Source organism: Microcebus murinus, chromosome 16, assembly GCF_040939455.1.
Source record: "Microcebus murinus isolate Inina chromosome 16, M.murinus_Inina_mat1.0, whole genome shotgun sequence".
Classification (NCBI taxonomy): domain Eukaryota; kingdom Metazoa; phylum Chordata; class Mammalia; order Primates; family Cheirogaleidae; genus Microcebus; species Microcebus murinus.
In genome coordinates this window covers 47,844,734-47,914,588 of record NC_134119.1, presented here as the reverse complement: position 1 = coordinate 47,914,588, position 69,855 = coordinate 47,844,734, and the positions used below count along the sequence as shown (strand labels likewise).

The 69,855-nt window shown below is 58.7% G+C and overlaps 1 protein-coding gene across 2 annotated transcripts; it reads right to left on the bottom strand.

The window, feature by feature from the left end:
* Nucleotides 1-18,004: 18,004 nt before the first annotated feature.
* Nucleotides 18,005-48,495, bottom strand: HTRA3 (HtrA serine peptidase 3). Of its 2 annotated transcripts, XM_020281898.2 has the most exons (9): nt 47,914-48,495; nt 38,384-38,483; nt 32,637-32,859; nt 30,454-30,648; nt 29,684-29,716; nt 28,225-28,339; nt 21,867-21,915; nt 21,028-21,123; nt 18,005-19,065 (listed from the first exon to the last, which is right to left on the bottom strand). In XM_020281898.2, the coding sequence occupies exons 1-9, from the start codon at nt 48,296-48,298 to the stop codon at nt 18,900-18,902; spliced, it is 1,362 nt and encodes a 453-aa protein (XP_020137487.1). In that variant the 5' UTR covers nt 48,299-48,495; the 3' UTR covers nt 18,005-18,899. The 2 variants fall into 2 exon arrangements, with proteins under 2 accessions (XP_020137487.1, XP_075848990.1); XM_075992875.1 differs by lacking the exons at nt 18,005-19,065; nt 21,028-21,123; nt 21,867-21,915 and adding an exon at nt 27,015-27,160.
* Nucleotides 48,496-69,855: the final 21,360 nt, after the last annotated feature.

Below are 69,855 nucleotides of genomic sequence, written 5' to 3'. Positions count from 1 at the left end.
CTTGCCCCTAGTCAGGGGGACAGATTTGAGTCTGTTTCTCCTGACAGACGTCTTTTGCATTGAAATTCTTTCTTCCTTGGCAATGCTATTTGCCTCATTCCTTGGCTGTTTGGGCAGTGGGTGACGAGACCTAGGCTGGGCCCTCTTCTGGCTTTGGTAGCAGAGAGGCGTGGTTCAGCGAGCACTCGGAGGGCACAGTTGGTCCTCATGCGTGCCGTTCCTGCCCTACCGCAGCTGCTGACCTGCAAGCTCGCAGCTGGTGGGCCCCGGCGCTCACGCAGCCAGCCCCTCTGGCTCCATCAGGACTTGTCGCAGCCCCACCCCAGCCCTCCCTGCCGGGCAGTGTCTCATCGTGCTTTGGGGACCATCACAGCCAAGTCTAGTTTGCTCACCAGGGTCAAGTCAGGGAGACCGCACCTTCCAGAAAGGAGGTGGCAGAAAGCCCAGCCCGCGAACGCTGGGCCATAGACGCTCTGGCAACCTGGACCAGGTAGGCCAGGGCCTTCCAGACCCAGTGAGGATTGCTCTGGAAGCTGCTTTCTTGCAGGCAGTTGAGTATGACCGGGAGAGCAGCCATGAGACAGCCAGACGGGGCAAGAACTCGGAGAGCCTGGCATGCCAGGGTGAGGAGCCAGCTCTTGTCCTGAGGCCCTGGGGCTGCTGGAGCGTGTGGGCTTATCAGAGTGGGGGCGAGTGAGCTGGAGGTGTCCAGAATGATCTCTGGGTGACTAGGGCAGGGCTGAGGTGTGACGTTGCTTAGGAGGTCACTGGGTACCTGACCAGGTGCTCAGGAGGGGGCACCCCCCACGTCATTGAGGGCCATCTGGGATGCCTGGATCGCCCTCTGCCAGATCACGCCTCTCGGGCCTCCCTTCTTATGACTTTCCCTTCCTAGGGGGGCTGGGGGTCTGACTGCTGGGCTCTCCTGTATTGGCACCTACGTGGGAGTTTTGGGGTTTCCAGAAACCCTCCTGTCCCCTTCACAGGCTCCTGCACAGCGTGCTGGGCGGGCAGCGTTCCCCGGCAGCAGCGTTGCCAGCCCTGGGGTGCCCTGCGAGGCGGGTATGGGTCCTAGTCTGCTCGGCGGCTGTAACTAAGTGCCACAGCCCGGCGGCCTGTAAACTGCAGGCATTTGTGTCTGGCAGTTCTGGGGGCTGGAAGTCGGTGCAGGCGTGCTGGCTCATGGTGAGGGCTGTCTTCCCGGCTGGGAAACGGCCACCTTCGCCCGTGTCCTCACATGTGCAGAGAGGACGAGAGAGCTCTCTGGGGTCCTTTCATCAGGGCACTGCTCCCACCGTGAGGGCCCCACCCCCACGGCCTAGCCACCCCCAAAGCCCCTCCTCCTGGTATCCCGCCGCGGGTGAGGGTTTCCACATGCGAATTCCGAATTCCGAGGGCGTCACAGCGTGCAGTCCATGGAAGTGCGACACGGAGTCTCTGAGGGACCAGCCCTGGGGGACACGGGCCGGGTCAGGGCCGACTTCCCCACCAGGTATGGAAGACACAGTCCCAAGGGCCCGTGCTTGGGGGGACTTACGCAAATGTTTAATTTGAATTTCTTTTAAAGTCAGAAGAAAAGGTGAACATAATAATAATGAACATATGATCTCATATCCATACTCATGGATCAAATTCATCGATGTATAAGCAACTGTTAAACACACTTTTAGTTTTTCAATGGGGGAAGGGGGCCGTGGCGGCCACCAGGCACGTGGGAGGGGTCCTGTGGGCCGAGCGAGCTGTGGGGGTCTAAGGCTACCCCCAAGCACCTGTGTCCTTCCCACGGCAACTTGCCTGCCCCGTGTGTCCTCGGATGTAGGGCTCCAGATCGTGACCTTCGGGGACAGAAAACCCTGACCAGTTACTGGGCTTCTTTGGACTCCCTGGATCACAAGATGCAGAAACACAACTCAAACCAGCCTTAAGCCAGAAGGGCAATTGATTGACTCCGAGACTGATAAGCCTAAGGGTATCAGTCCTCATTCAGGCACGGCTGGATCCAGGGCTCGGACAGTGCTGTCACGCTCTGCCCACGCCTGCCCCTCTCAGCTCCCTCCATTGTCAGCAGCCCCCCAGTGCCAGCTCAGCGGCCTCAGTGGTAAGGACCACCCCTCTCCGGCCCTGGGAGCGCCTGGTTGGCCCTGAGAGTTTGGGTCCCCAGTGCCCTCACTTTGGGTCCCCAGTGCCCTCACTTTGGGTCCCCAGTGACCAGCCCCTTGGCTCTGACAAGCTCAGGTGGGAGGTGGCTTTGCGCGTTCTGACCTCCCACTGAAGTGGACATGGTGTTCTCGCTCTTTCCTCTGGACGCTGGAGGCTCGGAGCCGGGGTGTGTGGGACGCGGTGCCCGGGGGCCGCAGGAGAGTCTCCTGGGGCTGAAGGGGCTGCCATGCAGCTGCCACACGGTGCAGCGAGGCGTGCGAGTTCACTGGGCGAGCACGTGTGAGTCCGGGCGCGTGTGCACGTGCAAGTCGCAGACACGGACCGGTGGCCTCCTGCCTGCCCCCAGCTCCCCATCCACCCCTCCCCCAGGGCTCTGAGCTGAGCCCAGGCCACGGGACACCTCCCTGGACACCTGTGCCCATGTCACATGCCTCAGCGCTCCTTTAAAACATGAGGGGCCGAAGACTTTGTGATCCGGCCCCTCCTAGTAGCCATGGGGAAACTGAGGCTTCACCCACCTCCCCTGAAGGCCTTCGAGGTCTCCTTGTCCGTGGTCTGGGGCAGCTCAGCACCAGGTCCCCTGCCCGCCCTTGCACACCTGGCCCACCCGGCGCCTGGGCCCCCTCTCCCAGGAGCGCAGCGCAGGGACTCTGCAGGGGCCCGAGCGAGCCCGAGAGGCTCAGGCCTTGGGCACCGCTGTCTGTGCCCAGAGCCCTCCACAGACACACCCGCCACCACCAGGCCTCCCTCCTGCGGCCACCCCGCCAGGCCCATGCACTGCCCAGCTCCCCCTTCTGTGCCCTCGCCATGGGGCACCAGGCCTGCCCCCAGCACAGACGCTACCTCACCCCACCCGGGGCTGCCAGCCTGCGGGCCCTGGGCCACGGCCGTCCGGCCAGTCTCGGAGGGGGACAGACATTCCTAAGTCAGCGCCAGGCAGGCTGTGGGCCACAGGGTGGGGGCGGGGCGGGGCGGGGGAGGGGCACAGGCCCTTCCTGCAGGACAGGCCCTGCGCAGTGACCACAGACACCTGAGACGCACAGGGACCCTGTGAGCCGGGCTCCGGCACCATCCGACGGGTGAGGAGACAGGCCCGAGAGCCGGAATGACTAGTTCGGAGTCTCGCGGCTGCGGGTGAGGGGCCGGGACGGCGCCCCACGCCGCGCGAGCCCCGGCCATGCTGCCTTTCCAACTGCAGGAGGCCCGACGAGCCCTGAAGTTCACCAGTGGGCCCCAGGCGGGAGCCCTTGGCATGGCGACAGCCTCAGGAGGGGCCCCAGGGCCGCCCGCTGCTGAGGTCCAGCCGTCCAAGGTGGAGGCTGCGCCCTGGGCCGGGACGGGGTGAGGAGGGCAGGCAGGGCGGGTGTCAGTGGCACCGCCTCAGTGTGGGCCCTGGGAGCAGGTGCCGCCTTGAGTGTGGCCCTCCCCGGCCCTGCATGCGTCACCTGAGCTTCCAGTGAGGCGGGTGGGGCGTGGTTGGGGGTGGGGGAGGCATGAGGCTGGGAAAGGAAGGCCGCTTAGAGCACGAGCAGGCGGACAAGACGTCCCCCGGGCCCCTCCCAGCTTCAACATTCTAGAATCCAGAACCTAGAGTCCAGTTTCGCATTTGAGGAGTCGGATCTATGGTGCGAAGAGAGATTCTCCCTGGAGGGCTGCACTCTTAAAACAGTGTAAGATTTTTATGTGTTAAAAATAATCTATTTCTTTCCAATTTTAAAAGTAACACATTCTCATCAGACACAGTGGGGCGCAGTGGTGAGAGTCCGGCCGCTGGAGCCTCTGCCTGAACCCCTCGTCTGACAGCAGCTGTCAGACCTGGGGAAGGCCTGTGCCTCAGTTTCCTCACTCCTTCCAAAGTGTGGACAGCAGCAGTAGCTCTTTGACAGGGGCATGGCCAGGAAGTGGCAGCAGATGCAGCGTGTGAGCGTATCTAAGTGTTCCCTCGCCTGGTTACAGAGAACTTGGATGACACGAGATAGTGAGAAGGAGCCAGTTCTGACGTGACCACAGAGGCACCACTGTGAACGCCGCCGCAAGCCGCTGCTCCCCTGCGCACGCTCTAACATTCTGCATCGTGACTTCCCAGGATCCTGTGGTCCTGGTTCCAGCATGCCTAGAAATCCGTGTCCCCCCGGCGCCTCCGAGGCTGACCGCCTCCCGCCTCCCTGTCGGTCCCAGGACCAGTGGCCGTTGGTTCCTGCTGCTCCTGGCACCAGCCGCAAGCATCACTGTCTTGCAGCTCACAGTGGGCAGCTCCGGCGGGTGGCAGGAGCCTCTTCGCCCACCTCTGGGTGCCCAGCGTGGGAGAGACACCAACAGCCTACTCCCGTCCTCCTTCCAGGGATTGTCAGCCCTGGCAGAAAACCTTTCCCCGTTTCCCAGGAGACCCCATCCTCATGTGGAGACCCTGGTGACAAGCCCTGGTCCCCAGGGGGGGTGCCGCCCTGACTGGGCGGGCTTTGAGGCAGGAGTGGCATCATTCATTCATTCACCATTCGCTCACTCATTCACCTGCGACCTTGGAGCCCCTGTTCTGGTGCAGGCACCACTCCATGCGAAGAGAGCCCTGGCTCCGTGCGCTGGAAGTTAGGAGGCTGGAGCAGGTTAGGAGGCTGGAGCGGGTTAGGAGGCTGGAGCGGGTTAGGAGGCTGGAGCGGGTTAGGAGGCTGCACCTGGGCACCCTGGACATCTGGGCAGAGCCTGCTCTCTGTGGGGCTTCACTGCCCACTGCAGTATGGGAGCAGCCGCCCCCGGCCATGACATCAGTGACGTCCAGACTGTGCTGAACGCCCCTGGGAACAGCATCGCCCGACTGAGAGCCGCAGGACCAGCGATTGCCTCGAGTGTCCCTGGGGGCTGGCACCGTTCTCCGGCTCTGCACTGGGTAGGCGCTCGCCGGGCGGAGCCCCTCTCTGTGTGTGGCAGCAGGAAGTTCATTTAAAAATCACAGGAATGGCTGGGCGCGGTGGCTCACGCCTGTAATCCTAGCACTCTGGGAGGCCGAGGCAGGTGGATTGCTCGAGGTCAGGAGTTCAAAACCAGCCTGAGCAAGAGCGAGACCCCATCTCTACTAAAAATAGAAAGCAATTAATTGGCCAACTAAAAATATATAGAAAAAATTAGTCAGGCATGGTGGCACATGTCGGTAGTCCTAGCTACTCGGGAGGCTGAGGCAGGAGGATCTCTTGAGCCCAGGAGTTTGAGGTTGCTGTGAGCTAGGCTGACGCCACCACATTCCAGCCCAGACAACATCGTGAGACTCTGTCTCAAAAAAAAAAACAGAAAAAAATCACAGGAAAATAAGGTGACGGGGCTTCACCAACAGTGAGTTCTGAGGGTGTCAACAGTGGGACAGAATCTCACAAAACCCCTAAAGAAGTCAATCTGAGGCTGCTTTGAAAAAAAATACAGATCTTCCCCAAGGCAGAGGTCGGCTCCGCACACTCGGCCTGGCTGAGCGTTGGTGCACGGGCTGCCTGTCCTGACCCCACACTTTTAGGAGATTCCTAGGTGCTGAGCGCCCCAGAGGCCGGCACGCAACAGGCCCCAGCGGTGGCCCTGAGTGGGCACAGCTTGCACAGCGACATGGACGGCTGATCGAGTGGGCCGTTGTCTGAGCTTTTTGCTGAACCGCTTTGAAGTTTTGATAAGCAAAAGACAAGCATATTTTCATTATTGTTACCGTATTAATGACAAGCCTGGAAACAACCTAGAGGTCCAATAACAGGACGTTAGGTGTGTCGTTGTGTCTCCACATATTGGAAAATTAGGCAGCAATTAACATGTGTGCATAGAGAAAGTTTTCACATGGCATGACGTTAGGGGAAAGCAGGACTGAGACCTACTTCCGGTATGTTTTCAACGCACCGAGATTCAGACATAGAGAAAGGACTGGAATCAAAGAGGAACTAAGAAGATGGAGCGAGATCCCACATCTGCGGATAGGAAGACTCAGTGTTGCCCAGATGTGAGTCTCTACAGATCATCGTCATCCCAGACAGAACCCGGCAGGTTATTCTGGGTTAGCACAAAAGATGGGAAGATGTCACTGGTGATGGTGCGATGAGTAATTTTTATTTTTTTTTCTTTGTGATTTTCTGAATTTTATGCAATAAACTTGTTACTTTTAACATTAGAAAAGAGCAATAAACCTTTAAAAATAAAAGAAAAAATGCGAAAGAAAGAAGCACAGGCCAGAGACAGGCTGAGGCGGATGAGTTTAGCAGCAGAGCCTTCTGGAGCTGCCTGGATGGGGCCCAGGAGTGTCACTGGGGCTGGCTGTGACAGGTCTCCTCTGGTGGGGAGATCATCTTGCAGAGAAGTTTGATTCAGGCTGGCCTGGGGGCTGGCCCTCTGTGATTTACATCTGCAAGAGGGAACAGCTGGGAAGCATCCCATTTTCCTTGGCCTGGACGGCCCTAGAGGGGATTATTTCTCCAGCTGGGGTCCTTTATTTTAAAAGGCCTTTATAACAAATGCTGGAGCAGATATTTTCAAGAAATTCAACTGCAGTTCCTCAGTCAAGTTCTCCTGTCTGCAGAGCCCATGGTAGAAAGGCCACAAAGAGGTCCAAGAGCACTCAGGGGCTCACCCCTCACACTCTGCTCAGCCTTCAAGGCCCAGCTCCAGTGGTCCTCCAGGAAGCCTCCTCTGATTTCCTGGGCCCACAGAGCTCGCTCCCTCACCTGCAGCACTTTCCCTGCTCTGTCCTGGGTCTGTAAAGGGGGTCGGACTGGAGACAGGACACATCCTTTCTTGCTACCTCCTGAATATGTGATGGGCTTGGTTTGGGTTCCCCAAAATCTGGCCGGGGACAAGATTTGGGGAACAGGTAGTTGTTGATCCCAGGAAGCCCTGGTAGGGGCATGGGGAAGAAAGTTAGGGAAAAGAGGACGCACCAACGAGCAGGTCACAGCGTGGGCAGCTGGGGCTCACCCTAGAGGGGCTCTTTGGGAGATTGTGCAGAGCACACACCCCGAGCCACAGGGAAGCTGGTTTTATCCACAGATTGTCATCCCTGCCTGGCAGAGGGCCACTCTGGGCACTGCCTCCCCTGCATGTGCAGCCAGCACTGGGCTGGTGCACACCCAGGCTGGTCCTGTGGTCTGAGGTCACTGCAGGCAGATGGAGAGAGGTGGCCCTTGGCTGGGGTGAGGGGAGCCATCTGTAGGTGCACTTGCTAAGGGGGTCGGGACGGAGCACCCCCAGCGCCTGCTCCCAGGTCCTCTGAGGCTGCATCCTTGGGTCCTGCTCAGGAGCAGCATGTGCTTGTGCTGAGGGCCCAGGGAGGAGGTGGACACTGAGGCCACCTGCCCTTCCTCTGAGCAGCTCTCTCCTTGGGCCTGGAGCAGGTACTCTGGGAAGTTTGATGAAGAAAACAGAGTTGGGGGAGGGGCCTTGTCAGCCCTAACCCAGTCTTGGAGAGGCCACAACGTATTCCTTCATTCAACAAATATTTATTGGCAGCCGTGTCTGCCAAGCCCCAAACCTGAGCCTGTGCCAGAGGCTGGTAGTGGCTCAGAGACCCTTAGTCACTGAAAACCAGGTGCAGGTGAAGGCCTGGATGGGTGGTGGGTTTGCAGAGAGCATGCGTGGTGCTCACAGCTTGAGCTTTAGAATCGGATAGACCCGGGCTCGCGGTGCAGCTCTACCACCCCCCCTTCTGCTGTGCTTCCTGGGCACGTCCCTTAACCTCTCTGAGCCTGTCTCCTCATCTGCAAAAGTGGAGCCCAAATATGGTTCCAGGGTCACTTGAGGATTCCATCAGGGACATCAGTGCTCAGCACAATGCCTTTCACATGGTGAGAGGTCAACCCAAGCATCACTATGACAACGGGCAGTTAGCATTTGTGTGAGACCAAAGAGTGCTTGATGCCCACACCTTGTAAAAAAGCTGAAACCTCTCCAAAGGAGGGATGGAGGGGTGATTAAGGGGTGCTGGGCACACCGGCGTGGCCATCATCGCTTTGCTAAACATGACCAAGACAGGCAGGAGTGAGGATGTTTTGGAGAGTTGATGTTTCCATCCCCAGGTGGGTGGAGAAGCGTGTGCAGTCCCCCAGCCAGGTGAGGGCGTGGAGAGAACCCCTCACTTGCCAGACAGAGTCTGAGCAGGGAGGCCCTGGTGGAGCATGGCGGGCTGAGGTGCCTGGCATTCCGGAGCGGGAGCCCTAGTGGGGCCTGCCCAAGTGTCTTTTTGCTAGGCCAGGTGGCCACAGCGCATGTGGGTGGGGTGACTCACCAGAGGCAAGAGCCAAGGAAGTGACAGTTTTCCTAAGGCCACTGAAGGTCCCTCCCACAAACAGAATCTGAGCTTGGCCAGGCCAGGGGCTTGCTGGTGGTGGCTGGACGGGACCCCCATGAGTGCGTGTTGCCGGGCACACACGCTTATGGGAGGCTCTAGAATGGATTTCCAGGAGCGGGAATGCTGGGTGGACAGGGATGAGCGTGTATCCCCAAAAAGATGGACAGAGCTGAGCTGCCCACAGGGCCAGCCGGAGGGCACGCCCACCAGCAGGCTATGCGAGGCCCATTCGCCCACGCCCAGGCCTATGGTGGAGCCAAACATTCTTTAAAAGAAAGTAATTTGGGGGCCTTGACTCCCCAGTAAGGAACATTGAGACAGACAGAGTAGCCTGGTGTGGGGAACACTTTATTTTCCAAAGTCAGAAAGTAGAAGCCCAATCCCTCATCTTACAGATGGGGAAACTGAGGCTTGGGAAAGGAATGTGGTAGTTATCCTCTCATACCTGGAGGCTGCCACCACTGCTCTGACTCCTCAGGGTGTATGGGAAGAGGCACGTTTGGATTCCTGTGCTGATAGAGACATATCCTAACCAGAGTGGGTGGAGGGGGATACTAGCTCATGTTAACAGCTGACTCTCTGAAAACAAAACAAAACAGAAAACCCAGACCCGGATTTGTAGAGCCTGCCAATTTCCATGGTGTAAATGCTCCCACTATACCCAATTTCAGGCTTCCAGTGGACATGGAGTTGGGAAGAGATGCACACAGTGTGTCTGGTGGGGCACCACCCGGTGGGCCCTCACTGGCTGAGTCAGCTGAGGCCCCAGCTGTTCCTGCTTCAAGGAGAATCAGAGAAGAAGTGGAGGTAGGATGGCCACCTTAACCTGAAGGCTTGCCCCTCTGGGGGAAGAGCAAATGTCCTCCCAAAAGAGGGGCTTCAACTGGGTTGGGCATCCTCCTCTGTGTGTGTGGCACCCTATTGGCAGGCTTACTCTCACTTGGGGCTGTCCCACTGCACTGGGTAGCCGACGTCCTGGGGCCTTTATGGACGTCGGAAAAGCCCTATTGGGACCACTTCCTCAGCGGAGCTTCCTAGACACCTTCATCGGGCTGCCTGTTACGTATCCTTCCAAAACCTCAGGGGTAGCTCTTATTACCCCTCTTTTGCAAGTGAGGAAATTGAGGCTCGCAGGGAGATCACTTCCCCAAAGCCACACAGTCATTTCCATTGAACTAATAGACAGATAACATAACCCTTGAGACTTGTTGGGCAGTCCCACAGTGGGTGTCGTGCTGAGCACGTTATTCTCCCTCCTGGAACCACCACTTAGGGTTAGGATTAGGGTTAGGGTTAGGGTTAGGGGTTAGGTTGTGCCACAAGTACAAGCTCTCTGACTTCTTAAAGCAACAGTTTCTTCTGGAAAGCCTGGAAAGAGATGCCATGCACCAGGGGCATAGCATGAGGCTGGTACATATTCCACGCAGCACTATGAGACAAGCATTAGGGAAGCCATTGATTGTTCTGGGATTCTTTGGGAAAAGACACCTTGATATTGGTGATGATGGTAATGATGGTGGTGATGGTGGTGGTGATGATTTGGAGGAGGATGATGATGATAGTGGTGGTGGTGATGATGGTGGTAATCATTTGGAGAAGGAGGATGATGATTGTGATGATCTTGGCAATGATGGTGATGATGGTGATGGTGATGATGGTGGTGATAATTTGGAGGATGACGATGATGGTGGTGGTGGTGGTGGTGGTGGTGGTGATGATGGTGATGATGATGATGGTGGTGATGATGGTGATGATGGTGGTGATGATTTGGATGATGATGATGATGATGATGGTGGTGGTGATGATGGTGATGGTGGTGATGATTTGGAGGATGATGATGATGGTGGTGGTGATGATGGTGATGATGGTGGTGATGATTTGGAGGATGATGATGATGATGATGGTGGCAGTGATGATGGTGATGATGATGGTGATGATTTGGAGGATGGCGATGATGATGATGGTGGCGGTGAGGATGGTGATGGTGGTGATGATGGTGATGATGTTGGTGATGGTTGGGAGGATGATGATAGTTATGGTGGTAGTGGTGATGGTGATGATAATGATGAGGATGACGGTGATGGTGGTGGTGGTGGTAGTGGTGATGGTGATGATAATGGTGAGGATGATGGTGATGGTGATGATAATGATGAGGATGACGGTGATGGTGGTGGTGGTGAGGATGATGGTGGTGGTGGTGGCAATGATAATTTTGATGATGGTGGCAATTGTGGTGATAATGGCAATGGCGGTAGAAGTGGTGGTGATGATGACGGTGATGGTGATGATGGTGATGATGGTGGAGGTGATGGTGCTGATGACTACTAATATTTGGGGACACTTACTAAGTGCCAGGCAGAGCTTTAGTTTTACTTTACCTGAATTATTCCATTTAATCCTAATGAAATCCCCAAGGCATGCACCATTGTTGTTCCCAGCATGACTCCCACGTGCAGGTTTCGCCAGGCGAAAGAGCTGCTCGTGTGCACCCAGGGCAGCGTGGAAGGGGATGCCTGGGTATTCTGGGCCTTGCTACTGCCCCCATGAGAAGAGATTGCTGTTTAGCTTTTTGGGCATAGAAACCAAGGCCCAGGGAGGGAAAGAAACTTGCCTGAGGTCACAGAGCTGGGGATGGCAGAGACAAGGTGGGAACATAGGCAGGTTTGTATTCACAGCTTTCAGTCAGCAGTTAGGCAAGTGCTAGGATTGCAAAGACAAATCAGACAGACCCAGCCCCTGTCCTCATGGAGTTCCTGGTCTGTTGGTGGAGATGGGGACATAAACCGATGCCAGAGGGGGAAAAGAAGACCACCCCAAGCTGAAGGCCCAGGGGATGCTCCCTGGAGGAGGTGGCATTTAGTCTGGGGAAGAGAGGGCCACATGCAGATCCTGCGTGCTTGGAGGGCAGCAGGCAGGGCCATATGGGCACTGCCCTCTACGTCACAGCCACAGCCCTGTCCTGTGCTCCAAACCTTCTGTTGGCCAGGAAGGACACCAGCCTCAGCAGCCACCTCACTCAGACCTATTTTTAGACCCAATTCAGCACTAAAAGCAAACACATTGTCAAGATAGTGGCCAACTTAGACCCTCTCTGGGAGCAGGCCCTCTCTGCAATGCCAAAATACAAGTGGCTCTATTTGTGGATGACACGGACCCTGGCAGAGGCTGTGATTCCAGTGGGTGGATGCCAGGTCACCACCCGCCCTCGGACGAACTGGAGGCGTCAGTGCTTCCTACCAAACACAGTACAAAACGCTCTGCATGCTGCAGCCCGCCTTGCAGAAGGCAGCGTCCTACCGGGGCAGACGCGCAGCCAGGCGTGCGCAGGCAGACGTCCGCGACAGTGGAGATCCTGCTTGCTGGAGTGAGATGCCAGGGACGTCTTGTTACCATAATCCTCACTCACTTAGAAGCCACTGCACACAGGGACCGTGTACTCCTGAGCAGTCTGGGTTCCTTCCCTCCCTGCCTCGCTTCCCCACTCCCCACCCAGGGTCCCCCACCAGGGGTCACCTCGCGCATAAACCCCTTTCACTGGAATCCTGTCTCAGGGCCTGCTCCGGGGTCTGCCCTGTGAATGCTCACATGCAGGTGTGCCCCAAACCCTCCCCTCCTGCCCTTTCCTCTCCCAAGATCCCACACACCTGCCCCTCCCCAGCAGTCACCTTAGGTCTGGCATCTGACAAAGCTGTCGTTAGTGTTGAGAATAAACCGAAAGGGGGCCCAGGTGGGGCATAACGCAGGTAAGGCAATGGAGGGTGGGGTGGGGGAGGGGACCCAGAGACCGCAAAGAGGCTGAGCGGCAGCAGGTGGGCCTGGCCTTGGGCGGGCGGAAGGGAACTGCCAGGTGTTTGCGGGAGGAGGTGGGCAGGTGCCTAAGTGGGATGAGGGTCCAGGCCCACCAGGGATGCCACGATCCTGGACACTGACTTTGGAAGGGACAAAACATAGCCGGCCCAAAAAGCTGAACTGGGGAAAAAAATCTACCCGAAGTGTCTCAAGCATTCAAGTCCCTTGCAGTCCCGGGGCCCTGGTGGGCCTGGGGCAGGGCGAGGAGGGCTGCGTCAGGAGGCCACGGGAGCAAGTATGGCAAGGGACGTTGCTTAGCTCGGCCGTCGCCAGCCGCAGCGCGGGCCTGGGCTGGAGGGAAGGACCCAAAAGTGCTGACACGCAAAGGGAAGTGTTTGTGAAGATGCATTATTTCTCAGTGACCTGCTAATGACATTTTGGGTCATGGATATTCTATTAATCTAAGAGGCAGCCTCACTGCTTATCTCAGCGAATGTGAAAACATGCAAAGGGCCTCGTGGGCGGCCCCGAGGAGTCAGCCCAGGTTGCCTGTCCTCGTCAGGAGCGCAGAGCCCAGCCTTGCGTGTGGCGAGGAAGCCCTGGTGGGCACATTCTCCGTGTGTATGTGTCAGGAACCTGCCATGCCTAAGCTCTGCACCCAGAGACTCACGGTGTCCCCTGTGCCCTTGCTTGAGGGCCAGGAGCCCGGGACAGCCATCTGCCAAAGGACAACCAAGGAGCAGCGATGGGTCCTCTCGAGAGTTTCTTTTCTGAACCAGGAACGGGGGGTGGCAGCTCTGCAGTGTCCAGTGTGGGCCGGGCACTCAGAGACGTGTCCCCATCTGTCACACTGGGGGCCATCTCTAGACAGCGCCATTCACTTTCAAGGCCAGAGCAGGCTGTGCGTCTCTCACTGGTATCCCCTGGGCAATGGTATGTCTGTCAGCTCTCAGAAAGCCCAGCCCACATGAGCTGTGCCATGCCTGCCCCTGCGTGTGCACACACTCACGTGAGCTGGGCGTGGGAGTGTGCACGCTCACGCGGCTGTGCACATACTTCCTACCTTTGCCCGCCTGGGCTCGGCGGGGCAGGGCTGCTGGTCTGGGAGGATTTGCAGAGGTGGGTCTGGGGCGTTTTGCAGACCGCCAACCTCTGACCTCTTCCCTGGACTTGGGAAGGTAGAAGGGTGCTCTCTGGGGACGGGGTGGGGGGAAAGGGAGGCTTGTGACCACCGTGGGCTGACAACAGGACATCAGAGGAGAGGACATGGGCAGCTCCAGAGGAGGGCACCTCTCAGTTGGTGGGAGGTGAAACGGGGCTCCTCTCTCCAAGGAGCCACGGATGGTGGCCCCAGGACCCAGGAGAAAAGGGGACTCTTCTTCTGAGGTGAAGGGAGTGGGCAGGGAGGAGAAGGGGACCCATCTCCCCTTGGAGGCTCTCTTGCCTGGGATGTCCCTGCCGCCTGGTGCGGTCCTGGGAGGATGTCTCAGTGACAGCCACAGCGGTGCAGGGACGGTACATAGCCTGCTGCATCAGAGGGGACAGCTACAGGGTGGAGATTGCTCTTACATTTTCAGAGAGGACCCTGGGGCTCAGAGAAATTGGTGGCAATAAGGAAAGTGGGGTCATCTTCCTACCGCCCCCATCCTGTCACCTCTCTGTGTCTGCACACTCCTGGGCATCCAGCCGTTCCTGGACATTGAATTTTGAGGTTTGGTTTGGAGTGAAGTGGCAGGCGCCGGCCAGGAATAGTAGAGTCAAGAGGCTCATGAGTCCCATTCTAACCGGAATGCACCCACTGAGCACCTGCTCTGTTCCTGGCACTGGGGTTGGTTCGGGGACACAGCTGTGATTTAAGCAGTTTGTTGGCTCCTGGAGCCAACAAATGTCCCGGGGAGGATGTAGCCAGTTTCTAAAGGAGCACGGAAACGAAGGGATAGCCGTAGACCACGCCTGCCCTCGAGGGTCCCCAGGCCCCCCGCACGGCAGGTCAGGCTGCCGTGTGGGGTGAGCTTTAGCGGGTGTATCCGTTTCCTGCAGCTGCTGTGACAAACACACACAAGCTTCCTGGACTAAAACAACACACATTTCTTCCCTTGCAGTCCTAGAGGCCAGGAGTCTCAAACCCTTCTGTCCGGGTTAAAGTCAAGATGTCAGCCAGGGGCTCCTCCTGAGAGTCCGGGGGAGCCCACTTCTTTGCCTTTTCCAGCTCCTGGAAGTCACTGGCGTTCTGGGCCCCTCCGTCAGGTCACCCCCACCTCCTGCATCTGCCGTCACAGCTACTCTCCCTCTAAAACATCTGCATCCCCCTTCCGAGGACACTGGTCACCTCAGGCCCGCCGGATAACCCAGCATGATCTCCCCACTTCAGGGTCCTTCACTTGATCGCGCCTGCAAAGCCCCGTTTGCCATGCAAGACACTCCGGGGCCGGGGCTTATGGCCTGGGCGCCTCTGGGACCACTTTCAGCCACCCGAGGGGTGGTCAGTAGGAATGAAGCCGGCCCGGGGCAGGTGAGGGCTGGGCGGGAGCGTCTGTCCCGGGGCCTGGGCTGGAGAAGGGGTGGAGGGAGGTGGAAGCACAGCACGGCCCGCAAGGCCGCAGACCATGGCCAAGGGCGGGAGAGCCTCGGGGCTGTGAGGGGACAGAGGTGGTGGGGCCGGCCTCATGCCAGTGCTGACAACGCGAGCTCCCCTCTGCTGCTCTGGCCTCCGACCCATTCCAGAATTTCCTTCTTTGGTCTTCATTCTGGGTCTCCTCATCCTGGAGGGGCAGGGAGGGACTCAGAAGGAAGAGGTCGTGACCCAGGTCAGCTGCCGGAGGCAGGGCTGCAGATCCTGGACGACCCCACACCAGGGGCGGATGTTTGTCCTGCTGCAGCTGCACCGCAGCTGCCTGAGGGGTGGGAACCTGGCCCTGGTCACCTGGAGGCCAGCCACCAGCCCACGAGTGACTGGAGCAAGTCCTGCCCCCTGGGCCTCAGTCTCTATCTCCGGCCAGTGGGACTCCAGGTGCTTGCTGAGGCTGCGAGGCCGGGCAGGTGCTCCTCCTGGCAGGCCCCGCCCCTTGGCACCCTGCTTACGGCCTTGTAGGACACACGGGGAGGGGTGGGCGGCGGCCCAGTGCGGGCTGCACGGGAGCCTGAGGGTTGCGCAACGGCCCCGCGGCAGCTGGCGGGCTCTGGAAATGTTGTTTTTCACCAAGTGCAGCCAGAGAAGCAGCCGGGGAGGTCAGCTCCGCCCGGAGAGTGGCCAGGCCAGGGGTGGGGGGGTGGCACAGAGGAGGACAGAGCCCACTCCCACCATGGCAGGGCCAGCAGGGCGGGTGAGAGGACGGCCCCCTGGCATCCAGGGTGGCTGTCTGAGAGCCACTGTCCCTCTCTGGACAGTGGCAACCACTGGTCTGGTCTGAGCACAAGCTCAGAGCCAAAGGCCCCAAGAGGGCAGCTAGAAAGCTTCAGAGCTGAGACCACCGCCCTGGCCCACTGACTCCGAGCTCAGAGATCCCCACAGCCCACGTCCCATTTCACAGATGGGCAGGCCGAGGCTAGATGGGGAGGAGCTGGCGGCAGGGAGCAGAAGGATGGGAGGGAAGCAACATTTGGGGGGCTCTTTGGGGACCAGACCTGAGTCAGGAACCTTCTACTTGGTGTCTGATTCAGCGTTTACACATTCACCTCCCTGCAGATGAACCAAACTGTTAAGAAAATAGCTCCATTTCCCAGATGTGGAAACTGAGTCTGGAGAGGCCATCTGAACCCGCACGGGATCTCGGGACCTGGGGAGGCCTCCTGTGCTGGGTGTAAGCTGAACTTGGTCCAGACAGAGCCAGGAGTGCTCACCCCATTTGCGAGTGAGCGGAGTAGAGCTCAGGGTGTCCATGAGCTCGCCTTCCTTCTGCTGCACTGGGGGCAGAGGCAGGTGGCAGGAAGGTAGTCTGAGCCCGGGTGTAGGGCCGGCCCCAGGGGGTGGGGACAGGCATCAGGGAGGGGAGCCGGGCTTCTGCCCATCACACCGTAGGCACCAACACAGGGGCAGTGGGACCAGGCAGAACCCCCAGACGTGGGTCCAGAAATCCTTACAGTGACCCATGACCTCTCAGATTTGGGAGGCTTCTCTGGCAGCCTCCAGCCTTGGCTCTGTGCCCCCCTGTTCCCCTAAGCACCGCCTCTCGGGTAACTGACAAGCCCACTGCCCTCGCTGCCCTCCTCTCCAGCCCAGCTCCTCACACCGACGGGCTCCGTCTCTCAGCCCAAAGGTGGGGAGAAAGGGCCACGCCTGGGGCCGCTGTGCGTGTGGGGAGCAGAGGACTTGCCTGGTGGGGGTCAGGGCAGAGGCCCGGGTGCAGGCAGACGGCCATTAGGACCAGTTGAGATCGGGAGGTGGGCAGGAGCCACAGTGGGGGCGGGGCACAGGGCCTGGGGGGCTTTGGCACACTCCCGGTGGGGCGGCAGGGTGGGGGCCGGGAGGGAGGCTGAACTGGGCTCTGGGCCCTGGCTGTTACAGATGTGGGCAGCAGGTGGCCTGCAATAGGAGGGCCGCGCTGTCAGAGGCCAGGACTGGATGGGCTGGGGTGGCATGGGGGCCAGGAAGCATCTGTGGGGCCGCTGCTGTGCCTGTCCCCTTCCTCCCAGCAGGGGCTGGTGCGGCCTGGGTGCAAGGAGGGCTGGGCGGTGCACGGTCATCTGAGTCTGCAGCTTTCAAAACTAAGGCCGGTGAGCAAGATCCGGGCCCTCTGGACAACATCACTGCAACCTTTTCCCCGTCCTTTCTGGGTGTGGTGTGGCGCTCTCCTGTCTGCTCCTCACCCTGGAGCCGGCTACCACCCAGCCCAGTCTCCAGGGATGTCCCGTGAGCCCCGCCTAGGTGCCAGACAGGCTGCCGGCGGCTGCCCGGCCATCTGAGGCCAGCTCCTAGCTTCAGCCGTGTGCAGGGTCATTTAGAGTCTGACCTGTTGAATCTCAGGCTCTCAGAGCTGGGCAGGACTGCGGTTCTGTAGCACACCCCTCCCCGGAGGGAGAAGGGGTCACACAGCCACCAGAGGCCGACTGGGGTCAGACCCTGCCCCTGTGTGAGGTTGGGCCCAAGGTCCCAGATCCTTCTGGGCTTGGTGACCCAGAGCACAGGCTTGGCCAACAGCCCTGGGGTCCCTCCTCATCCCTGTGGGCACCCCTCGCCCCCAGCCCTGACGCTCCCTAAGGACTCCCCTGGGCAAGTGCATGGCTCTCAATGCCCTGCTTCCAGCCACCCTGGGCTGTGCCCCTGGACCTCCTGCTTTTGTAAAAAAAAAAAAAAAAAAAAAAAAAACAAAAACCTCTTTCTGCCTCAATTTCCCCATTGCTGAGTGAGCTGCAGTGAGGGTGACATGGGACAGGTGATATGAGACAGAAGCCACAGCTTCTCCTGTGGGCAGGCAGGCACAGTGAGGTGTAGTGGGAGTTCCCCTTGGGCGGCTTCCCAAGGGCCAAACCAATGACCTCGTCCCCCGAGGCCACCAGGAGGCCAGTGGCATCAGCATTCCCCTGGCACAGAGGAACCGGCCCAGGAGGAGCAGGGGTGCTTCTTGCCCAAGACCGTGGAGCTAGAAGTGCAGCAGTGGAGATCTGAGCCCCAGGGCCTGACTTGCAGCCCACCTGAGGGCTGTGTGTTGTGCAGACGGTGCGAGGGCCAGGTCCTTGGGCCCGGCCACGCGTTAGCTGCGGATCTCCAGGAGAAGCTCCGGCCAGTGGAGGGGGAGGCTGCCCAGACACCCCTGCTGTGTAAACTTTAATTTCCATACAGTAGAGAAACATACAGTACAAGCAACATCGGGTGGACTCTACAGCGAAGCTCACACGGACACAAGGAGACACGCGCCTGCCCCGACAGCAGAGGGAGCCCGAGAGCCCACTTGCTCGGGTGGCAGTTCCGTGAAATGGGCTTCCGCGGCCCAGAACTGCACGGGGAGGTGATGCCAGCTCAGTCCTGGCACCCGGCAGGTCCACTGTCCTTGCAGGCCACCCATGGTCATCCTGGGGAGGATACGTTTCCCCGGCAGCTCACCCACCTGACCGTCCCGCCAGTGTAGGCCACGCCCTGCCTCCAGCCGCCTCCCGCCCGCGCGCGCGGGGCTCGTCTCGGCAGCCAGGGGCCACTGGCTCAGCGCCTGGCCTGCTCGGGGCTGCACCCCTCAGGGCGGCCAGCGTGGCCCGCCCTCCAGGGACTCCAGGCTGGCGGCAGGCGGCCCCTGCCCCACAACAGGCGCGGTGGGTGTCGTGGCCGAGGGAGCGGGCGTTGGTGGGGAGGAGGCGTTGGTCGGGGAGGAGGCGTGGGGCGCAAGCCCAAGGAGGCTGGGGGCAGCGGGCGCTTTGCAGACGCAGCTTTCCCAGGTGCAGGCGAGGAGGCTCGGGAGGCGGAGCCGCCGGGGTGTCCCGGATGTCCCTGGCACGCGGAGGGAACCGCGGGAGCGTCAGCACCCCTGCCGTCGGCCTCCCTGGCCAGCACTGCCCTGAGGCTGGGACTCGGCCGGGCCGGGCCTCCGCTCTGCCCCTGGCCGGCCCGGGGAGCCGCTGGCCCTGCTGAGGACCGGCTCGGGTCCTTCGTCCGGGTCTCGGGAGGCGGCGCCCCGCCGTCGGCAGGCTCTGGCGCTGCTCGGCGGGAGGCAGCCCCTCACACGACCACCTCGGGCGCGATGCTGAAGAGGAGGTCGTCGTTGCCGCGCCGCACCTCCAGCAGCAGCGGCGACTCGGTCAGCACGGCCTCCTGCAGCTCGCTCGAGTCCGCCAGGCGGCGCCCGTTGACCTTGACGATGATGTCGCCATCTTGGATGCCGCCCCTGCCCGGGAGAGACCAGGCCACCAAGTCAGCCCACCGGGCGCCCATGTCTCCGGGAAAGAGCAGCGCCCCGACCCCGAGGCTCTTACACCGGAAGGGAACCAGTGTCATGGGGGGTGGGCGGCTTTTCCCACTCCTCCTCCCACACACACGAGGGGGTTCAAGCTCTGGCGGCAGCCATTTTAGCTGGGCTGCCTCTGGTGCTGCCCTGTTCCAGCCTCGGTTTCCATGTTTACAGTCCTATGTGGAGAAGCACTTTGCAATTACAAAGATGCCCAGGCGTCAGTCCCGATGCTACTGCGGTTACTGAGGCTTCCTAGGACCTCCGCACACCACGCAGGGCTCGCAGGGCGGCCTCCCTCTGCATGAGGCTCGCTGCGACCTCCCTACCACGGGGAAGGAAGATGGCATCGTGGCTGGACGTATGGGCACCAGCATCAGACTGACATGCCGGCTGCATGACCTGGAAGAAGTAACTTCTTTGGGCCTCAAACTCCCCACCTGTAAAATGGGTAGGTGCGGTAGCCCGCACATACCTGGCTGCAGTGAGAATTTAACAGAGGACGTGCGTGAATCACAAGGCTCCCAGGGCAGCCTCGGCCAGCGCCAGACACTGGTGCTACTGATCCCCTCTGTCTTTGGCTCTTGAGGGGCCCTGCACGTGACCACCCGTGGTCACTGCTGCCCACTGAAGTCAGCCCGTGCACGGGGCCTGAGCTTGGGTGGTTATCCCGGGGCATCATGTGTCCACAGTTCAGCAATTTCTACTGCAGGCCTGCCGTGGGCGGGGCAGGCCCCGTGGGCCCGTGTTCAAGCGAGGCCTGTGGAGGCAGCACAGCACAGCTGGCCCCACAACTCAGGCTTGAACTGCGTGGGTCCACTCACACGCGGATTCTCAGAAGCCTCTGCCACCCTGAGACAGGAACACCAGCCCCGCCTCTTCCTCCTCCTCCTCTTCTACGTGAAGACAATGAGGATGAAGACCTTTATGATGATCCACTTGCGCTTCATACAGTTTTTTCATGTATTTTGTCTTCCATATGAGTTTCTTGATAGCATTTAATTTCCCCTAGCTTACTTTATTGTAATCATATAGTGTATAATACATAAAACATACAGAGTCTGTTTCATGGCCTGGTTATGCTATCGGTCTGGTCAGCGGTAGGCTGTAAATAGTTAAGCTGCATGGGGGCTTGGTGCTTCTAAACTGCACATGGTTCAAGGGCCACCAGACACAAAACAGAAAGAAGGGCCTGTTGGGGCGGTGCGGCTGGAGCGGCCTGGCCGGCTCCCTTACACACACCCAGCCCCTGACCCTCAGCAGCCCAGACCCAGCAGGTACTACCTCCAGAATTACAGTCTGAAACCACGGGTCTGACCCAGCCCACCCGATGCACAGTGAAGACCCAGGCCAAGGAGCCACAACTTGTTCAGAGCGCACCCTGGGCAATAGCTCCACCATGCCAGTGCGTGGTGATGTCACTGCATTGCCTACCTCAGCTGTCGTGTTGCAACCCTGGTACTTGAAGACTTCAAAGAAAACAATGCTTCATCTCATTTGACCTTGACAGAGTCTCCCAGAGATAGAAAGAGTAGACAGAAATGTCTGCATTTTACACATGAGGAAACTGAGGCCCAGGAAGACCCAGGCTGGCTAGTGGGCTGGCGAGAGAGTCAGGCTCAGAGCAGGTTCTCTGCCCTGGTGGGGACTCTTTATCCTCTGCTGCTCAAGGGCAAGGACGTTCTGGCCAAGGTCAGGCATGGCCAGGGCTCTAAGGGAGGGTTCATCTCTCTGGCCCTCCCCTGGGTTAGAGGACAGTCCAGAACCCACTGCCCCTTCCCCTGCCTGTCCCTCCCACATCGCTTTGCCAGGAAGCTCCAGGCACCGGGCCCACCCCACACCCACCGGCCAGGGCATTTGGCTGCTCCCATTGGCCGTCCTGGCTCCCCTGGCAGAGCCTACCTCTGAGAAGGAGAGTCTGGCACGACCTCTTGCACATAAATGCCACTGCTGACTGCAGGGAAGTCCGGGTTGCCGGCCTTCAGCTCGTCCACCAGGCTGGAAAGACAGTGCAGCTCTCAAGGCAGCTCTTCTGACCCCCCCCCCCCCCGGCTCCTCGGCACAGAGCTGCCCCGTCTCTCCAGCTCCAGGCTGGACACGGAGCCCCCTCTGGCCCCACACTGCCCTGCCTGCCACTGGCCACTCCGTGTCCCCACCAGACACAGGCTGCTCAAGAGAAACGTGGTGGCAATGGCTAGCCAGACTTGGGAGAAGGGAGACAGGGATGGGCTGGTGGGAGGAGTGGCAGGAGGACAAGCGGGCAGATGGAAGGACAGACGAATGGACAGACAGACAATGCGTGGGGCATGGGATGGACAGACAGAAGGTTGGGCAGATGGTGGGATGAGAGAATGGATGGACAAAAGAGGAAGAACACAATTAAAAGATAAGTTGGCATATTGGTCTTGATTATAATTTTGAAATGAAATCCTTAGATTAACGGTTACCAGTGGCAGAAACGGGAAGAATGATCATTGTGGGGACCACATGGGTTTGAGGGAGTGGTCAACTGGACACCCCCAAGTTCTTCCCATGCTCTTGAGAAGGGCAGAAGGAATCTACCAGGCAGAGGTGGGAGCGGCATCCAAGCAGAGGGACTGGCCAGAGCACAAGTCAGAAGCCCAGGTGTGTACAGCCCCTTGGAGCAGCTGCAAGTGGCCTGGCATGGCTGGGTCAGGGGCCAGCATGGGCCTTGGGGGTGTAGGATGGGAGCCGGGGGGTGGCGCCCTGCAGACACCCACCTAGGTGTGATGGTTCGCATGCGGATGCCGATGAAGCGCTTCTTCCAGTCTGGAAAGAAAACACAGTGGGACTCAGGGCTGCTGCAAAAGCCACCCCCCCACACCCAAGGGAACAGCCAGGGTTAGAAATTCCCCTGCAGGCCCAGGAAGCAGCAAGAGCAGTCCTGTCTGCCCAGCCCCGTGTGGTCAAGCACCTAGAGCTGGCCTCTTCTCCTGACCACTCTCAAGGAGCCAGGAGGTGTCCTATGTCCTGCGTGGCTCACCCCACACTGGCCTCATGTCCGCCCATCCTGCACCCAACCATGCCAGCTCATAGCCAACTCCAGTGGCCAGTGGGGCTTTCCTCTCCAGCTTCCATGCTGCTGGTTCCCCAGGTTCTCCTTGCTTGGAACTGAACTTGTCACCTTGCCCTGCCTTCCTCCTAAACAACAATATTAAGTGACAGTGCCCGGGCCTGTGGTGGAGCATCACACACACAAGCCAGAGAGAGCCCTCCACCCCCAGCTGCCTAACCTGTGACTCAGCAGGCGCCTTACCCAGAGATAACTTTAACACATTCTGAACCATAAAACAAGACTCAGTAAATTTTAAATTTTCATTTCACAAAAGTTTTCTGACCACAATGGAATTAAACTAGAAATCAATAATAGAAAGGTATCTAGAAAATTCCCAAATACTTGGAAACTAAATAATATACTTCAAACAGCCCATCTTCAAAGAAGAAATCAAAAGGGGAATTAGAAAGTATTTTTGACTGAATTAAAATGTGTATATAACATATCAAAATTTGTAGGACATGGAGGTATCACTTAGAGGGAAATTAATAGAACTAAGGGGCCTACATTGGAAAATAAAAGTCTCAAATCAATAATCTCAGTTTCCATTTTAAAGACTAGAAAAAGAAGACCAAATGAAACCCAGAGTAAGCAGAAGAAAGGAAATAGTAAAGATAAGAGTGTAAATAAATGAAATAGGAAACAAAAACAACAAAAAATTAAAATAAAAGCTGAGTCTTTGAGATCAATAAAATTTATAAATCTTTGGGCAGATTGATTATGAAAAAAAGAGAGAAGATACAATTATCAATCAAGAATTAGAGAGGTGACATCACTACACATCCTGCAAACATTAAAAGGATAATAAGAGAATATTATGAATAACCTGATGCCAATAAATTTGACAACTTAGACAAAATGGACAAATTTCTTGAAATTTCCAAACTACCAAAGCTCACTCAAGAAGAAATAGAAAACCTGAATATCCCTACATCTATTAAAGAAATTCAATCTGTAGTTAAAAATCTTTCCAGAAAGAAAACTTCAGGCTAGGAGCAGTGGGGCACGCCTGTAATCCTAGCACTCTGGAAGGCTGAGGCAGGTGGATTCTTGGAGCTCAGGAGTTCGAGACCAGCCTGAGCAAGAGTGAGACCCCATCTCTACTGAAAAAAAAAAAAATAGAAAGAAATTAGCCGGACAACTAAAAATATACAGAAAAAATCAGCCGGGCATGGTGTTGCATGCCAGTGGTTCCAGCTACTCGGGAGGCTGAGGCAGGAGAATCGCTTGAGCCCAAGAGTTTGGGGTTGCTGTGAGCTAGGCTGACGTCACAGCACTCTAGCCCGGGCAACAAAGTGAGACTCTGTCGAAAAGAAAACTTCAAGCTCAGAAGGTCTCACTGGAGAATTGTGCCAAATGTTTAAGGAAGACATAGTGCCAATTCTACACAAATTCCTCCAAATAACTGAACATATATGAATACTTCTAAACTCATTGTCGTGATACTGAAACCAGAAAAGAAAACTAGACCAATATCCCACATGATTATAGATGCAAAGATTCTTTAAGTAAATCAAATACAACAATCTATATTAATAAAAAGGACAATACACCATCACTAAGTGAAGTTAATCCCAGGAATGTAAGGTTGGTTTAACATTTAAAAATCAACCGATACAATTAACCACACTAACAGACTAAAAAGAAAACCTTATGGTTATCTCAAAAGATGTACAAAAAGCATCTGACAAAATCTAACATCTGTTCTTAATAAAAACTAGACATAGAAAAGAACTTTATAACCGGATAAAGGACATCAATGAAAAATCTTTAGGTAACATTATACTCAACAGTGAAAGACTCAATGTTTTCTTCCTTACATCAGGAACTGGACAAGGTTGACCATTCTCACCAGTTTTATTCAATATTTTGCTGGAAGTTCTAGCCAGGCAACACAAAAAAGATATTCAGATGGGAAAGGAAGAAGTAAAAACTTATTCACAGACTGCATAACATTCTATGTAGAAAATCTGATGAAATCTACAAAAAAACTCCTAGAACTGGTAAGTGAATTATCAAGATATCTGATGATCAACATTCAAAAATCATTTTTATTTGTATATTCTAGTAGCAAACCACCAGAAATATGGAAATGCAAAGGACCTGGAAGAGCCAAAACAACTTCGAAGAGGAAGAACAAAGTTGGAGGACTTACCCCACCGGAATGCAAGACTTATTGTAAAGCTACAGTAATCGAGACAGTGTAATATTGGTCTGGAGACAGACAGACAACTGGAACAGTATGTGATCATTTCAGGGACAAAGGTGTGCAGGCACTTCAATAAAGAAAAGATAGTCTTTTCAACAAGTGGTGCTAGAAAAATTGAATATCCAAAGCAACCCCCCCCAAAAAAATTTTGATCTATACTTTGCACTATTAAAAAAAATCAAAATGCATCATAGTCCCAAATCTGAAACCTCAAAAAGTAAAACTTGTAGAAGAAAATGTAGGAGAAAATCTTTCAAGTCTCAGGTTACCAAAGATTTCTTAGGTAAAACACCAAATGCAGGATCAGATCAGTTTAAAAAATTAGACCTTATCGAAATTTATGAAACTTCTGCTCTTTAAAGACACTGTTCAGAGAACGAAAGACAAGTCATGGACTAGGAGAAAATACCTGCAATTCACTTATCCCGCAAAGGGCTCACATCCAGGATGTGTAAAGAACTCTCACAACTTGCTGATAAGAACATAAAGCACGCAAATTTCTTAAATGGGCAAAATATTTAAACAGACTTGTCACCAAAGATTAACAGCCAAGTGGGAGGTGGTGGGAGCAGGAGGGCGGCCTGACCCCATGGGTCTGGTGGGCTGCAAAAGGCTTTGGTTTCCTCCCTGAATCACAAGTGCGACCTGCCCACAATTTTGGAGGACCGTCCACTGTGGGGTGGTCTGTGGGCGCGGGCAGTGACAGGAGCACAGGCTGGACCTGGGCTGGAGGTGGGGTGAGGGCAGGATGTGTCGTGAAGGCGTATGTGTCCAAGGCACTTGCAGGGTGGTGGGGGGCGTGCGGGACGTGGAAGCGGGGCGCAGGAGCAGGATCCTGCCAGGCGCACTGGGGTGGGAGCTGCCCGTCCTTGTTCATGGGGAGGCTGTGAGCATGGAGGTGGGGAGAGGACGGGGGTGGGGTGCAAATCTGGGGAGTCCCTTTCTGGGAGTATCTAAATCCATGATACTGGCCAGGCACAGCCACCTTGGGGGTGCTTCCTGCTCCCACTGCCTAGGGTCCCCCAGTCCCTAGAGCCTGCTGCCTCTCCCTGCCTGAGGTCTCGGCCAGAGGTCACCTCCTAAGTGGGGTCTCCCTGCCCCCATCTGCTGCAGTCTCCACACTCAGGTGCTCTGCCCCCTCCCCCAGCCCCAGTGCCCTGTCACTCCAACCTCATGTGCTGTGGGGCGCTCTGTGGCTCGCCTCCCTGCCGGCAGGAAGCACAGAGGGCAGCACCCCATCTGGCTGTGGGGGTCCAAGGCACAGAGCAGGCACTCGTGCGCTTGCCCCGGTGCCCTGATGTAGACCCGCGGTGCCCACAAGAAGGCTGAGGCTTGCGGTGGGCTTGGCTCTCGGGGACTCTTCCCCGGGAGCTTCAGGAGAGGTGCGCAGGGCACCCACCAGCTGGGCCACCTGGCTCCCCACCCTTCTCTGCCAGTGGGTGGGCTGCCTCCTCCCGCCTTCTCATCTACTCGGGAGGGACTCAGGACTCCACCCCGCATGGAGCGGGGGCTCCCAGAGTCTGCCTCTGACCTCTGAGCCCAGAGAACGTGCGTTCCCTCTTCCCTGCCCCCGCCGCCTCCCTGCAGCTCCCCCTTGTCTTGTGGGCCACAGAGATCGGCAGGGACAGGAGGCAAATGAGGGCTTTACCCCCGGGCCAGAGGTGACCACTGAGGAGCCGTCCCCACCGTCACAGAGGGACAGACATCTGCATGAACTCGGGCACCCCGCCTCGTGGGGACACACTCTGGCCCCAAGGCTGGCTGGACCCCAACCCTCCAGGGCTCCGGGCCAAGGCAGTGCCACAGCTCCCCGGCCCAGCGTGGTGGTCACTCTGTACCCTGAAGGCCCCCACTGGCCGCTGCACCCCAGGCCTAGGCAAGAGTAAGCAGTCTGCGTAACATCTCCTTGATTTAATAAAAAGCTTGTTCGTTTTAAAGAACTTTAGATTAACTGGGTTTGGACCATTTGATGTTTTTATTAAAAAAAAAAAAAGAAATATGAAGACAAACACCAGTCAATTTCAGAAATATTTTAAAATAACAGATTCCATCATTCCGCTAAGATTTATCAGGCTCTTCAGTTAGTCTGCACTGTCCTTGGGGAGGTGACACATCTCTGGGGACAGGGATAGGTGTTTCCTAGGGGCCTGGGGCAAGGCCAGCGCTGACTGAGACAGCCCCTGTACAACAAAGGAGCAAACAAACCCAGCCCCAGTGGGCCCCGCCTGAGGGAGGGAGGAAGAGGCCAGAAGGAAGAGGATGCTGCCAGCTCACTTCCAAACAAAGTCACCTCGCAGCTGCATCTGTGCCAAGTGCAGCACCACTGAGCTCCAGGAAGTGGCCAAAATCAAAAGACCCATGGAGCAGAGGAGCATTAAATTGGAAAGTCTCCATCAGCAGAGAAAGGACCAAGGATAGGAGAAGTATGAAGGTACAGCCCTGGGTCTAGTTATGAGCTTCCTAGCAGCCAAGAGGAAAAGGGTTCAAGAGGTTGTACAGTCCCCACTGTCCAATAGAAGAAGCCTTCAGCTTCTTTGGGAAGGACAGGCTCTGCCTCACTCTGGATCATCTTCACATAAGGGGCACTGGAGAAGAAACAGAGGGGTCCTCCACAGCAGCTCTCCACGTGACCAGTCCTCATGGCACCGGTCCTGGCTGCACTGGGCTCCATGTGCTGGGCTGGCGGGGTTGTGGAGGAGGGGTGAGCATGAGGAAGGCTTCCTGCTCTCAATGGATTGCTGGTGAGGGGGCTGGGAGGAGACAAGGAAGCAAGTTGAAGGTGTGAGTGTCAGGGCTGAGCCAGGCCTGGGCCTTGGCCAGGAAGTGGGTGCAAGACACACAATGGCAGGAGGGAGAAGCTTCCCTGGGATGGTCCCCAGGAAAGGCCCTGAGATCAGAAACGTGGCCTTGCTCTGGGAGGTGGCTGTGACCACCAATTTACGAAGGTGAGTGGGTGTTCTCACATGAGAGAGTTGCCATGTGTCCTGTTGAGATCTCCACCAGGCTAATGCTCAGGGCTCCATCTAGGAGTGGGCAGGGTGGGCTGCACATCCCTTTTGGATGGTATGGGGACAGGGAGGAGGGTGACTCTAAGGATCAGGGCTCTACTTCTCTGGAGTAGAAGATACCCTACTTGGTGGTCTGCATGACCCACAGGCTGAAAGAGGGAGTGCTTAGGGATGGGCAGATGGATGGAAAGAAGGATGAATGGATGGATGAAGGGAAGGATGAATAAATGGGTAGAAGAAAGAAAGGAAGGTTGGATGGATAGATGGACAGGTGAGTAGGTAAATGGATGGATGAGTAGGTAGACAGGTGAATGAGTGGGTGAGTGGATCAATGAAAGGAAGGAAGGAAGACAAGCAAGAAGGGTGCATGGATGGATGGATGGGAGGATGGGTGGATGGATGGAGGATGGATGGATGGGTGAATTGTGGATGGATGGGAAGATGGACAGATGGGTGGATGGATGGGAGGATGGGTGGATGGATGGATGAATAGGTGGGTGGATGGGAGTATGGGTGGATGGAAGGATGGATGGATGAATCGGAGGATAGGTGGGTGGATGGATGGATGAGATGATGGGAGGATAGATGGATCAGTGGGTGGATGGATGGATAGATGGATGATGGGTGGATGGGTGGATGAATGGGAGGATAGATGGATGGGGAATAGGAGGATGGGAGCATGGAAGGATGGATGTGAGCAAGCTCACACAGAACCTGTGACGGGCCCTGGTCCCAGAGCTGAAAGGGGGGTCTCAGCCGTGGGAGAGTGTCCCCCACCTTAGCTGCCCCCCAGGTGAGCTCTTTACCTTTGATGTGCTTGTCTTGGAACTCTGTGAGGAAACGTGTGATGCGGTCCGAGGGGATGGCAAAGGAGATGCCGGCAGCGACCTTGAGCGTGTTGATGCCAATGACCTCGCCATCCTGAGCAGGGAGGTCAGAGTGGGGTCACGGGGGGGGGTGCCAAGCAAACCGCTGCCCACAGAGCTCCATGTCTGCAGCTCTGCTTCCAGAGGCTGACTCTGGCTGTCCACGCCCCGCTTGAAAAGCTTCCAGGGCAGCCCCAACTGTCCTCAAAAGGACGCTCTTGGGGCCCTGTTCCACAGATCTGGCGCCGTCTGGCGGGATCTGCCGGGGCCTGGGACTGGGACCTCGCCCTCGGCAACTCCTGGGAAGGGGACCCTCCTGGCCACAGTGGGGCTGAGGTTCTCACACCCTGCCAGGGCCTGGCCAGCTCACCAGAGGACCCCTCTGGGGCCTCGGGCAGAGCCTTGGACCAGGGCACCCCTGTCCTCCTGGTCCCTGGGAGCTCATGAGGTGGGAGGACCCGAGAGTGTCGGATCTGGGGGATGGAGATTCTGCGTCCACCCTTGCCCTGCTTGCCCATCCTCAGGCGGCCTCCTGACCCTGGCTTCCGGGCCTCCAGCTAAGCCACCCACACGCGCTTTCTCGAAACCAGCTCATGCCCTCTGCCCTGCCGAAAGCCCATAGGGGTTCTCGGGAGTGCAGGGCGAGGCCTGGCTGCACATGTGGCCTGCGGCCTGGCAGGAAGGGGCTGCCAGTCCCTCGCACCAGCTGCTCATCTGACCTCTGCCCCCAGAGCCTGGCCAGAGCTCACGCTGCACCTGCTCCCTGGGAGTTCCTTCTCCTGGACCCAAGTCCCTCAGTCTCCGTGGCCTGTTAGACGCTCCCGCCTCCAGGAAGCCCTCCCTGGTCTTGCATCAGCTGGAAGCCCCCTGCCCGACTGCCTACACAGCATGGGCTCGAGCTGCTCACATCACACCAGGGCTTGCCCATGTCTGGCCACTTTCTGCCTGAGGCCGGGGCTGTGTCCAAGGAGCTCTGAACTTCCTGTTTTATCCCCAAAAAAATCTCACCTGGGATGAGGATGGGCCTAACTTTGGGGCCCAGGACAGAACTGGGGAGGGACGATTGAGGGGTGGAAGAGAACGAGGTGCTCCTCTCATCTCGCTCGCAAACCTGAGGGCGGATGAGCGGCCACACGCCTGCTTCTCCCCTGCCCAGGCCTGGGCTGCTGTTCGCAGGTGATCTGTCACTCCTAGGGCTGCCAGCACCTCTGAGGGGCACAGGTGGCAGGTGCAGAGGGTCCTGCCCTCCTTCCAGGCCTCCAGCCCAGCCACATTCCTGGCTGTTGGGCCTGAAGGTTCTAGGGAGGGCCATTTGGTGGGTCCTGTCCCACCTCAAGGCTGCGCCCCCCCATATGAGAAGAGCCCCAGAAAACCAGAGACTGTGGTCAGGCACACTTACCAGGTTCACCAGCGGTCCCCCGGAATTCCCGTACTGCAAGGGGAGGAAACAGGGGTTAGCTGTGCTCGAGCCCCGCGGAAGGTGCCCGGAGCTCCTCCAGCTCTCGCTCGGCCAGTGGAAGAGACGCACCGTCAGGTCTCAGCCCCGCAGCATTGCAAGGCCTCGCCCGTGTGCTCCCCGCTTCCCAGTAAGAAAGCCGAGGCCCGCAGAGGCCAAGTGGACGTCGCCCGATGACCTGGGTCGGACCAGCTAGTACTCTCTACCCTCACCCTGCTTTGGCGTCCCCCCTGTCAAGGGACGAGTAGCACCAGTGGGGAGAGTGCAGAATGGGGTGCTACTTCTCGTCCTGCTGGCTGGGGAGTCTCTGCAAAGACTAAGGTTCCAGCAGAGTGCCCGAGCCACGGCAAGCTGGGGGACTTCTGGGGCGCCTGGGCAAAGTGCTCTGTGGATGCAGAGGTGCCAGCCGACACGGCCGCAGTCACGAGGAGCAATGTTGACTAGGAGTGTCGGGTGCACAGAGGTGTCTCCAGGGCCGTGGCCTTGCCTCTCACCTCTGAAGGGCTGTCCGAGTCAGGGCGGCACCTCTCACCCCCAGGGTGCCTGGGTAGAAGGCACAGGGTCTGAGCTCCACTTAATGCAAAGAAAGAACTTTCCAGCAAGCAGATGTGTCGAGTGATGGGACGGCTCTGGGATGGGGCAAGCCTGGGCAGAGACCACCTCGAGGCCTTGGGCACGCGCGGTGGGTGCCGGCCTCCCGCCCCAGCACTCACGTTGATGATGGCGTCTGTCTGGATGTAGTCCATGTCCGAGTCCCGGAGGCCCAGCTCCTTGCCGTCCCGCTGGGCGGTGCTGACAATGCCCGTCGTCACAGTGTTCTGCAGGGCGAAGGGGCTGCCGATGGCCACCACAAACTCGCCAGGCCGCAGGTCTGCTGAGTGACCCAGCAGCAACACGGGGAGCTTTTTCTAGGGGACAGAAGGGGAGGACACAGAGAGGGAGGCTCAGTCGTCCACCTGCGGCAGGGACCAGGCCGAGACCCTGGCAGGTGGTCCGTGGGAAGGCAGGTGCAGCTGTATACAGCCCGCAGGGGTAACCTGCCCCCAGGCAAGTCACCAGTGCAGACCAAGGCCAGTTCAGCCTCCAGCTGAGACGCAGGGCTGGAGGCCAGGGAGCAGAGGCTCAGCTGTGCCAGCGAGAAAAGGTCTCCCCAGGGCAGGCCACGGGTTCCCACCGTGGGCAGGTGTGCAGAGAGTCCAGCTGCACATGACCTCGGAGGTCCCGGAGCCCAGTCCCTGGTCCCTGGTCCCTCTGAAAGTCTGGTAGAAGCTCCAGCCAGCACTATGCCATATGCACCACACACAACACACACAAACTGCCGCATCTGAGGGGGAGCTCTGCAGCCCCTGGAGCCCAGCTAAGGACCCTGGGAGCCTCAGTTTTAGAATCCTTGAACCAGCTCAATCTGATCTCCCAATATAGACACACAGAGAGACTGAGGCCCAGAGAGGCAAAGTGACTCAGCCAAGCTCCACCTCCCCCACCTGGCCCCGCCACTGAGACACCTGCACACGCTTCTCTTGCTTTTGCGTGGGACCAGCGGATCCTGTCTGTCTGTCTGACTCTACACCTAGCCTGGGAGCGCAGAGTAGCCGTGCTCTGGGTGCCAGAAGCTGCAGGGAGCGTGCTCCAAGGAGGAGCCCGGGCACCTGTCACAGGTGCAGAAGCCACGTGCATGCGTGTGGAATCGGCGAGGGCAAAGCTCTCTCAGTCTCACCCAAGTGGGTCTCCTGCTTCTGGTTTTGCACCCGTCCCCGGGAGAAGCTGGGGAAGGGTCCGGGGACCCCTGGCACTGCTCTGCAGCTTGCCACGGGTCTGCGGGCAGCCAGGCCAGTGGGCCGCACTCCACCTCTGGTCCCCAAACCTTGCACCCTGTGGATGGCCCCATTCCCTCCGGCCACTGCTCTTTCCAGTCTTTTCCCTTTTGTTGTCTGTCAGCACGTCAAATGAGGAAGTTTTCACTTAGAGGTGTTTTTCATAACAGCTATCAACAAAAGAAGAAAGGCAAAATCTACCAGCGGGAGCGGTGCGTCAGTATTCTCTGTGCTGCCGGGAAAGTGAAGCTCCAGCCCATGAGACACAGGTCCCCGCGGAGGAAGGGGGCCCATGTCACAGAGGTGACATTTTTAATTGCTGAGTGGCCACAGAGAGACGATGATGTCTGAACCCCGGGGAGGCTGCGAGCTGGGAAGGGGTGAGCCCGTCCTCCCTGTGCCGCCTCATGGCGTGCAGAGGCCCCAGGTAACCCCGCTTCCACCCACCTACAGCGACGTAACTGCAACACTGCACGTGACTAGAGCAAGCTGGAGGGAGGCCTGGGTCCTAGCCCAGCGTGCTGGCCCTGCCCTGGTTAGCTGTGATCTTGGGTGCATTCCCTAACCTCCCCACGCCTCAGTTTCCCCATCTGAAATCCCAGGATAATGAGGACCCTTCCTCACAGGCCGTGGTGAGAAATATATGCACAGGCCAGCGCCTGGCCCAGAGCAGGTCTTCCAGAAACGGCTGCTGGCAGTGATGGGAGGGTTACGTCAGCCCCAGTAGAGGAGGTGCCGACGTGGAGACAGAGGAATGGGGCACTGTCCCCTCTGCCACCCTGTAGGGACTACTGCGTACCAGGAGTGGGCTCGGGTGGGGGGGACAATGAAGAACCTCCTGGGGGAGCAGAGCAGGCCTCTGGCTGTGGGCCGCCTGCTCCTGACTCTGCCCTGCCTCTGGCGGCTCAGGGACCCGGGTTCTAGGCCCAACTTGATCCCTGACCCTGAGCAAACTGCCAGTCCCATCCGGGCCTCAGTTCCTTCCCCTGGGAAGGCGGGCTAGCACATCCTGGGGTCTGGAGTCTGCGGAAGAGGCCCGGTGGCAGCCTGGGGCACCTGTCCTCCCCACCTGTGCCACTCACTTTGGGATGGATCTTGATGGTGGCGATGTCGGACTTCTTGTCGATGTCCTTGATCGTAGCCTCGTAGGAGTCTCCGTTCTGCAGCTGCACCTTCAGCTGCTGCCGGCCCGAGACGGCGTTGGTGCTGGACACCACGTGGGCGTTGGTGACGATCAAGCCGGCCTCCGACATGATGAAGCCCGAGCCGCTGGACAGCGGCACGTTGCGGCCAAACAGAGGGTGTCTGCAGGCAGGCAAGCACAGGGGCACTCAGTGGGGGACTGGGCTGGGGTCTGGCCCGGTGGCAGGGGTGCAGGGACGTGGGTTCAGAGTCCCTTGGGCCCTGGTTTGAATCCTGGCTCTGCCACCTACAAGCCACTTAAGCCTGGACCTATTCCACAGCCAAAAAGAGGTAACGACGCCTGTCTCTGATGAGACGGGACACCCGCGGGTGTCAGACGACTCAGCACACACTCACCACCCTGGCTGCGGGGCGCCGGAGCCAGACAGACCAGGAGTCCAATCGCAAGCCCAGTCTCCCCTAATTAACTACTGGGCTTTGGGGGGTCATTTAGGCTCCCTGAGCCTCAGTCTCCCCACTGAGGAAATGGGATAACAACATCCACTGAGTGGCGCTGCCCCGTGGCACTTTAGACATTTCGGTGCACTCCTTCAGGACGGAAACGCACCCACACGCGCAAGCACCCACCGGAGCTGCCAGCAGCGGGTGCCCAGGAACGGGGTTCCCTCAGGAGCCAGGGGCAGGTCTCCAACTGTGCAGAGGGGTGAGCGCAGGGGCGGGGGGCGGGGCGAGAGGCTTATTCCCTCCACCCTCCACCCCCACCTCCACCCTGGCCGGCTGCCTGAGGCCTCAAGTGCAGCAGGGCTGGTGGCAGGCCCTGCCCTGTGAATCCCACGCCAGGCAGACACAGACGGACAAGAGCTGGACACTCCAACGGACAGTGGCTCCCAGGCACAGGGCGACACCAGGCTCGGCAACTATCTCTGTAAAACGGGACTGAATGGGCCACACAGCCGGTGCGGGCTCTGCCACTGGTGTTTGCTGATGGGAGACCGTCCCAGCCCTCACCACAGCCCCACCCCAGGCCGGGAGGGAGGAGGAAGGCCACATGCAGCTGGGGACCTTACAACAGAGTGTCTCTGGGACCCCTGCACAGGGCCTGCGTGGAGCAAGTACTCAGTCCCTGAGGCTGCTTAGTAGAGACGAGCCCGGAACCATGCGCGAGAGACGGAACAGAAGGGGTGGGAACGTCGAGCACAGTCTCCGCAGAATGCAGAAGTGTCACCTTGGCCTGGAGTGCTGGGACAACGGCTCATGCCACAGAGAGCTCCCCCTGAGCCAGGAATCAGGACATTTAATGCTCATGGCCACCCTGCATGCAGGCGTCTGGGTGGGTCGTGGCCCCTACAAAGATGTGTCCAAGCCTGAGCCCCGACACCTGTGCGCGTGGTCGTGCTGGGAAACACGGTCTTTGCGGGTGTAATGAAGTCAAGACGGGCAGACTGCAGCAGGCCGGGCCCTGATGCAGGGACTGGCGTCTTTATAAAAGGGAAATTCAGACAGAGACACAAGGTGAAGGCCATGAGATGACGGAGGCAGGGACTGGGGCGTGATGTCTACAAACCCAGGGGCACCAAGGATTGCCGGAAACCAGGAGAGACCAGGAGCGAGGCGAGAACAGAGCTTCTCGGAGCTTACAAAGGAAGCAACCCTGCTGCCGCTGCCTGCATGTAGGACTTCCGGCCTCCCGGGCTGTGAGAGAAAGAATTTCTGCTCTTTCAGGCCACTTAATCCTTGGTGCTTTGTTACGGCAGCCCCGGGAATCTCCTGCGGCACAAACTCTCAGGGCTCCACTTTACTGGAGGGGAAACCGAGGCCCAGAGGTGCTGAACTCCTTGCCTATGTCAGGCAGGCAGGCGGAGGACAGAGCAGGGGTTTGTACCCAGCAGCCTGGGCATCTGGCACTCGGCCACCCCGCACGGTGACCACAGCGTCTGCCCACTCACATCCTCGGCCAGGCTCCAACTCGCCCAGCTCCCTGTGTGCCCCAGAGCAGCGCTGCAGCCGTGGTGACCCTGGAGGCCACAGGAACCCTGCCACGGCCTGGCATGTGCAAGACCTGCAGAAAAGGCTGGAGGCAGCCCGGCAGCCCCCACCCCATTCCCGGAGCCTGGGTCAGGACCACAGCGGGGGGCCTGCACTCCATGAACGTCCTGTCTGTCTGCCTCGGCCTCCCGCCCACACAGGGCGGCCACACACTGTGGCCTCCCCAGCCAGCTGCAGCCAGTCATCAGCCGGCTCGAGCCTGGGGCCTGGGACCTTCCAGAAGGAGGCTGCACTTGTCCCCACCGCCAGGAAGGCCAGCAACATGCCACTCATAACAGGCATCAGCTATAATTTCCTCAATGACACGTCTGGGGCCAGGGGCCTGAGGGAAGGGCAGTGAGGGGTCAGGTCTGGGGTCAGAGGGCCCGGGGCCAAAGCTCAGCTGGGCACTTAGCAGCCTGTGAGCCTGGCTGCCCTCCCGGGGTGGGTGCCCGGGGCAGCTGACAGCAGGGGGCTGACGGCAAGTGTTCAAGGAGTCAACCTGTCATTCAGTCACTCCCCCCCCCATTTGGTGAGCACAGCCTGCCCAGCAGGGCCAGAGGCGCGGAGGGCAGCGACACCAGGGCCACGGGCTTGGATGGGACGGCACAGCCCCGCGAGCAGGGAGCGTCCAAAGGCAGGAGACGGAGGCCCTTCCGACCGCTCGCTGCCCCTGCCCGCCAGCCCGGCCTGACCGCTGACCCCTCCGGACGGTGGGCTGGGCTCAGAGGCTCCTCCCTGCTGTCTGCCTGCCGCCTCCACAGCTGGGCCGGGGGACATGGGAAGGTGGACGGAAGGATGCTCCGACCTTGAGGAAGGCCATGCTGTTACTTCTCTTTGGGGGGACTCGGGAAGAGCCCCCAGGATTCAATGTGACCGATCGGACACTGGCCAGCTCGCAGAGAGCAGTGTCCTGGGGCAGCCAGAAGCCCCCACGACACGGGGAGGCCGGAGGAGGACGGGCAGGGCGGCCTCTGCCGGGAGAGCAGAGGAGGCTGTGCCTGTCTGCAGGGAGCACCGCTGCCCCAGCAGCTGCAGCAGCTGCGTCCCTGCACACGAGTCCCTGCTCACGCGTCCCTGCATTCATCCCTTCATTCCTTCACTCGTCCACGGCCCACTCACTCGCTCGCTCACTCACTCAGTCACTCACTCACTCATTCACTCAGTCATTCACTCACTCATTCACTCACTCACTCACTCACTCACTCAGTCACTCACTCAGTCACTCAGTCACTCATTCACTCAGTCACTCACTCACTCACTCAGTCACTCACTCATTCACTCAGTCACTCACTCACTCACTCAGTCACTCACTCAGTCACTCAGTCACTCACTCAGTCACTCAGTCACTCACTCATTCACTCAGTCACTCACTCAGTCACTCACTCACTCACTCAGTCACTCAGTCACTCAGTCATTCACTCACTCATTCACTCACTCAGTCACTCACTCACTCAGTCACTCACTCAGTCACTCAGTCACTCATTCACTCAGTCACTCACTCACTCACTCAGTCACTCACTCATTCACTCAGTCACTCACTCAGTCACTCACTCACTCAGTCACTCAGTCACTCACTCAGTCATTCACTCACTCACTCAGTCACTCAGTCACTCACTCACTCACTCAGTCACTCACTCAGTCACTCACTCACTCAGTCACTCACTCAGTCACTCAGTCATTCACTCACTCACTCAGTCACTCAGTCACTCACTCAGTCACTCACTCACTCACTCAGTCACTCACTCAGTCACTCAGTCACTCATTCACTCAGTCACTCACTCACTCAGTCACTCACTCATTCACTCAGTCACTCACTCAGTCACTCACTCACTCAGTCACTCACTCATTCACTCAGTCACTCACTCACTCACTCACTCACTCAGTCACTCAGTCACTCACTCATTCATTCACTCACTCACTCACTCAGTCACTCACTCATTCACTCATTCACTCACTCACTCACTCAGTCACTCACTCAGTCACTCACTCACTCAGTCACTCACTCACTCACTCACTCAGTCACTCACTCACTCACTCACTCACTCAGTCACTCAGTCACTCACTCAGTCACTCATTCACTCACTCACTCATTCACTCACTCACTCACTCACTCAGTCACTCAGTCACTCACTCAGTCACTCACTCACTCACTCAGTCACTCACTCACTCACTCAGTCACTCACTCACTCACTCAGTCACTCATTCACTCACTCACTCACTCACTCAGTCACTCACTCATTCACTCATTCACTCACTCACTCACTCAGTCACTCACTCACTCACTCAGTCACTCACTCAGTCACTCACTCACTCAGTCACTCACTCACTCACTCACTCAGTCACTCACTCACTCACTCACTCAGTCACTCAGTCACTCACTCAGTCACTCATTCACTCACTCACTCATTCACTCACTCACTCACTCACTCAGTCACTCAGTCACTCACTCAGTCACTCACTCACTCACTCAGTCACTCAGTCCCTCACGCACTCAGTCACTCACTCACTCATTCACTCACTCACTGACTCATTCAGTCACTCACTCACTCATTCACTCACTCATTCACTCACTCAGTCAGTCACTCACTCAGTCACTCCTTCACTCATACACTCAGTCACTCAGTCACTCATTCACTCAGTCACTCACTCACTCAGTCACTCACTCAGTCATTCACTCACTCATTCACTCACACACTCACTCACTCAATCATTCACTCAGTCAGTCACTCAGTCACTCACTCATTCACTCACTCATTCACTCACTCATTCACTCACTCAGTCACTCACTCAGTCACTCCTTCACTCATACACTCAGTCACTCAGTCACTCACTCACTCAGTCACTCATTCACTCACGCACTCAGTCATTCACTCACTCATTCACTCACTCAGTCATTCACTCACTCATTCACTCACACACTCACTCACTCATTCACTCAGTCAGTCACTCAGTCACTCACTCATTCACTCACTCAGTCACTCACTCATTCACTCAATCACTCACTCAGTCACTCAGTCACTCACTCACTCATTCACTCATTCACTCACTCATTCACTCACACACACACTTACTCACACACTCGTCCCTCCCCTCACCCATCCTGCCCAGCCACACTGCCCTTGTTGCTTTGGTACCAAGCAGCCCCCTGCCAGGCATCCACCCGTTTGTTCCCTTGGTGTCTGCCCCAGGCTTAACATGTGAGGTCCCTTGAGTCCCCGGCTCCCAGGAACCCAGCACCCGCTCGCCCAGCCCACTGCACCCCTGCTCTTTGCACATAGCACCGGCGCCTTCCCACCTCCCCATCTGGTTCTCTGTATGCGCTTTAGCGCAGGGCCCCGCGGGGATGCAGACACACAGCAGGCGCCCAGTGGGATGCGTGAATGAAGAACCACAGCCGCTGCCTGAGCGCACCCACTGGCGCCCACAGCTCCGGAGGTGCGGGGTCACGTGCTACTTCCCCAGAGGAGATCAGAGTCAGGGCCAACCTTCCCCAAGGGCAGCGGGCAGCCAGGAGAGGAGAGCGAGGTGCGCCCACCCCCAGGCCGCTCTGGGTCCCATGCCCCAGGCTGCTAGGGCGGAGTCGAGTCTGGGCCCCGGCAGGTGGAGGGGGCGCTGGAGGACACTGGGGAGAGCAGGGGCGGGAGGGGTCTCCACGCACCTCAGGAAGAGCTCTATGTGGACCACGGCCGGCGCGATCTTCTCCACCACGTCGGCGATGAAGTTGAACTTGTACCGCGGGCTGGTCAGCTGGTGGAGACCTGCACTGGCAGGAAGAACCAGGTGCGTCAGTGGGGCCGGGCGCTGCCAGCTCCAGGAGCCATGCTCCGAGGGAGGGAGGGGAGGCTCCACCTGGGACCCTTGCCCGGGTTCAGAGTCCTGGGGTCCATGGGGTCCAGTGAGGCAATGCCCGGCCTAGAGAGCCAACACGGTGAGCAGAGGAGTCCACGTGCCACGCTTCCTCACCCCACCCCACTGCCCGCCCTGCCAGCAGGCTCAGCGAGGTCTCACGTTTTAGCCGTACCCTTGTGGGAGAGACAGTCCCCTCTCCTCACAGGCAGGCCCCTCCGAACCTAGGGCGTCCCTTCTGAGCTGACCTGGCCTGGCCGCAGTGTGCCCCATCCTGGGCCTATGGGGCTGCTGATTTCTGAGTCCCACAGGGCCCCACGTCCACGCCTAACTTGGCCACACCCAGCCCAACTTGCCAGGCAGTTCACGAGCTTCCCTGGGACCTTCATGGGCTCAGATTTCTGCTGCTGTCAGCAGTGGGGCTGCGGCGGCCAAGACCGCCAGCCTGAGGCTCGTGGGTGGCATGAGGCCCACAGCCCCTTGTGCCGAGCCCTCCCGGGCTCCCACCATCTGAAGCCTATGCTGCTCGGCATCACTTGGGCTCCTGGGCTGCTTTACAGCTGTGTGGCCCCAGGCAAATCACTTACCCTCTCTGGGCCTGACTCATCAGAAACATGGGACTGAAGATGCCCCCAACCCGGGCGTGGGAACTGGGTGTGGGCGTGACTGCACCCCCCATGGGAGCAGAGCCCCGGCCCTAGAGTCCACCCCAGCAGAAGCGCAGGCCCCAGGCCCGCATGGCTCACTCGCAGCCCAGGCTAGAGACAGACCCTAGGGTTGGCCCCGCCCCCCGCAGAAGCAGCACAGCGAGGCGGCCTCTGAGACGTTTCGGAAGGGAGGGAAGGAGGAAGTTCAAGGACACTCTGCTGACTCCACTGACCCAGCACACAGTAGGTTTGCAGACGCCACCACAAAGAAAGAACATCGTTCAACCTGTTAACCAAGTCTCCAAGCAGCCCCACGAGAGCAAGTGGCCCATTTTACGGCCCAGGAAACTGAGGCTCAGAGGCAAAGATCACTCATCAAGGAGGCAGGCTGTCACCACCCCAGGTCAGGTGGACTTTGGGGTTGGAGTGACCCCAGGGCTTGGGGCACCCAGCGGGCCCTGTCCCTTTAAATCAGCCTGGGGAGGGCCAGGCCGGTATCCCTTGCACTGCTCCCCACTCAGATGAGTCAGCCATGAGTCAGGGAGAGCAGACGCTTCCCACTGCCTCTTCCCCATGAAACCCGGGCCGGGGCTGGGAGGCAGACTCTGTTTGTTTGGGGTTTTTGACAACCCCACCCCCACCCCCTCCTCGAGCCAAAGCTCTGAAGTCAACAGTCTCAACCAGATTCAGCTGTGAGCTTTTTCCCCCCTTTTAAATAAACTGTACCCTAAAGGCCCTGGGAGTCTTAGGGGGAACATGACACAGCAGCGAAGGCCAGGTGTCTCGAGGCTCCTTCGAGGGGGGGGGCAGAGCCAGCACAGAGGAAGACTGGAGAAGGGCCAGCAGGGAGAGAAGCCGGGTTTCGGGGCTCCACCTCCCACATCCCTGCCCAACAGGGCTTCCAGAAGTGGCAGACCCTGACGGAGGACTATGCGGGGCTACCTTGTACCACTGCACAGGCTGTTCCCTGCATGACTCCAGGACCATCACTGACAAAGATCACAATGTGGCCAGCTTCCCCTGGCACTGTGCAGTGTACAACCTGCCCAACTGTATGCATTAGTCCCTCCAGCACATAATGGGCAGAGCCAGGACTGAGACTCAGTTCTGTTCCCGTAACTCTAAGGTCACCGCCCCTTCTTTTATTGCCCCTGTTATCAGCAGAGCCCTCGGTCACCCAGTGGTCAGCTGTGAGCTAGGGATGGAGGAGCCATCAGTGGGTGACCACAAGGTCCCAGGCTTTGCCAATCTGTTTGTAGTGCTGACCACAGTCTGCAGACCAGATGGCAGCCTCTTAGCAGGGTATTCAAGGACCAGAGTGTCCTGGTCCCATTGACATCTGCAGTCGTGTGTACTCTCCCCTCTGCACCCTGGCTCTGGTTCGCTAAGCACACATGTGCCTAAGTGTCACTGAGCCTTTGCACATGTAGTCCCTCTTCCAGGAATGCACTTCCCATCAACCCTCAAGGCCCAGGCCAACAGCACCTCCTCTGGGGAGCCCGCCCTGTCTTTGCGGGCTCGGTGACCCATCTCTCCCTCTGGGGCCAGAGCTCATGCCCCTCCTAATGCTTGTCCCTCTGGACCGTCCCCACAGCCCAGCACCCCTGAGCCGGGGCTGGCCTGGCCCACAGCAGGGAGCCAGGGAGTGAGTGACAAAGGAGGGAATGAATGTTCTCCAGAGACAGCTGTGCAGCCCCAGCCCCACCCTCCTCAAGAGCCAGACTCTGAAACCCCAGGAGCTGCCTCCAGGTCTAGCTAGTTCCCAGGACAGCTCCCTGTGTTTTCCTTCCTCTTGAAAACTTGCCTGTCCCGGAGTGAACTGTGACCCCCCTGGCCAAGAACATCAGCTTCAGATCCAGCTGTGGCTCCCCGTGGGTGGATGCCGCTGTCTGCGACCCTCCAGCCCAGAGTCCTGTCCCAGGAACACAGGAGGGGGCGGGGCGGCAGCCCGGGCCTTGAGCAGCTCGCTGCCTCCCCCCACGGCCACACCCAGCTGGCGGGCCAGGCTGGGCTCTGCGAGTTGTGATCTCATTGAATTCTTGCAGCAATTCTGCAAGGCGGGAGCCACTAGTCCATTTTACAGGCACGGAAACCAGGCTCAGAGAGACCATGCGACCTGCCCAAGGCTCACACCCAGGCCCCACGACCCCTGACAGTGGGCACCTCACAACCCCATTGCTGGTCCTTAGCCAATGGGACTGGCTGTGCAGCCCCTGGGAGAGCCCAGCCTTGCCCCATCCTCTGGCTGTGAAATTCCATGCCCGGCTGGGCTGCGGCCAACCCCACCGAGGAGGCCGCTCTGCCAGCATCTGGCTCATGCTTTATCAAGAGGGGGCTGGTCCTCTCGCAGGACCCCGGGGGCCAGGCAGGGCTCTGCGCTGCCCACTGGGCCATCCAAGCCCCTGGTCCTCCTCTTAAAGGAAGCCCTCCCCGCCTTGACCAGGTCCAGTCAGTTGACCGCTCAGGGCTCAGGCTCCTCAGTGGCGACACGGGGACTGAGCAGGGCCAGTGACACCAGGGCTGGCACCAGGCAGCTCCTCTCCCAATGCTGCCCCTCTCCCAATGCCGCCTTCCAGCTCCTTCCCTGCCTTGCCCGCCTCTCCCTCACTCTCACGGCTCCACCTGCGTAAGTGCCCGCACGCCAATATTGACTTTCGTGCGCACTAATGTCTCTCAGCCCTTCCAACACGCAAAGCACTTCCATTCATTATCTCATTGCCCGTCCAGTGACCAGTGAGGAGGGCACCACTGTTATCGCCATTCCCCACAGGTGAGGCAACTGAGAGCTTAGGAGACTTGTGGGGTCTTGCCATAGGAAGTGGCAATGCTGGGACCCCTGAGCAGCCAGACATGAGGAACAGAGCTGGGTCTCAGTCTTAGCTCTGCCACTTTTTGCTAGAGGAGGGGTAATGCACACAGTTGGGCAGGTTGTACACTGCACAATTCAAAGGAGTCACCTGCTACCCCGTACACTAGACCTATGTTCAGTTTGGAGAACATACACACATGTCCTGGCCATGTTTTTGTTGCATCAAGGACAAGGGGTCTGTGGTTTTATTCTATCTCAGCCACAACTCAACACCTTCATCAAAACCAAGCAGGGAGGTTACTTCCTTGGGGTGTTCTGCATGGAGAGCCAGGGGGGCGCCCGGGCTCAAGGCAGAGCCGTCCCTCTCTACCTGAGTGACCCGTGGCAGCTCCCTGCACCTTGTCTTATAAAAAGCCATGACAAAAATACCCAAACAATGTGTTTAAGGCTTTGTAAGCCTGGAGCACAAGCCCAACGTGTCACTCTTGACCCTCATAAAACCTGGTGGCTTCTCTCTGTCAAAGCAGCCCCGGGCAGGAGGCTCAGCCACCTGCAGGACCCTCCCGCTTGCTGGCCAGCACCGCCCACTCCCGCAGCTGCACGGAACTCAGGCCTGCAGAAAGGCCACGGAGCTCTGCTAGCCTCGCCTCCCCCAGCTCCCGCAGCCTGCGGATGGCCAAGGGTGCGCGTGAGGCCAGCACACCCAGCACAGTGTCACAGCGGACTGTGCCGGGCAGCCACACCTGCTCCATTCAGCCCCCAGTGGCCAGGTGGTCTCCTCTGGGTCCCCTTGGATGTGGACTTGAATGAAGGACGGCCTGAACGGGGGCTGGCCAGGACAGGGCTCCACAGGCCTTGCACGGGAGGGAGGTTTCCGTCAGCTGTCCCTCACAACACGGGATGTCACTGGGGATCTGCTGGCCATGGTGACGGCGGGCGAGAAGCAGAGGCCTGACCGCACCCAGCCTGCCGGCCGCACAAGGAGTCTACGCTGGGTCCTGAGGACCTCTGCATCTCCTAAAGTCCCCACGGGCCGCTGGGCGGGGCTTCTGGGCAAGAAATCCCCAGGGAGCCGCTGCAGGAGCCTATGGCACCTCCAGGTCCAGGTGGGGGCGGGGAGGGTGCATTTCCTAGGCAGGCCCAGGTGGGGAGGGCGGCCACGCAGCAGCCCGGGTCCTGAGCTCCTCTCTGGCCGGACTCCTGGCTCTCAGTGGCCTTGGCCAATGCTCTGGGCTGCCAACACAGCCAGCACCGAGGGGCACAGTCCCCAAACCACCAGATGCTGCAGCTCAGCCCTGCTGTCAAGGGCGGGCCGGGGGAGGGGAGGGGAGGAGTCCTGTTGCCTGGTCAGTGCTGAGTGCCGAATTCCAAGACATGTGCAGCCCCAGGAGGCTGCTAAGAGGATTAAAAATCAAAAGCCAATCAAAACCCTTAAATAAATAAAACTGGACGATGCTGTCAGAACCTGGTTGGGGTTGCACAATAAGAGCTGATTATTAAAATGCCGCATCGTAAACCGCCCAGGGCTCCAGACTCCGGGTTAGTGGCGCACTCGCAGGCCTGTCTGTCTGCAGCTTAGCTGACAGGCTGCGAGGTCACAGGGCGCTGGTTCTGTGCAAAGGGAAACCTCTCCCGAGTCAGCCCCTCCGACAAGTATTTGCCTCTGTCTGCACTGTCCCACTGAGGGAGATGTACCCACTCTGTGTGACAGCTCTGCCTTAATGAGGAGGCGACACTATGCAAGAGCTCCCTGAGAAGGGGCGAGCCTCTGTCATGTCACGGGAGGTGTGCAAGAAGAGCTGGGAGGGCGGCCCACGCATTTCACACCACCTACGGAGGCCAGGCGCTGGGCCAGGCCCCGCCCTGCCAGGCTCAGTCTGGGGAGCATGGAAATAGCACAGACAAGTCAACAAACAACACAGGGGCTGGGAGGGGCCAGAGGACACTCCAGGGTGTGCTCGGGAGGCTGCCAAAGGGGCTCCCAGGCATGGTGGCCAGAGAGGCAGCTCAGGGGTGTGGGGCACCCAGCACAGGGCAGGATGAGAAACAGACCATGTGAATGTGAGGGAAGGGAACCTTGGGCAGTGGGCACTGTATGTGCAAAGGCCCTGAGGTGGAAGAAGGCAGGCGTGGCTTGGCACAGAGAAGAGAAGATGGCATGAGATGGCATCAGAGGGGCGGGCAGAGGCCTTGAGGGCCAAGGTAAACGTCGGGGCACCGTTGGAGGGTGTCCTGCAGTCACAGGTGGGATGGATTCATCAAGGTCCTCCTCCTGGCTGCTGTATGGAGAAGGGATGGAGTCGGTGAGGCCAGCACTGCTGGGGCAAGGAAGAACCTGGGGAAACTTCGTGGCTGAGCCAAGAGGACGCATGGTGACAGGAGGCAGCAATGCAGGGGAGCAGAGGCTCAGAGGGGACAAAGGCTTTCACCCAAGCACCCCGGGTGTCCTCTGGGTTGGGCTGGGAGGGGCAGAGTTAGGGACCAAGGCAAGTCACCGGGCAGCTGGTACACGTCTCCAGCGCAGGAAACACGGGAACATGGGGCTGGAGATGGCCGGAGTCATCTGTACCTGGGTAGTGTTTGAAGGCAGAGGAGAAGGTCCCTTCCCACCCAGGAGCCCCTCCTACCTGGAGAAGTCAGGAGAAGGGGGAGGGGAGGAAAAGGTACGGACCCCCATCCCAGGGAGAGTCTACAGCTGGCTCCGAGAGGCCACTGTCCTCTAGCAGGACTTCCTTCCAGAAATGCCCAGAGTGGACAGCGCCTTATGCGCCACCACATGTGGACATCACTAGCGACTTCTGGCAGGCCCTGGGGAGGGCAGGTGGTGGACACCTCCCGGGCACTCGGTGCAGGCCGAGGCTGGTGGCGCTGGAGCTGACTCTAGACCTTGGGGCCCTGCCCCGGCCCTGCAGAGAAAAGCCAGGGGCCCAAGAGAGGACAGCTTTCAAAGCCCCCAGACCAGGCCAGGCCTGGCCGTGTGGCCTCAGACCCATCACTTCACCCTTCCTGACCTCAGTCTGCACGTCTGTGTGCCTGAGGAGGGACCTGACTCGCAGAGGGGACTGAGACCAGCTGGCAAGAGGCCGGGTAACAGCAAGGCCCCCACACAGAGTGGGTGTTGCACAGCCCAGACCTGGGGGTCTGGCCCCCTGTGCACCAGGCAGCAGGGGCAGGGCTACACGGAGCCCACACATGTGCGCCGCCCCTGGAGCTGGGCGGCAGCCCCACGGAGCCTGTGTAAAGACAGGCAGTGGGCTGGTGTCAGATTCAAGGTCACAGTATCTGGGACCCCGCCAGCCCTCCTTCCTGCACCTGTGGCCTCCCCTCCCTCTCAGGCGCCAGCTCCCGCTGCCTCCCTGGCTCTGGTGGCAGCCAGGGCTCTCGAGATCCCGTGCACCCACGTCTGCTCTGCCTGTGCCCTCCCTGTCCTCCCGCTCTGCCCAGGGAGCTCCCGTTCATTTTCCACGGCCCGGCACGGAGCACCTCCTCCGGGAGCCCGCCCTGACCTCGCCCTGTAAGGCAGGTTTGCTAGCAGTCCCACTCGGGATAACAGCTCATCAAATGAGGCAGAGCTGCTCCTGGTCGCTCCCCAGGAGCTGGGCATGTGTCCATGTGTCTTGAACAGCATTCCCCTGGGTACTGCTGTCCCTCCCATTTCATGGATCAGGAAACTGATGAGTAGCCCACCTGACGTCACCCCATTGGTAAGAGGTACACTGGGGCTGCAGGTCTGGGAGCACGGAGGCCCCGGCTGAGACCTCCATGCTCGTAGCCATGTCCTGCCTTTCTGAGCTACCACTGCACCTGGTGTGGCCACCACCTGTTTTCTTCTTCTCACCCTCCCCTGTGTCTCCCTGGTGGTCTGTGAGTCTTGGGGGCACAGGTGGGGCTGCTTCATTGCCGTGCCCTTGTCACCAACCCAGGGCCAGCCAGGCACCCAGAGCAGGTGCACTGTGGACTTCCTCCGTTGGTGAGTGTTTCACCTTCAACTTTCCTGTGTGCCACTGGGCCCTGGGGGTGGGGAGGCACCTCCCACCCCCGGCACAGCCAAACTGCAGGGGACAGGCCTCTCGAACTCCGCAGCAAGGCCGAGACGGGCACACAGGACCAAGCCCCAAACTGGACGGGCTACACAAGGTGCAGCAGGCACTTGTTAAGTTATGACACCCATCCCTGGGGCCTCGAGCCGCGCCATGCTCTCGGCCCTCGGTCTCTGACCTCATCACCCTCACTCCTGCTGCGGTTTGAAAGCGCCCTCTCCCCCCCCCAAATTCAGGTGTTGCCAATGTGGTGGTGTTGAAAGATGGCCCTGTGAGGTGACGAGGCCACGCGGGCTCCTCCCCTGGCACACGGGAGTAAGGCCCTGCCAGGACGGGCTTCACGCAGCACCTGGCCTTCTCTGGTGCCGGCCCTTCTGCCACGCCAGGCCTGCGGGCGCCGTGGGCTTGGACCTCCCAGACTGCAGAACCATGAGAAATAAATCTCTGTCCTTTATAGTTACCCAGTCTCAGGTAATCTGTTGTAGCAGCACAAATGGACTGAGACCTCCCGCAAAGCCCTTCGCCGGCTCTCCCACGTGACCACACAGCATCTCACATGACGCCCCCACCGCCACAGAGCGCAGAGCTCTGCTCAAAATCTCAGGAGAGCCTGGGGTTTATCGCTGAGAAAACCGCAGGTTTCCCCAGCTCCTCTGAGGACCAAGCCTAGGATGAATCTCCACTACCCGACAGTGTTCTGTTTCCCACGCCTTAGAGCCACAGGACTCCAACTGTGGGGAGCTGTGTCCTACGGTGGCAAGTCTGAGTCCACTGGCGTGACACTTATGGCCACTTATCGTCCGGTCCCTGGTGACCTGCCAGCCTCGGCTGTCACTCCAGTCCCCACCCCCACCCAATCCCACACCAGCTGCTCAGTGCGACCCGCTCTTCCCAACACTGCAAAGCCCATATGCGTTTGCCCATGCTGTTCCCTCTTCCCAGAATGCCTTTCCCTATTGCTGCTGGAAAGCGTGTCCGCACCCTTCAAGGTGCAGCCTGGACGTCCCTCTGGAGGCGTCCCAGGCACCCCGGGCACTTGATGCTCCCTGTGGTGCTCCCAGGGCTCAGCGGAGCCTGTCTTGGTGGCTACTGAGTGTCCGCCCCGCTGCCTGTGCACGGGATATGAGTGGCCTGACTCACATCCGTGAACCTGGGGCCCTGCACTGGGTCCAAGGCAGCACCTGTCCGACTGACAGCAGAGCTTGCCTTCCTGAGAGAGCCCCCAAACAAGGAAAAGAACAGCAAGGTTTTCTAGCACTTTCCTCCATGCACAGAGTCAGCCTGCATGGCAAGATGCAACCCAGAACCAACTGTGGGTCAGGGAAGCTGTTCTTGGGTCTCAAGGGACTGAGGCATTTTCTACCCCCAACAGACTCTCCTGTGGCGCCTTAAGCAGTCCAGGGACCCGCACAGTCACTCTTCCCAAACAGTGCCCTGCAGACGTGCGTTTTAACCACAGAAAGAAAACACCGGCTTCGCCCGAGAGAGCACAGCAACCAGAGACCGCAGGCCAAGAAAGACTGCTTTTCACCCAATCCAACAGAGCAGGGATGTGCGGGCCAGGGGGACCGGCCGCAAGGGACACAGAAGCTGGAGAAATACAGACGAGGCCCTTCAGGGTGGCCAGGAGACCACTGGATTTCGCTTTTGACTCTAATTCTGTGACCTTCGGGACAGCGGTTCACTTTTCTGGTCCTCAGTTTCTCCACCTGGAAGACCAAGGGCTGCTTAGAGATATCCAAAGGGCTGTCCAGTTGTGCCCAGGGAGTGGGGACCTCAGCTTGAACTAACTCTGAGCCTCAGTTTCCCCAGGAGAAGGCTTCTGTCCTCCCCGCTGAGCGCTTACCCGACGGGCAGGCGCCCTTCTGCAGCTGGCGCACGGGCGTCCCGGAGAGCTGCAGCGCGCGGCGGCTGGCCGCCTGCAGCGCGCACACGTTGGCATAGGTGTGCCCGTCTGTGCCGCACACGGCGTGCCCCCAGCGACAGCGGCACACGCCGCGCGCGCACTCCAGGCTCTCCCCGCACGGCGAGTCGAGGGGGCGGCCGCAGGGCTCGCCCTCGCTGGCGGCGCACACCAGGCAGCAGTTGCAGAGGTCGGGCACATAGCCGCCGGGGCACCGGGGGCTCGGACACCGCGACACGTCGCAGCGCGCGGGGCACGGCGCCGCCGGGGGCTCCCGGGCCAGCGCCAGGGCGGCCAGCGCGGTCAGGAGCAGCGCCCGCGCCTGCATGGCGGCCGGGCCGGCGGCGGGCGGCAGCAAGGGGACCGGCCGGGAGCCGGCGGGGACACGGAGGCCGCGCGGGGGCCGGTAGCCTGAAGGCGGCTCAGGCGCGCGGGCGTCGGGACCGCAGGGGCATGCCTGGGGACACGGGACCCGGGACCCGGGATCAGGGAAGGCAGAGGCGCCCGCTCCCTCCTCTGGACTTACCGTCCGCTGGCGCCTGGCCCAGTGCATTTAAAGGCGACTGGCGACCCGCCCTGCTGGAAGAAGGCGGAGTCCCCTCCTCCTGCCCCGCCCCGGCCCCAACAGGCCCCCGCCCCACTGGCCCCCGCCCCACTGGCCTGGGGTCTGTCCAGCCTGGTCTGGGAAGCGCGGGCACAGACCGTGTTCCCCGCCCAGACCCCGGAGCGCATGCCTTAGGACGCCCAGTCCCAACCACCCTGGTAGAACTGACCAAGGCCAGACTACCCCAGCCCCCTCCTGCTCCCCCCTCCATCTGCCCACACCTCCTGGCTTGGCAGCCCTGGGCACCAGCACAGTCACGTGGGTAGCTCAGCTCCCCCTCCTGGGTCCCCACCCAGCCAGGACAGGACCCCTGTGCCCTGAATCTGCACCCTGCTCCACCCCCCACCCCAGTGTCTAGCTCTTGGAGGGCGGGCTCTCCCCAGCTCTGGGAAGGGTCTGCTGGGTTCCAGTCTCCAGTCTCTTTCTTAGCTCATGCCTCAGTTTCCTCCTCCACCCTAGGGGAGTTAATAGTGCCTTCTGACTTCATAGGGTTGTTGGAAGAACCGCCTGGAGTTGGTGGCTGGGGAATGGCTCTGAGCCTTTCGTGCTTGGGCACAGCCGCCTGTGGGAACAGGAAGTGTTTCCACTCTCTGTAGTCCTCACAGTCTCCGAGGACCCCCACAGACCCGGGCCTGCCACCAGGGCTCGGAGTCTGGTGACAGTGGCATCAAGTGATGAGTCAGAGGAGAGAGCAGACCCTCCGGAACAGCACAGGGTCACACGGGGGTGAGTCCACACAGCCATGGAAACGAGGAGCAGCGGATCCTGACGCGCTAATCCACGGGCTGCTTTGCTAGATGTTAAGTCACAAGATCGTGCCGGGGGTCCAGCACCCGGCGGAGCTTTCCCAGCACCTGCAGCGAGAGCAGAGAGCCGTGAGCGGCCCTTTGTGTTCCCCGGGGGACAGAGCCGCAGGCCCGCTGTGGCCGGGCCACTGGCACCGCTGAAGGAGTGAGTGCTGGACTCCAGCCGGAGTTGGTGGTGCAAACAAAGATTTTTTTCATCCAAGTTCACAGACACCCAGGCTAGGAACTGGGGGCCCACTCTGGCCCAGAGGAGCGGGGCAGCCGGGATAAAGGGTCTGGAGGGTGGGAGGGAAGCAGGTCTGACCCAGGGCCGTGGTGTCCAGAGGGCCTGGGCACTGCGGAAGGGTCGGGCCGGGGAGTGGCCCTGTCCGACGGGTGTGTCTGGGGAGGGCAGAGGAGGCAGGAGGTGGGGACCTCAGGTGTGAGCACCCATGGGGCCCAGAGAGCACGTGGGGTTGCAGGGCCATGGGGGGCAGGAGATGGGGAGTGAAGGGGGCTGGGGCATCCCCTGCCAAAAGGCCCTTTGACAAAGGGCTACAGGACCTGCATTTTGCCTTTAAAAACTTAAAGTGCATTTTGCTTTGAAGATGTGGAGAATGTCAGGCCATTTCTCGAAACGACCCAGAATGCCAGGAGTTGAGGACCTCAGGGCTGGTCTGGACTGGGCCCCCCTCAGCCCTGACCCGGGCTCCTGGTTCACATCTCTGCAGGGTGGGCTCAGGGCTGAGGGGCAGGGGAGCTGTTCACATGTCCAGGACACCTGTCCCTGGAGTGTGCCTGGGTGGGGTGCCATGACCCAAACCAGGCTCCCTGGGGGGCCCGTGTCATCCTGCAGATGCCTAGCCCTGAAAACCAACACATTTCCATCTCTGGATTCTCCAGTGCGCAGAAAATCAGAGATTCAGGAAGGGCCGGAGTGTTCATTTCTAAACCCTCCGTGTACGGCTAGGGAAACTGAGTCTCAGAGAGGGTGGAGGACTGGTAGCTGCTGCAGACCAGTTTGCACAGCCCGCTACAGGCCACGTGACGGTAACTGCTGAGTCTGGGGCTGCGAGGCTGTTCAGGCGCACTGCACACATTACGTGACTGACTATTCACTACGGCGCTGGCACAGGGGTGCTGTGGCCCATAGAATAAGGCTGGGGGAGCAGAAGGTCAGAGTGCACAGCAGGCTGGCCTCAGATCCAGGGCCACCTGCAGGTCACGTCTGTGCTCCGCCCTCAAGACCACGCTACCCCCAACAGCCACCTGATTTGATCTGAACAACCCCTTTGCAAAGGGGATTAGTCTCCTTGTACAGAAGGAAAACTGAGGCCCAGAGTGAAAGGATATGTATGCAGTTGCCCTTCTCTCCTCCACAGCCAGATGCAGTCTCCTGGGGTGGCCTTGGTCTTTCCCTGGAAGGGGCAGGCCAGGCTCACCGCGGCACAGTGACCATGGCTGCTGGAGGCCCAGCACCCATCGCAGGAGGGAAGCTTTGCAGATGGCAGGGCCAGCGGCGCCCTCTGCCGCCCCTGCCCCGTACTGCCTCATGCCTAGCAGACAGGACACCTCAGGGGCCCCCTTCCCAGCTGGGCGGAGCTGCTGCCCCACCCTCCCAAATCCAGCTCCCCCACCCTCCCAAATCCAGCTCCCCCACCCTCCCAAATCCCTCCCGAGTCTCTTCCGGATTCTCTACCCCTGCAGGCCAGCAGTGCTGAAGGCCTGGGGGCCCCCGGGGCAGTGCTCTTGGAAGGTGGGAGCCCTCTGACTCCCAGGGACGAAAGGTGCACAAGCCCCTGCGGTCAGTCCAGGCTGCAGGCGCTGGGCCAGACCACTCTCTCCTGCGATCTCAGCCCACTCTCCAACAGCGCTGGGAGGTGCCCTTAATTCACATAAATCCATCCTTCATTTATTAACATTATCCCCACCCCAATACTGACAGTCCTCCACAAACAAGAATAAGACGGACTGTTACCTATGCTGAATGGAATGGAACCCACTCCCCCCAGCTAGGCCTCCCGCCAGGGCATCCTTGTGCCGTGGACCCCAAGGCCCCATCCATCCCCATGCCTTTGCCCGGGGCCAGACAGCGGTGCCAGCCCTGGGCCCCCAGGCGAGCTCTCTTAGACCTGGCCCTGGCCTGAGCCGGGCTTCTCATCAGATGAGGTCATAGCTCACATCACTCGGGGACCTTGCAGACCCTTGAGGGCCGACCTCAGCCTGCATTAAGACTCATCAGCCCCTGAGAGTGGGTGACTCAGAGGGTGGGCCCTGCTCAGGCCAGGGTGGGGGCTGTGACGCGGGACACACTATCTGCAGCCCCCTCCCCTGGCACTCCCAACACCGGGGCCAGCTCTGCCCCTCCTCAGAGTGTTTCCGTAAGCTCTGGAAACAACCCCACCAGAGGGATGGTATTAGACCCATTGCATGGATATGGAAAACTGAGCCAGGAGAGCTTACACAACTTGCCAAGGCCCCTAAGTCATTAGGTGATGGACCTAGGATTAGAAAACAGCTGGGTCTGACCCCCAAAAGTGTATGTTCTTTCCCCAGCACCACACTGCTATTCCAAACCATTTTATGGAAGGAAAAATTGAGGCCCAAGAAAGGGAAGCAGGTTGCTGAGACTACCTGGCTAATTGCCACGTTGATGGAACCTCTACTGTGCATTATGCACCTGTCCCGTACAACCGCCTCTGGAGGAGGTGTTATTATTGATCATTTAACAGATGAAGAAAGCAAGGCACAGAGAGGTTCAGTCACATGTCCAAGGCCACACAGTGAGTGAGCTGCAGAATCGGATCGGAACCCAGGCAGGAGGACTCATGCAAAAGCTGTTTGGAACCAGCTGAGCTTCCCATGAAGAGAGCTGGGGGCAGACAGAGGGCCGGGGATCAGCCCTGGCTGAAATGAGGGACCAGGCTGCGGCCCAGCAGGGGTCCATCTTTTCCCCTTCTTACAAGACAGTGCTCCTCGGCGTCACTGTCCTCAGCCCAAACCCCTCTTGGGAATCACCCTGACTCCACCAGCCCCCACAGGAGGAGTCGGACCGAACCTCCTCCTGGACCAGAGCGCGCTCTCCCCTGCTGGAAGGGACTTCCTGCCGGGCAAGGTGGCCACCCAGGACGGCAGGTCCCTCCTACCTGGAGGATGGTGCAGCCGTCCTGATGCCACGTGGCCTCTGTCCGCTCTCTGAGGAGCCGCCAGCCCGGCAGCGTCTGAGCCCTCCACGCTCCTGGCGGGAGCTGGGGGCGGGCTGGTGGCCTGGACAGTCACTCTGGCCACCCGGCTGTATGGAACAGGGAAGCTTATCCGGGTGGGGGGCTGGGCCTGGAGCCTTCCCTGCCCCCCCACCGCCCCTGGGCCCCACTGCCCTTCAGGGCGGGCGGGGCCCGCTGAGCCGTGCCCCAGGTCTCAGGGGCCTGGGGACTGCGGATGGGCCAGGGAGGCGGTGCTTCAACACGGACTCGGAGGAGGCTGCCTGGTGACCCTCTGGGCTCCCCTCGAAGTCTTGCTGCTCCTCGTGGGGAACACACTGCCCCCTTCACAGTGCAAATGCCAAGCCTTCACGCCATGCCCAGTGCCACCTAACCCTGTGACCATTCCCATGTCACAGGGAGGAATGCTGAGGTTCAGAGAGGTGGGGCGACTGTCCCAAGGACCCACAGGCAGAGGCAGCAGGCCTGGACCCAGCCTCCAGTCCCCTGGGTTTGCGGGGCGAGCGAAGCCAGGTGCAGCTGGAGGCTGGGGTCACATGGTCACAACGATGAGGTGCTCGGGCTGAGGGGACTACAGAGGGCGTTTCACTGCACGCCCGTGTGAGGCTGGGGGCCCATGGACATCTTCCCAACGGGCTTGCACACCGGCAGTGATGGGGAGCCCTCCCGTGTTTCTCCTGCCACACTGGGCCACCTCTGCCTCTCAGCCTGGGCCGGGCCGGGTCCTCCTGGTGCCTCCTCCGTGGCCATAGCACGTTCTGGAGGGAGATCCTGGGGCCTTCCTGGAACCTTTCCACTTTCCCAGCCCATAGCAGCCTGGTTCAGGAAATTCTTGGCCGTGAAGCTCAGGTGGGACGGAACCCTCCATTCAAGGGTGGCCTCTGGCCGGGCTGTCAGCATGCCCCGCCCTCCTTCCACAGAGACTGGGCCCTTTAGCGAATGAGAGCCAGTTCCACCTAAGGAGACGCTTGTTGGCGCTGTCTGGAGGGATGTTTCCTTCTCCTGCCCAGACAGACTCTTTCTTTCCTTCAGCATGAGAACCTGGAACAGCTGAGACCGGAAGTCATCTGACGACCTTGAGGGGACAGTTTGCTGGGTGTGGAGCCACCTGAAGAGTGGCACTGAAAAGAGAAAGCAGCCGGGTCTTGAGCCTGGATCATGCTGTGCCTGAAGCTGTTATTCCTCAGCTATCCGTTGATTGACCCTGCAAATCCCCTATATGTTGAAGTCAGCTTGAGTTGGATTTCCCGTGGTTACCTGAAATTTAGATTGCATACAGGGGGACTGTGCCCAGCCAAACCCTGACAATAAACACAGATTCATGAGGAAGACTCGGCCGGGAGTTTTGAGGGGCACCTGCCATTTGTAGAGTGCCTGCTACGCCCTGGGAACTGTCACTTCACACCTATTCGAGGGTCCCCATTTTACAGGTGAGGTCACTGAGACTAAGAGAAGTGAGGTGACTTGCCTAAGGCCACACACCTGCTGGTGGCAGAGTGAGGGTTTGAACTCGGGTCTGTCTGTGCAGCTCCCTCTGCCCAGGCTGCCCTTCCCTGGGCACTGCATGTGCCCTGCAGCCCAGAGCCTTGCCACCCACGACACCCAGAACTGGGGAGGCCACAGGGCACTCTGGGGCCTGGTACAGCTCCGAGAGGGAGCTCCCCCAGGTCCCACCTTACTGGGGAGCCCACCCTGCCTTGACAGCCTGGCCAGCCCCCGGCACTCTCTGGCCAGCATGTGTCGGGGAGCCTCTGGGGGGCACTGGGTGTCCCTGCAGGGGCCCCGCCATGGCTGAGGCCGTGCTTTGGGAGGGAACACGTGGTTTGACGGGCTCTGCTGCACGCCAGGCCCTGAGCTGGGAGTCCCAGTTCTGCCAGCTTCACGGTGCAGCTGGCTCCAAACCCCGAATGCTCAGGCTCAGCCACATCCAGCTACGTGATCTTGTCAGTGCCCATCCACCACCGGGACCCTCAGTTTCCTCCTCCTCAAAATTGGCCCATGCAGGCCCTGCCCTGCCATGCACCGCGTCTCTCGCAACTGCCGCCGGGCAACAGCTGACCGGGAGGTGAAGAGCCGGGACCCACCCACCGCCTCTCAGCCCCCAATGCCACAGCCCCAGGACCCTCGGGGTGAAAGCCCTCAGCTCACATCCCCGTGGACTGTGGCCTCCTCCTTAAACCCACAGCCCTGCACCCTTCTGTCATCCTCTCCCCTGTGCCAGCCCCCCTCCCTCCCCGAGCCCTAGGAGTCAGCCCCACCCTCACCTTACTGACCCCCAGAGGAAGCTGTTCCCATGGCCCCACTGCAGGGACTTCCTCCTCCCTGGGCTCCCACGCCCAGCTCCAGCGTTGCCAGGAGCTGCCCCAACCCCAAATCCCCGTTTCCAACACAATCCCCCTCCTGAGTTTTAAAAATATATCAATTCTTTTGAGACAAAATTCATATGCCATATAATTCATCCTTTTATATGTATCATTCAGTAGTTCTTAGTATATCCACAGATAATGCAACCATCACTACAGTTAACTTTAAAACATTTCCATCAGCCTGGAAAGAAAGCCCACAGCCATTATCAGCTACTCCCTATTCCCCGCCCCCAGCCCCGGCAGCCACTAATCTGCTTTCTGTCTCTATGGATCTGCCTGTTCCAAACTTTGCGTGTAAATGGAATCTGACGACATGTGGTCATTGTGTGTCTGGCTTTTTTCACTAATCATAATGTCTTTGAGTTTCATCCACGTGGTAGCAGGTGTCAGCGCTTCATTCCTTTCTGTGGCTAAATAGCATTCCGATGTATGGAAAGACCCAGGTTATTATTATTTTTTTTGAGACAGAGTCTCGCTTTGTTGCCCAGGCTAGAGTGAGTGCTGTGGCATCAGCCTAGCTCACAGCAACCTCAAACTCCTGGGCTCAAGCGATCCTGCTGCCTCAGCCTCCCGAGTAGCTGGGACTATAGGCATGCACCACCATGCCCAGCTAATTTTTTCTCTATATAATAGTTGGCCAATTAATTTCTTTCTATTGTTAGTAGAGACAAGGTCTCGATCTTGCTCAGGCTGGTTTCAGACTCCTGATCTCAAGCAATCCGCCTGCCTCAGCCTCCCAGAGTGCTAGGATTACAGGCGTGAGCCACCATGCCTGGCCTGAGACCACATTTTGTTCATCCATTTATCTGTTAATGAACTTTGGGGCTGTTGCCACTTTTTGGCTATTATGAATAACGTTACTATTCATAATACAAGTTTTCATGTGAACATTATGTTTTCAACTCTCTTGAGTACACACCTAGGAGCGGAATTGCTGGGTCATGTGGTCACTCAGTGTTTAACCATTTGAGGAGCTGCCAACTATTTCCCCAAATGGCCGAACCATTTTGCAATGCATGGGGATCTGATTTGTCTACACTCTGGCTATCTCTTGGTGTTTTCCATTAAAATAAACTATTATTCCAGCCATCCTAGTGGAGATGAGGTGGTGTCTCGTTGTGGTTTTGATTTCCATTTTCCTAATGGCTAATGAGGGTGAGCATCTTTCTCCTTGTTGACTGGCCACTTGCACATCTGTCTGGGAGAGAGGTCTATTTGGATCGTTTGCCTGTTTTAAATTGGGTTATTTGTCTTTTTATTATTGGGCTGTAAGAGTTCTTTATATAGTCTGGATCAAAGCCCCTAAACAAATTGATGCAATATGGATGTCTGTCCCCACCAAATTTTATGTTGAAATTTGATCCCCAGTGTTGAAGGTGGGGCCTGGTGGGAGGCGTTTGGGGTTTGGGTCACAGGGGTGGAGCCCCAGGAGTGGCTAGGTGCCCTCCCCTCCATCAGTGAGTTCTTGCTCTATTAGTTCACACAGGAGCTGGTTGTTTAAAGGAGCCCGGCACCCCCTCCCCTATCTTGCTCCCTCTCTTGCGGTGTGCCACCTGCTCCCCTCCACTTCTGCCTCGACTGGAAACTCCCTGATGCCGTCACCAGCAGCAGATGCTGGCGCAATGCTTCTTGTACAGCCTGCAGAACCATAGGCCAAATAAACTTCTTTTCTTTATAAATTATCCAGTTTCAGGCATGTTCCTTATAGCAACACAAATGGACTAAGACACAATCATATGAATTGCAACGTTTTCTCCCATTCTGCTGGTATCCTTTGAAGCACAAAAGCTTAATTTTGATGGAGTCCAGTTATCTAGTTTTACTTTTGATGTCATACCTAAGAAGGCTTTGCCCAATCCAAAGTCACAAATATTTAATCCTACACTTTCTTCTGAGAGTTTTATAGATTTTGCTCGTACATTTAGGGCTATGAGCCATTCTGAGTTAATATCTGCATGGTGTAAGGTTGGGGAACTGCCCAGAATCTCAGGTAGCTGGAACTTCATTTATTCGCATTCGGAACTCCTGTGGCCCCAGCGCCACTTGGTGGACAGACAGCTCCTTCCACCTTGAATGGTCTCGGCAGCCCCATTACTGTATTTTGTCCATCCACTGTCCTGCTCCCTTGTCCCTCTGCAACGATTCTGGTCCCTTCACTTCCTGGAGGTGCCAGGCCTGGCCCTCCACTTTGTCCGGCCGCTGTCCTCAGCAGGCTTCTCTCCCTCCCCACGCGGCTCAGCCTCCCTTCTTCAAGTAGTTCTTGCGAACCTGTCCTCTCTTCCTCCTCCTCCTCCTCCTCCGGCTCTTTCTTCTCTCTCCCTCTTCCCATCCTGACCATCTGGTAAACTCCCCCTGGAGAACCTGCACCTCAGCCTCCCAAAGTGCTGACATTACAGGCAGGAGCCACTGCACCCAACCTATATATTTTACATATAAAATAATTATAACATTAGATTATTAATTTTTGTGAAACCATGGATAAGTAAAAAATTTGTGTTATTTTTGACTGTGTGTTCCATATTTAAAACCAATACAGTGCTGACAGCTCAAAATATTAATGAAGTGTTTGGGAAGAGTGTGGCTAATGAATGCACAGTTTGTCAATAGTTTGAGAAGTTCCATTCTGGTGATTTTCAATCTTGAAAATGAGCCATGGGGGTGACCTGAGACCAAGGTGGATAACAATGAGCTGAAAGCTGTAGTGGAAGTGAATCCATCTCAGCCTACTCATGAATTAGCAGCAAGGTTTGACATTCCTAGTCCAACAATATTGGACTATTAGAAACAAACGGACAAGGTAAAGAAGCTGGATAGATGGATTCCACATGAATTAAATGAGCATCAGAAGAGAAACTGCCTCAAAGTTCACCTTTCTTTGCTGTCACAACATAAAGGTGGATCATTTCTACACCGCATTGTCACGTGTGATGAAAATGGATTCTCGTTGACAGTTGCAGGAGTTCGGCACAATGGTTGAATAAAGATGAAGTGCTGAAACACAGTCCAAAACTGCAGGCGGGGGACCCCTGGGGTGATGACGGAAGGCTCCAGGGGATGGTCCCAGGGCAGAGTGGGGCGACCCGAGCCCTGGCCCATAGCGTCACTTGCTCTCTCTGGGATGGGGCAAGTTTTGTGCCCACTCTGGGCCCCCGCTTGCCCCTCTGCACGGTAGAGGCGATGCTCTCTGAGGCCCTTCCATGCTCTGCTCCTCTGAGCGGTGGTGATAAACAGAAACGCAAGTTTTCTTGCCCCTGGCTCATCAGCAGCTTGGACTTCCCAGAACTGTAAATTAGCTCCCAGCTCTCAGCACCCCAGGCCACCACCTGGGCCCAGCCAAAGGCGGCCCACCTCCCCATCCCCTTTCCCTCCAGAAGAAACCAGGCCAGCAAGTCTGGGACAAACTCTCACCCAGGCCCTGGGAATGGGCCTCAGGGACCAGGACTGCCTGCCCAGTTGAGACAGTGATGGACGTGGAGATGCTAGCACACTCCCAGACAGAGCAACACACACACACACACACACACGCATGCACATGCCATGTGTGTACATGCACACACCACTCAGGCATGCACACACATGCTCACACATGCATACCCACACCCAAAGCTATACACATGTACCATTAGTAGCATTATTACTGATTGCTTCTCATAATAAAAACTATGCATTCTCATTATGGATAATTTAGAAAGTAGCAACAAGTATGCAGAAATCTTTTTAAAAAGTCACCGGTAAGTGGCATGGTGTCGCCAGAGACATATGTCCGCATGCAAACCCCCAGCCACTCGCTGTGCCCTTATTTGGAAAAAGGGTCTTTGCAGATGTAATGAAGCTGAGAACATCCTGGGTTATCCACGGGGACCCTAAATCTAACAGCAGTTGTCCTTATGAGAGACAGGAGACAGGGAGGAGAAGCAGGAGAAGGAGGAGATGGCTGAGAAGACAAAGGCAGAGGCTGGCGTGACGCGGCCACAAGCCAAGGGAATTCTGGAGCCACCAGCACTGGAAGAGGCAGGAAGGAGCTCCCGCCAAGAGCCTTTGCAGGGAGCGCAGCCTGCCCGCACCCTGATTCTGAACTGGCCTCTGGATGAACTATGAGAGAAGACATTTCTGTTATTTTTAACCCACACAGTTTGTGAGCATTTGTTACGGCAGCCGTGGGAAACCAACTCGGACACACTGACCCTCATCTCAGCGGTCAAGGCGAGTCCTTGTCACTCACGCCAGGCTACTCTCCCCTGGTCTTCAGGCTCGGTGTGTGTATGAACATGTGAGTGGCTGTGCACATGAGTGCATACGTGTAGGAGCCTGTGTGAGTGTATGTTATAGGTAAGATCATACCAACAGGCCTGGCAGTATCTTCACTTTTAAAAACATGATTTCATGAAAGTTTTCTCATTCTGTCAAATAATTTTTACAGAATTTAATATCTCTCTGATTCCAAAATATATGTCTATTTCATAACATTTGGAAGATACAGACATACACACACAAGGAATAAAAATTGTATTTCATTATGCCCTCCAAAAATAATGATCATTTTTGTGGTTTTCTTCTAGATTTGTGCATTGCTCAAAATTCTCTCAGGAAATGTAAAATTGTACAGCCACTATGGAAAATGGTTTGGTGGTTTCTTACAAAAACTGAATCTATACATGCCACCCAGCTATTGACTCCTGGGCAATCTTCCCAGAAAAATGAAGACTTATGTCCGCACATACCTGTACACGATTGCTCATAGCAGCTTTATTTGTAATAGCCACAGACTGGCAGCCACCAAGCGCACCAGATGAGCAGTTAATCAGATCAAGGTGTACCCAGACCGCGCCACCCACACTGTGCCTACGGCTCAGCAAGGCTGAGGAGCAAGCTGCCGATGGCAGGACCTGGATGGCTTGCAAGAGCCTTACACCAAGAGGAAAGCCATCCCCACACACCACATACTGTGCGACTCCATGTGTATAACCTCAAAATGGCAAACCCACGGAGATGAAGCCCAGACTGTGGTCACCAGGGTTGGGGCTGGGCTGGGTGTGACTGCAAATGGGCAGCACAGGGAAGCCTTTGTGGTGGTGGGGACAGGAATCCGGGCATGTGATAACATGACACCGAACTATAGACACGAGTTGCACCCACGTCAATGTCCTGGTTTTAATATTATGCCATAGTTACATGAGATACAGCCATTCGGGGAAACTGAGTGAAGGGTACACGGGACCTCATCGTACTATCTTTGCAACTTCTTAGAAATCTGTAATTATTTCAAAATGAAAAGTAAAAAGAAAAATATACATGCTTTGAAAACAGAAACTACTCTAGGTGTTTAAAACAGAGGTGATTAATTTAGGGATTGGCCACAGAGGGATGGAAGGACAGAAAAGCCACTCAGCCATGTGGGGGCACAGGGCCAGGAGCTCTTCCCACCCCTGGGGCTGGGGCAGAGGGAGGAGGTGGGATCACTGGAGCGGGGTGGCCAGAGCTGTGCTTACTTCTGTCAACGGTGCTCACTTTATAGTTGTATAGTCTATGTGTTTGACTTACATTAAATATTTTTTTAAAGCACACTTACACAGCTACGTGCAATCTAGTGGGCGTGGGCATCACATATAGCCCATCGATCCCGTAGCCCTGAATGCCATGCCGATGGTGACCACCCTGGGACGAACATCCTTGGCATACACATTTGCAGCATCTGAGGTTCCTTCCTCAGGACGTAGGCAAGAATAGGATGAGAAGAGTAGTTGCAGGTCAATGAGCATAAAGTCTTGCAAGACTCTTGGAGTAGAGAGCCAACTTCTTTCTAGAAGTTACTGGTTTGTTCTTCCATCAGTAGGAGGGTCTCCCTTGATGCAGCTCTGCCGTCATGCAATATGACCTTCAAAAGGCATTCAAAACTTCAAAGGTCTAAAAGCTAACTCCGTGCAACTGGCTCCTGGTGCTTGCTGAGTCTCCTGGGAATGACACAGACAGAGGCCACGGGGCGGTGTCTAGGACAGAAAGCCGGGAAGCCAGAGGGCTGGTGTCAGCCATCTCCTGTCCTCCCTTGCGTGATGCCTGGGGTCTGGCCAGCAGCTGCTCATACTGAAACGCTCCCATCTGGCGCCCTACTTGGTCGACCCCTCCAAGCAGCCCACACTCCGGCCACACCCTACAACGTGTTGTCCCAGCAGCGTCACGCTTGAGCTGGCCCTGCCTGGAATTCCCTCTCCCCGCTGCTTCACCCGTTTGCTCATTCATTCCTGGCCCCCGATGGAACACGTGCTCCCAAGGGCGCTAGTCCTGGAAGTGCACGGGCAGTGCTCAGGGGTTGAGTGCAATCAGGGAGGCAGAGACGTGGAGGTGTTGCACACGTGTTAAGGCCCCACTGAGCCGCTGCTTCCTCTGCGAAGCCATGCTCAGTGCCCCAGGGAGGATTGCCACCCTCCCCCACCCGTTCCCTGTGTCTGTCAGCTGGTGGGGACAGTGTCCCTCGCCACTCCCCATTACACGATGAGTCATTTATCTCTGCCACTCTGAGCCTACCCCAGACCCAGCACCCAGTGGGGTTAATTAGCTGGGGTTCTGTGAGCTGCGCTGGTGTGGCCCATGGTGGTCTCTCTGGGATGCCCTGTGGGGAGCCCGCCCATCCTGTGCACTCTGGAATGGGTCCCCCCAATTCTTGTGTCATCATTTTACAGACAAGAATCCCGAGAGTCAGACAGGAAAGCGACTTGCCCCCAGTCACGCAGCTAGCAGGTGACTCTATCAACCTGGAGTGGGGCGGAGCGTCCTCCGCGGGCCCTGCCCGCCCAGGAGGTTGTGATTCTGTGCAGGGAGGCCCCGGGCCGATGTCTCCTTGCAATTCATGAGTCCCGATGATCTGACCCTGAGAATATGATCAGGCGGACAGAATTCACGCACCAAAGTGTCCATTCCAGTGCTGATTATAACAGTAAACCGCCAGGAGTAGACTTTCACCAAAAATGGGTCACTAATGGTAAACAGCAGCTGCAATGGACTGAATGTTTGTGTCCACCCCCCCACCCCCCGGGTTCATAGGTTGGCGTGCTCACATCCCAAAGCGCAGGCGTTAAGCGGCGGGGCCTCTGGAAGGTGCGTAGGTCATGCGGAGTCTCAGAGCGCGAGCCCGTCCTTCCCAACCCGGGACGCAGCGAGGCGGCGCCGCCCACAGGACGGGGCGCAGCCCCCACCTCGCGCCCCTCCCCCACCTCGCGCCCCTCCCCCACCTCGCGCCCCTCCCCCACCTCGCGCCCCTCCCCCACCTCGCGCCCCTCCCCCACCTCGCGCCCTTGCTTTCGGGACTTTGGGCCTCCAGAGCGGTGGGAAAAACGTCTGTTGTTTACACGCCGCCCAGGCTGTGGCGTCTGTCCAGCAGCCCCAGGGGACTAAATGCGGCCTTCTCACGCAGTCGAATACTACGGAGTCATTGCAAAACGAGGGAAAGAAAAGAAACAGACCGAGACACGCAGACCTGCCAAGATGCCAAACCGCGTCGGTAAGCGGAGAGGGGCCGTAAGCGCAGCAAGGAGCCCCCACGGCACGCGTGCACCCACGCTTCCTCGGTCCCCAGGCGCCCTGGACCCTGAGAGAGCCACCGGCCCGGAGACAGCGGAGGAGCGCTGTGGCCGCCCGGCCTGGCGCCTCGCTTTGCCCCTGACCGCGGCCCCAGCCGCCCACGCGGAAACGCGCGCGGCAGTTCAGAGTTCCAGGTCATTCGCTTGTCACACGTGCAGCCAACAGAAGCAACCTGGCAACCTTTTCTGTAGCAGGAAATCCAACAGATAGCCACTCGGCCCATCCTTGGGGGAAAGCATAGATGACAATAGCTCATTGCAAAAAAAGCACGGCCCAGGAAAGAGGAGCTTAAGGGATTTCTGAGGAAGAGAAAAGAACATTCTGTCCAGTGCAGAATTGTCCGGATCTTCCCGTCATTGGACATCTTGCTCCACATGGACGCAAAGCCCTTTCCCAGGCTTGTGGGACGTATTTGCCACGTGTCACAGGGAGGTGGAGACCTCCTTCCAAGTCCCCATCCCAGGGGAAGCCTCTGCCTGCTGCCCTGGCGGTTCTCGGGGGGTGGAGTTTGCTCCTCGCAGAGCCTGCCCCATTCAGAAGCTCTGACACCCACGCCTGGGTTAGCTAGTCACTCAACGAACACCTGTTGAGCTTCCAGGCGCCCGCCCTGTGCTGGCCGTGGGCACGCCATGGTGAATGAGGCCACACCAGGCCTCCAGGGGCTCACAGTGCACAGGAGGAGGAGCCAGGTGGGTAAACAGGTGGTGCCAATCCAGTGTGATGAATCCTGCTCAGTGGAGTATAGAGAGGGAGGTGGGGACACAGGGAGGGGGTGGTGAGGCCAAGAGAAGCTTGAAAAGGGGCCATTTGCATAGGGCCCTGAAGGGTGAGTAGGAGTCCACCAGGCCGAGGATGGAGCACAGAATTTGCTGGGGGTGGGGCAACAGATTACTGTCTGGCGCACACTGGTCTCTCCTGTCAAGGCTTTTTCTAGCAAAATGAGAACAACAAGTCACAGCAGGCTGTTCATTGAGGGCTTGCACGTGACAAACACACCCTCACATGGCCCTCACACCAACCTCTGAAACTGGCATCATTGTCCCCCCTTCACAGACGAGGAACCAAAGCTCCAAGGCGGTGGACTTGCCCATGGCCATGAGTTCCGAGCATGGAGCCAGGGACGCTTCCTTGGTCCTACGTGCAGAGGAATTCCCCAAAGTGGGGGGGGGAGCTTGGTGAGATGGAAGGGCTGCCCCACCCAACAAGGGCAGCCCAAGGACTGCTCCGCCCGCGCCTCAGGCTGCCCCTCGGCGCGAGGCGTTTCCCGGGGTGCTGACCTCTGAGTCGGGGCTCCCAGTGGGCTCTCTCAGGGGGCGGCGGGCCAGGCCGAGGGGGGGAGCGCGGGCTCTGCTCGCTTCGCCCCGACTTGCCCTCCTCTCCCGCACACTGCTCACCTGACCGAGGAAGGGCAAGCCCGCTCTCAGGACCAGGCCCCAGGCCAAACACTGCAGCCCCTCGGGGATTCATGTGCACACCGTAGCCTGGAGGTTCTGGGCCTTCAGCCTCCCTAAGGAGACCCAGGAAACCGCCTGGGCTCCTGCCTGCGCAGGGCCAGCTCGGCCTCCTCTGACTCGCCCTCCCGGGCCCGGCAGCTCCCAGGAAGGAGGAGGCTGCAGGCTCAGGCTCACCCCCCTTCCCTCCCTCGGGACCTCGCCTTCCCGCCTCCCTGACCCAGGGTGTGGAGGTCCCCCGCCTCCCCTAACCCTCTGGTGCTGCAGGTCGCAGGGTGGGGATGAGGACGCAGGGCCACCCAGGGGCTATTTACGATCGCACCCACTGCACCACGTTCCCAACCACCAGGCAGTGCTGTCTGCCTTTGGACGGACCAGCCGGGCCGGAGCACAGTGGCAATCACAGCTCACGGAGGCCTCCAGCTCCTGGGCTCCAGCGATCCTCCTGCCTCGGCCTCCCAAGTACTAGGACTACAGATGTGAGTCACCACGCCCAGATAATTTTTTTTATTGTCTTCATTTTTTTTTTAGAGAGATGGAGTCTCACTCTGTTGCCCAGGCTGGTCTTGAACTCCTTCTGACCTGAAGTGGTACTCCCACCTCAGCCTTCCAGATATTGGGTCTATTTTTTATCATTTGTTCCCCCAGTAGAACGCAAACCCCACTAGGGCAATTCTGACACATAGCAGGTACTCAGTAAAAAAAAAAATATATTGGTGAACATCTGAATAACTGGCAACCTTTTGTTTGGAGAATCGTGGCCATTTGCTCCAGGTACATTGGCCCTGGCAGCTTCACCTGGGGACTGCCACCCATCACCCATTCCTTAGTGTGGGGCAGCCCCCCAAGGAGGGGGCTCCTGGCCTCACCACTCACTTTGGACGCACCCTGTCGCGAGGCCCTGGGTCCCTGGCCATCAGGGCACTGCACCCTTGTCTGTCTGTCTATCTCCTTGAGGGCAGGGGCTGGGGGCTCCTCTCCAGGCGCTGAGCCCAGCAGGGCTGGGAGGGAGCACACCCAGACACTGAGCATAGGGGAGGGAGCACACCCAGACAGTGAGCATGGGGGAGGGAGCACACCCAGACAGCGAGCATGGGGGAGGGAGCCCACCCAGACAGCGAGCATGGGGGAGGGAGCACACCCAGACAGTGAGAGTAGGGGAGGGAGCACACCCAGACAGTGAGCGTAAGGGAGGGAGCACACCCAGACAGTGAGAGTAGGGGAGGGAGCACACCCAGACAGTGAGCGTAGGGGAGGGAGCACACCCAGACAGTGAGCTTAGGGGAGGGAGCACACCCAGACAGTGAGAGTAGGGGAGGGAGCACACCCAGACAGTGAGAGTAGGGGAGGGAGCACACCCAGACAGTGAGAGTAGGGGAGGGAGCACACCCAGACAGTGAGCCTAGGGGAGGGAGCACACCCAGACAGTGAGCCTAGGGGAGGGAGCACACCCAGACAGTGAGCCTAGGGGAGGGAGCACACCCAGACAGTGAGAGTAGGGGAGGGAGCACACCCAGACAGTGAGCGTAGGGGAGGGAGCACACCCAGACAGTGAGCGTAGGGGAGGGAGCACACCAGGACAGTGAGAGTAGGGGAGGGAGCACACCCAGACAGTGAGAGTAGGGGAGGGAGCACACCCAGACAGTGAGAGTAGGGGAGGGAGCACACCCAGACAGTGAGCATGGGGGAGGGAGCACACCCAGACAGTGAGAGTAGGGGAAGGAGCACACCCAGACAGTGAGCCTAGGGGAGGGAGCACACCCAGACGGTGAGAATAGGGGAGGGAGCACACCCAGATAGTGAGAGTAGGGGAGGGAGCACACCCAGACAGTGAGCGTAGGGGAGGGAGCACACCCAGACAGTGAGCGTAGGGGAGGGAGCACACCCAGACAGTGAGAGTAGGGGAGGGAGCACACCCAGACAGTGAGAGTAGGGGAGGGAGCACACCCAGACAGTGAGAGTAGGGGAGGGAGCACACCCAGACAGTGAGAGTAGGGGGAGCACACCCAGAGAGTGAGCGTAGGGGAGGGAGCACACCCAGACAGTGAGAGTAGGGGAGGGAGCACACCCAGACAGTGAGAGTAGGGGAGGGAGCACACCCAGACAGTGAGAGTAGGGGAGGGAGCACACCCAGACAGTGAAAGTAGGGGAGGGAGCACACCCAGACAGTGAGAGTAGGGGAGGGAGCACACCCAGACAGTGAGAGTAGGGGGAGCACACCCAGACAGTGAGTGTAGGGGAGGGAGCACACCCAGACAGTGAGAGTAGGGGAGGGAGCACACCCAGACAGTGAGAGTAGGGAGAGGGAGCACACCCAGACAGTGAGCGTAGGGGAGGGAGCACACCCAGACAGTGAGCGTAGGGGAGGGAGCACACCCAGACAGTGAGCGTAGGGGAGGGAGCACACCCAGACAGTGAGAGTAGGGGAGGGAGCACACCCAGACAGAGTAGGGGGAGCACACCCAGACAGTGAGAGTAGGGGAGGGAGCACACCCAGACAGTGAGAGTAGGGGAGGGAGCACACCCAGATAGTGAGCGTAGGGGAGGGAGCATACCCAGACAGTGAGCGTAGGGGAGGGAGCACACCCAGACAGTTAGCGTAGGGGAGGGAGCATACCCAGACATTGAGCGTAGGGGAGGGAGCACACCCAGACAGTGAGCGTAGGGGAGGGAGCACACCTAGACATTGAGCGTAGGGGAGGGAGCACACCCAGACAGTGAGAGTAGGGGAGGGAGGACACCCAGACAGTGCGCGTAGGGGAGGGGAGGGGTCGTGAGTGACTCAGTGCACAGCTGAGCAGAAAGGCCAAGGGCCTCCTTGTCTCATCCCAAACTTCAGGACTGCCTGGGGGGGGCAGCGACATTAAACCTCCTGGACAGAGCTGGGGGAGAAGTGTGCAGTTGCAGAGGCTTGAACTGCCTTGACGCGTGGTCAGGAGAACACGCCCCCAGGGACGTCCCTGCCCTCAGCCTGGGTCCCGGCACGTCCCCTTACGCTGCAACAGAGGGACTCGCAGGTGTGATGGGGTCGAGAATCCTGAGATGGGAGACTGCCCTGGGCCATCTGGGTGGGGCCTAATGCCGTCACAGGTGTCTGCAGACGCAGGGGAGACTGGCGCACAGGGGACACTAGGATGAGAAGACGGAACCGAGACAGGTTTGAGGGTGCTGGCTTTGAACCCTGGAGTGACGCGGCCACGAGCCACAGAACGTGGCGGCTGCCGCTGGAGCGGAGAGGAGCGGGTCTCCCCAGGACGCTGGGGGGAGCGCGGCCCTGCCGACGCCCGACCTTGGCCCAGAGATGCTAACTGTGAACTTGTGGTCTCCAGAACTGTGAGGGAATAAACTTCTTTTAAGCCCCGAGTGTGGTCACAGCGGCCGCGGGACACCATGCAGCCTGCGCGGCACTGCAGCCTTCGTGGCCTCCTCGTCTCCAGATGACCGAGGACCAGTTGCGAGAGCTGCCGACCAGCAGCGAGCACCTTCCTTTAACGGGTGAGTCGCTCTTTCACCACGAAAAGTCCTCCTCGGGCGCAGGGCCAGGAGGGCTGGAGTCAGGGCGCCGCTGCAGGCCTCTGGCCCCAACCCCTGTGGGCTCCCTGCAGGCCCAGACGAGGGACAGTGACCGGACCACGCTGGGGGAGAGCCCCTCGCCCAAGACCGCCACTCACGCCTTCCTCCGCCAACGTCCCCACCTCCATCTCTGCCCGGCCGCCGTGGGCCTCAGAATCAGTGCAGACCCTGGTTTTGCCTCATTCTCAAAGAGGTCACAGTGCTGAGGGAGACCAGCAATGGAGCGGGGCGAGACGGGGCTGTGGGAGCGGCACGGAAGCACCTAACCCCACTGGGGTATCAGGGAAGGCTTCCTGGAGGAGGTGATATTGGAGCAGCATCTTAAAGGACACACAGGAGTTCAAAGCCATCAAGGCGAGATCTCACCACAAGGGCGCAAGAGTTTGGTTGGCCAGAAAGAAGGCTCCCAGGTGGCAAACGGTGAGCTGGAGGCTGGGCAGGGGCCGCTGAGGCCTCTAGGGCAGATGCAGGAGCCGGGACATCACCCTGCAGGGCAGGGGCCACAGCAGTGCCTAAAGCGCCACAGTAGGGTGGAGCCGAGCCAGCCCCGAGCCCTTGGGGCCTGACCCCTCCCTCCGTGCTCCCTGGGAGCAGCCGGGCAGAGGTGTGAAGAGAGGCGCAGGGCCTGGGGCCCGGCCACCCAGGTGACCGCTGAGAGGGGCGCGCGCCCCGGCGCGCCTGCAGGGAGCAGGCAGAGCCCCGGTGTGCCGCTTCTGCGCCCAGACGCCCAGCTGCCTCGAGGGCAGAGCTCCCACGCGGTGGCCAGACCGGGCTCTGGGGTCCCCTATCCCGGCCCCACAGCCACAGGAGGAGCGGCCCTGGGGCCCTAAACCGAGCCCGGCTCCTCCACCAGGAGAACACAGCTGACGCCGCCCAGCTGGGTCAGCGAGAGGGGCACTCCCGCCGCCCCTTCCTGTCCTGGCACAGGCCCTCCCTGGAGGGCGCCCCCTCGTTCTCGGCATCTTGTCACCCTGGGGTGCCCACCGGCCAGACGCCGTCTCTGGCCAGGCCCCTGCGCTGGGCACTGGGACACAGAGATGACTCAGCCCCACTCTGAGCATCCCGCCGTGGGGGCAGGGTGGGCCGGGCAGACGACAACACCCCAGCACGGTCAGCACTTGGAGGAGAGACGCCCAGGGAGGCGGAGGACAGGGAGCACAGGGGCTGGAGCGGACGCCATGGGGCTGGAGCCCAGCGGCCCAGGCTGGGGACGGCTCAGGAGCACGTCCTCCCAGCCCTGACTCAGTGGCCTCACACTGGTAGCTGGACATCAGCCAGGGCGGAATCAGCTCTTCAAACACACACTTCCCATCGGTGGCCCCGGATGGTAGGTGATCCGGTGTCGCCTGCCTTTGCGCTTGCGCAGCGCCTGTGAGTCTGGTCTTGGCCATTCTCGTCCCTTGCTGGGGGGTCTTGCCGTGCAGACCCCATGCCCCCACGCCCCCCCACGGATGGACATTGTGAGGTTTCCCGCTTGTCACCGTGATCGTCAGCATTCCCGGAAGCCCACCCCTTCGTGGGCCCCGACAGCAGCCCTCTGTGCAGCTCGCGAGTCCCTGGGCACCGAGCGGCACCGAGCAGGCCGCCGGGCCATGGCCGCTGAGCCCCCTCAGGCACCGAGCAGCACCGAGCAGGCCGCCGGGCCATGGCCGCTGAGCCCCCTCAGGCACCGGGCAGCACCGAGCAGGCCGCCGGGCCATGGCCGCTGACCCCCTCAGGCACCGAGCAGCACCGAGCAGGCCGCCGGGCCATGGCCGCTGAGCCCCCTCAGGCACCGAGCAGCACCGAGCAGGCCGCCGGGCCATGGCCGCTGAGCCCCCTCAGGCACCGAGCAGCACCGAGCAGGCCGCCGGGCCATGGCCGCTGAGCCCCCTCAGGCACCGAGCAGCACCGAGCAGGCCGCCGGGCCATGGCCGCTGAGCCCCTCAGGCACCGGCGCAGGTGGCCTGGGATGGCCTCGCCCACGTGGGCGGCCGTTAGGGCAGGGCGGCGGCCCAGCAGGGGCCGGGCCGATGCACACACGCCTCACACACCCCTGCCTGCATCCTGTGCTGACGTGACACTGCCAAGCCAGTCACGTGGCCTGTCACGTGGGGTCAGAACGGGACAGAAAGGGAGGGGAGACACATACAGGTGCAGGGGGGTTAGAGCGGCCCTGCACAGGTGCCTGTGGGGGGAGCCCCAGCCCCGGGGGAAGGGAAGGCCACGTCCACTCCGCCCTCTGCTGTGCTCACTGTCACCGAGGACGCTCCAGCATCGGCAGGGGAGTCTCCGGGGCAGCTGCGCGGGACTCGTCACGCAGCGGGGTAC

What these genes read in the sequence shown, in the direction of transcription:
- HTRA3 (XM_020281898.2), bottom strand. Translation starts at nt 48,298, where the DNA reads ATGCAGGCGCGGGCGCTGCTCCTGACCGCGCTGGCCGCCCTGGCGCTG. An exon ending in AGACAGACGCCATCATCAAC is followed by an intron (nt 29,717 to 30,453) that starts GTGAGTGCTGGG and finishes CTCCCCTTGCAG; the next exon opens with TACGGGAATTCCGGGGGACC. An exon ending in CCAAGACAAGCACATCAAAG is followed by an intron (nt 21,916 to 28,224) that starts GTAAAGAGCTCA and finishes TTTTCTTTCCAG; the next exon opens with ACTGGAAGAAGCGCTTCATC.